Source organism: Panicum virgatum, chromosome 6N (genome assembly GCF_016808335.1).
Source record: "Panicum virgatum strain AP13 chromosome 6N, P.virgatum_v5, whole genome shotgun sequence".
In the NCBI taxonomy this organism is placed as follows: Eukaryota; Viridiplantae; Streptophyta; class Magnoliopsida; order Poales; family Poaceae; genus Panicum; species Panicum virgatum.
In genome coordinates, this window is record NC_053150.1 from 34,582,385 (window position 1) to 34,654,473 (window position 72,089).

Sequence of the window (72,089 nt, forward strand, 5' to 3'; positions counted from 1 at the left end):
CCAATTCGTAATCACCGTCGAGTAGATTTACCGTTTCTATATGCATGCAGAAATGATATTGTTACAACATGATATAAACATATTTCTTTCCTTCACTGTAAAGTTGTAGTCCAGAATAGCACATGTTTGTTGTGGTGGTCTTAGTTAACTTTATTTTCTGGGCAATCGTTTATAGAGTAGTTATTAAATTCACTTTACTTCATAAAAGAGCTGTGTGTTTTGATTTTTATTCTTATCATTAAAACATAGCAGACTTTCACTATTTCATAGCAACCAATTTACTCATGAGATAGTGATGAAAAATTAAAGTAACTCAAATCATATACTCTAGCATCTATGGTATAGTTTTCAGCATCTAATCATAAAGCAATTATCCATAATAAAGCATGTAAGTAGATTACTCGAGTTGCTTCACCTTTTTGCACAGAAAGTTTGACATGGGTTCTGGTGCTAAAAATTTTATGGGAGCATCTACCAAGCATCTACTCAGTACTGTAATGTTTCCAGATTTTATTCACTTATGTAGCTGAGGTAATAAAAAGAACAAAAACAACAAGCCATTAAGTAAGATTAATTCTCCAGAGAGTTGTACTAGGGATATGGTTCTCAAATTTTCACCAGATCCTACTCATGAGCTAAACATACTCCAGAAAAATTATCGAGCTTTATAACCACCAGATAAATTAGTTATGCATTTAACTTAACATGATTTAGCATAAATTTCTTAAGGTGCATTTAACCAGTACTACATATGAACTTTTTATTACAGATAGAACATACTGTAAGCAAGATCATATCCAAAAATCAAGATCAGTTATGGTATAGATTACTCAGAACAAAAATAGTAAATCTAGCCCTAAGATGCTAAGCATGATTATTCAACAAAGCAAAACTCAGTAACTGCAGCTCAAAATTTTTAGACAGGAACACATAGCTAAAAAGAGACTTCATAAATAAATATAGATTTTTCTTAGCATAAGAACTATATATGGAGAATTAAGTTGATTAAACAAGCGTAAAACATGGTATATAGTAAATGAACTCAAATAAATCTGAAATTTATGGATTCACAAGATTTCAGTTACACATGTATGCAGTAAAAATTCCAGAGCAAGTTCATGTGCATATTTTCCAGTATTAAATCGAAAAAGCTAGCAATAGATTAGAGAATCTTGATTGTTCTAACATGATAACTGTTTTGGTTGGGTGTCATTTTTTTACTGTGATCTTAATATTCCATTAGTGATAACATACCCAAAAATCAAGGTCATTTGCTGAGTATAACTTCATGAACATGCATAAGGTGATTTTCTTATTCTTTTTCTCAGATTAAAATAAAAGCAAAATATGAACATATGAATGTAACAAAAGTTGTAGTTCTTATTTCAAGGATTTCAGAACATTTTAGTTTGCATTTTTCTGATTTTTATACGATTTTCTAGGCATTTTTGAAGTTTGCTGTTTGGAGGTTCATGTATATTTTGCAGTTGGACCCCTGGAAGTTTTGGTTCTTTTAATTTGGGGTCCCTGGCGGAACTGCACAGAACAGAGGGGCGGCGGCGCTGGGATTTCCGGCGAGGAGAGTCGCCGGCGGCGAGGGGAAAGTGGGGGAAAATGGAGAGGGGCTCGAGAGCTACCTTTGGGTGGCCGTGGCTCGTCGGGAGAGGGTCGGAGGAGGCGGGTCCGCGGAGAGGGGCGGCCGGCGGTGGGTCTGCTCGCCGGCGTCCATGCTCCGGTGAGGGAATGAGGGAAAGGATGGGTCGGAGAGCTTCAGGAGGGCGATGGGTTCCATTTCAGGGGTTGGTTCGGGGCGTGGATGGCCGGAGAAGGGGGCTCCGCGGTGAGCTGCGGCTCGCCGGAGTTACTGAACGCAGCGGCGGCGGTTTTCGGCGCGCGAGGAGGGTCGTGTTGGCCTTTTATAGGCAAGGGAGGAGGGGGAGGTCGAGCTGGGGGTGAATTTGCCGGGGAGAACGGTGCTGGGGAAGGCGCGCACGGCCGTGGCAGCTCGGCCGGCCATGGTGGTCGCCGTGGAGAGCACAGGAAGGGTGGGGGGGCGCGTGGCGAGCTCTTGTGGCGCCAGGGAAGGTGGGTTGGGGCCATACCAGGGGCGCGGGAGCGGTTTTGGGCGGAGGCGCGACGCGTGGGGCGGCCAGGTGGCTTCGCCAGCGTACGGACGCCGTCGTAGGCGCGGTGCAGGGAGCCGGAGGTGGAAGAAACGGTGAGTGGCAATTTCGTAAATAAACCGAAGTTCCAAACTCAGTTCTGTAATTTCAAATTTTCTCCCTCTTCTTGGCTCCAAATGAAAAAGTGTTGAATACCACTTTTGCTCAGTTTTTCGAGATCTACAACTTTTGTGTTATGCACTTTTTCATTAGAGCAATGGTTTGAGAGTTATTTAATTATTTCCAAAAACTGCCATTTAAGGTACTTATCATTTCATGTGAATTTTGGCACTTTTACTCCTAGGCTTCAACTAGGTTTTTGTTGAACATGACATGGTGAATATGTAGATTCATTTTCCTATGAACAAGTGCATTGGTTTGAAAGTTATTTTTAACTTCCTTATTTCTAGAAATTGAACTCTTGTTTATTTAATTTGTTTGAATTAGTAGCTCTTCACAAATCCAAGAATGGTTCCAATAATCATTTCATGTGATGGTTTTCCAGTTTGAATTTAATTTGCATAGAAAGTTTATAGATCATTATGAAAGGTGTATTTTATTACCTTATTACCACACATGTCAAGTCAAGTTTAAAAGGGTACCAATTATTGTTTTTCAAACACATTGCACTCAAACACATGCACACATACATTCACACACAAGTTTGCAAGAACTAGACATAGGGTTCTTATTTAAGTTTTCTTAGCTCATTTGTGTGTGGAGTTATGTTAATTGCCTGGCTTTGGTTAAACTGACACCAGAGGTGTCACAGCCTACCCCCCTTAAAAAGAATCTCATCCCGAGATTCAGGTGAATAAGCTAAGTGTGGACAGTGTACGTGCCTTTGGTTGGTGAAACCAGAAGGTAGACATTATTACCAACTTCGAGTTGCAAAGATTTTCTTCTTTTTATCTAAATAACTCATTTGGCTAGAGTGGTCATCTCTAATATTTTCTTGTATTATCTTTGGTTGTTATTCTGCCTAATGATCAAGTCTAGTCCAAATATTTAGTGGTCTTCGGTTTGTGACAAACCTAGTGGAGTTTGACACCTTTGACCATACAAGGCTTTAAATAGTACCATTTTAAAGCTTGCTTGATAGCTGGGTGAGAACTCTGCTAAAAACAGGCATTTGTCGTCATGGTTGTCATAATGAATGATGTAAGATCTTAGCATGTCTTTTAAGATTCGGTCCACCTTTCAGTTTGGCTGTCGGTTCCAGGATGATAAGCTGAACTTTCAGATCAGTTTGGTACTGGGAGAAGATTGCAATTGGTTTTTCCAAAAATGCGCTAGGAATTGAACGTCACTATTGGAATTAATTCTATGTGGTGTGATATGTAGACCATAATGTAATCAAGATGAATACCGGCTCACTTCTTGGTAGTATGAATAGTGTGTAATTGAAGAAAAGGTGTTGGTTGTCGATAATAATCCAAATGGAATCAGGCCTTGGAGAGGTGCTTGGCAAACCAATCATGAAATCCATAATCGGCAAAAATTGGAGTGTAACGGATATTTATAAGTGGTCTCGTTATAGCATTATGATATATATTTAGCGAGAAATTTTGCCTAGGGTCTTGATATATTTCGTTAATACCCAAGTGACTGGAAAGCTTTGGAAGCGGTGACCTATCAAGAATTGGTTTTCAAAGATCACGATTCAGTTGATCCACTATGGAGATTCAAACCATACAACTCTATCCTTGTTGCAGTAGGCTTCTCCACTCTTTAAGAGAGCTTGTACTTGATGATTCTTTTGCAAAACAGATTCTGGGTAGTTGATAGAATTGATCATAACCGAGGAATTCAAGGTTGAAAAATTCTCAAATTTTTACTGTAGGTGCCTAAGATAATTTTGATCATTTCCTCTAGTCAACTCCAACTCCGAAACAGAGCTTAAGATATTGAAATCCTTAAGTGTTTGCAGGAAGGTTGACCCAGATTTCAGACTGAACAGAGGGCTAGTATTTTGACTGTAAGTACCAAACCACTTGAAATAAAATTCTCAAAAAATTTCAGTATCTTCTATACTCAGTTATCTACAACCTTCATGTTGAATTTTTTTCTCATTAAAAGTGTTTAAGTGGGTCGAAAAATTCATGTGGCCAGACCGCTACAAGTTGATAGGATCATAGGGGTTTACCAAAAGACTGAATTTTGAGGGTTACAATTCTCCCAAAATTTTCAAAATTTTACAGCAGTAAGGATATTTGTTTTACTACATTTTGTTCCACAGGCTCAACTTATTTTGAGGTAGTTGATCAGGTCTAAAAATTTGGGTTTCTCTTATGTACCTGGTGGTCCACTTATATCTGACATCTTTCTAGTATGGAGATCTTATTCTTCGGCAGAAACAAACTTTTCTCAAGACATTCTTGCTCAAGATGCTTTTATTTAATAGTTGGTACTTGTTTTGAGAAAGATGCATATTATTTCAATGCCATGAGGTATTATGGAGATGCCAACATGTCATGAGATTGGTGATACACAATGACAACTTAAGATGCAGATAGGTTGCTTGCATTTAGCTTATGCACTCATGGTATGGATAGGATGATGCAATGCAGGACGAGATGACCATACTTGAGATACTGATGCATAGGCTTCATGCATTTGTGCAATGCTAGTTGGTTGGTGTGCGGGTCATGGTGTGTAACTGTTGATGCACATGGTTTAGATGCATGATGTGGCATATCTGTTTGGTAGGATGATCATGCATATGAGCATGCGGTGCTCAGGTTGCAATGTAGATTAGCTACTGGAAGGTCAGGCAAGTACTCTTAATTTTTGTTGAACCAAAATAGAACTCAAACAATTCAACACATTATTCGGGTTGCAAGAAAATAGATTGCCACGGAGTCGCTATCACAGACCAAGATACCAGCACGCACCTAGTAGCACAATCGTGTTGCGGTAGCACACACGAGGCCCTAGGTTCCATCACGGCACCTTAGGTTAGTGACGAACACCACAACAAGGTAAAAACATAGCAACCCAATTAATGCTCGGGGCAAGAAAGGAAGATGAAGAGCCAGATAATATTCACAATTCCTTCCCAGATGCATATGTGATTTAAATCGTGAGAATGTAATAACAATGCATCGGTAGTACTTTTGCTACAAGTATTGCATGAATGTTGCAGTCATGATTATGCATGATATTCTAGCATTTTTGTGCACCTATATTTTTTTTTTCAAAAGACCCATTTGAGCAAGAAGGGCAATGAGAATTCCTTCATCTCGTCCAAGTAATTTCAGTCATTCCTTGTGTCATTCTTCTTTTTGTTCAGCTATTGATAACCAGCATCCTGAGGTTGGAGAACATTGCACTTCAACAATATGGAAGGGTTAACACCAGCAATATGGTCCCTAACATTGGTATGATTCAAAGGATAGATGGGCAGATGAGTAGAACTCGAAAGGCATGGTTAACCGATCATGCAGGAAGCTGCAGGTTACGAGAAAACTCATAACTCGCGTTCCGTTCATTCAAAATGCCTTAAAATTTTGACAGGAGTTAGATAATTTCATGTGCTACAGCTTTGGTAGTCAACGCAGAGGCTAATTCTAAGAGTAAGATGGTCGAAATTGTCCATTACTATACCTCTGGTTTTCTGAACCGAGTCTCAGTATTTAGGGCATAACTCCGACTATATACATCTAATGAAGTTGAAATTTTGTAGGAATGTAGCTTAGGAAATTTGGAACAACTTTGGTATTCAACCCAAAGGCTAAAACAATGGTTAAGATGGTTGAAATATTCGGTCTTTGCTTCTCTGTTCTGGCTGTTTTCAGTAGGCCGGGCGATAGTGTTTTGTCTATAGTTTGGAGTATACTAGCTTCATGGATTTGAAAAGTTGTGAGAACCTAGATCATGAAATTTGTGACCACTTGGTTATTCAACTCATAGCCAAGAAGAGTCATATACAAGGGTGAAAATTTCAGCAATATCCCGTAGGATACAGATTGGACAAAGAGATTTCAATTGTACCGGAAGCAAGTTTAGAGTTTCGTCACTCTAAATTGAGGGGTCCAATTTTTTTTTTTTTGAAATTTTACTAGGGCATTCCTAATATCATTGTGCACAACTTTTCTAGTCAAGGCTAGGTCTAATTAAAACTTTATGATGGTCTTTTCCTTAAAAGTTTTCCTCACTGGATGTCCAAGAAATTCAGCAAATAGAGGGCTAGTCTTTTCTTCACCAAGGACAATATACTTGGTCAAAAATTCTCAAAATTTTACAGAAGATGCCCAAGGTAGTGTGGAACATTTCATCTAGTCAACACTAAGGCCAGTTCAGAACCTAACAAGGTGACATGCTCAAGGTTTGGAAGTGATGTCAAACCAGAAAACAGATTGTCCAGAGAGTGAGTAAATTGACCATATCTCCCAAACCATTAGGCAAAGATAATTCAAAATTATACAGTGAGTTCTATATTAAGTTACCTAAAACTTTTGTGTTGAACTATTTTTCAGATAAGCATCTTAAGGTGGTCGAAAAATTCAGTTTAGGCAGACTGTTCCAACTTGACAGATTTGCATAGGGTTACTATAAATTCGAAAACACTATGGTAGAGAACTTCAAAAATTCTCATATTTTTACAGAAGCTTGGAATTTTGCGTAGATACATTTCATCTTACAGAACAAACTCATTTTGAGGTAATTTTCATATTTTCAAAATTCGAGGAAACCATAATTTTAGATTTTTACAGATTACCTAGATGATCCTTAATGATGGATTTGTAACCTTTTTGATTGGGATTTCTTTTAAACATTTCTTTGCTAAAGGTTTAGGGATGAATGCAGAACATATTCGTCCTCACCAAGGAAAATAATTGCCAAGTAACCTTGGTCTTACGTGGTTAGTTTCGGTGGCATATATAATACGTCTCTCACTATGTAGCTACTCGATATAGCTAGATAGCCTAAAATTCGATTTCGGGTTAGCGTACCTGCAGAAGAGTGACAGTATATAAAATGAACCTTTCGTGCCAGCACTCACGAAAGCGTTCCCATACATTACCGATCACTATAGAACCGGCATCCATACAATTACCGCCGTATGGACAACGTTAAACATACGTTATCGAAACAACGTATTGACTGAGTACCGTCTTTGACGGGGAATTGAATTCCAATTTCGAACCATTACTCCCCATATAATCAACCGAAGTTGGTATATGGGCAGCAGCTCAAGTAGGCCACTGCTTGAGCTTCAGCGTTCGGCTCGCATTACCGACGGGAAGGTCAGACTCGCTCAGCTGACTGAGTAAGCATACCTCCGCGGCGACGATGTAGTTGCAGAATTTAAATTTCGGAATTTAAATACTAGAAAGTAATGTGCTGGAAGTTAGCCATACAAAATAAGCCACCTGATTATACCCATAAGATCCCCTAGGGCTTTACGTTCTAGACTTGTCCTTGGAGATCCTAAACTCTTTCAAAAACTTTAGTAGTTTTGAAGTCAAGTTTTAATTTGTGGTTTTGAAAACCGAGGCTGTCATCTCTGGTAGGCTGTCTGCGAGCTCTGATGCCAGCTGTGGCGGAACCACCCAAACTAACTGGGCCCGGGTGCACTGATCTTTGTTGCTAAGCAACTCTGACCCAAATTGGCACTCACCGGTAGTTCCTCGAGTGAAGCCTCGATAAAAGCCACGCTATTCCAGGATCAGCAGACAACACTCACACGAAGGTGAGCCCAGAGATTACAACACAGAACATTTCATACATCTCAGAGTGATTGCAGCGGAAAGGAAATTTATTACAAACCATATTCAGATTAGTAAAGTACTACAGAGTTCCATCTACTCAAATTATTCAAGTCTCATTGTTCAGCGGAAGCATTAAAAGATAACTAGTGAAATAACGTGACGCATCGATAAAGCCCGCACGAAAGCGTCACTCAGCGGGAGGGTGGTCAGCACCAGCTGAAGGACCATCCCACTCAAAAGACCAGCCCGGAGGCAAGGTACACGGCCAAGCAAGACTTGCAAACAGGTCTTCGAAGTTAGTACCTGAAAAACAGTGCCACAAGCAAGGCTGAGTATACTAATACTCAGCAAGACTGACCCGTCACCGGATATAACATAGTCCGATAACTAGACATGCAAGGCTTTTTGGATTGGTGGGGTTTGTTTTGCCAAAAACGCCACTAAATGTTGATCCTTATTTTCAGATTTTATTTAGCCATCTTCCAGTTGGATTAACCATTCTAAGTTTGCATCTAACTCTACACAAACATGGTAGAGTAACCATTTAATCAACCAGCAGTATTATCATCATCATGTTCCACTTGTTACTCTATGTGACCGAAATCATTAAGCAGTCTCATGCCGTGAGAGGCGGACGATTCTGAATCGGATTTCAACCTGGCCAGGGGAACCTAGACCACACGTATGGGAACCAAGTCACCCACACAACATTTCCCCTTTCTTTCCAGTCCGTGGATCCGGAACACCCTCCCCGACTACAGAGTCCGACCACTCTGCACCCGTACGTCCGGACAAAAATAAAACCTACTTCTACCAAGAGGGTGCGAGATCGTTCCACTCGCTGGTCCAATTAGGTACTTCAGCTTACCGATTACCATATTTCTCGGCATGTGGCTAGTACTTTCAAACGCTTAACGAAATGAGCCACACACCTGCGACCTTAGCCATTTTTTGACTACACCAGCGGGGTATCACAACTACACAACTCCGCCCGTTGTCCTTACATTTCAGCATGAATTAAAGTCAGTACAATTCCTATTTGCTCGCGAGAGGCAGGAAACCACTCGACTTCTACCGTACCTAATTAGTAGGGCAACTAGTCGAAAAAAAGATCCGGATAACAAACATAGGTACCTAGGGATCATGCACCTAAGGTTTTCGATCAACTCCTAGAAAACGTAAATGCGCAATAAAAAAAAATTATTACAACATATACAAATAGTGAGATGAAGATAATGTGTAAAATAATGGGATTATGCACCGGGGCTTGCCTTCTTGGGCACTGTTCAAAAGTAGCCTTGGGCTCTTCCGAACATTGGTTCGGGTCTTGATTCAAGTCAGTATAAATAAGAGAGACACTCTCCGGAGTGGTAGTATTCGCGGCACCAATTCGTAATCACCGTCGAGTAGATTTACCGTTTCTATATGCATGCAGAAATGATATTGTTACAACATGATATAAACATATTTCTTTCCTTCACTGTAAAGTTGTAGTCCAGAATAGCACATGTTTGTTGTGGTGGTCTTAGTTAACTTTATTTTCTGGGCAATCGTTTATAGAGTAGTTATTAAATTCACTTTACTTCATAAAGAGCTGTGTGTTTTGATTTTTATTCTTATCATTAAAACATAGCAGACTTTCACTATTTCATAGCAACCAATTTACTCATGATATAGTGATGAAAAATTAAAGTAACTCAAATCATATACTCTAGCATCTATGGTATAGTTTTCAGCATCTAATCATAAAGCAATTATCCATAATAAAGCATGTAAGTAGATTACTCGAGTTGCTTCACCTTTTTGCACAGAAAGTTTGACATGGGTTCTGGTGCTACAAATTTTATGGGAGCATCTACCAAGCATCTACTCAGTACTGTAATGTTTCCAGATTTTATTCACTTATGTAGCTGAGGTAATAAAAAGAACAAAAACAACAAGCCATTAACTAAGATTAATTCTCCAGAGAGTTGTACTAGGGATATGGTTCTCAAATTTTCACCAGAGCCTACTCATGAGCTAAACATACTCCAGAAAAATTATCGAGCTTTATAACCACCAGATAAATTAGTTATGCATTTAACTTAACATGATTTAGCATAAATTTCTTAAGGTGCATTTAACCAGTAATACATATGAACTTTTTATTACAGATAGAACATACTGTAAGCAAGATCATATCCAAAAATCAAGATCAGTTATGGTATAGATTACTCAGAACAAAAATAGTAAATCTAGCCCTAAGATGCTAAGCATGATTATTCAACAAAGCAAAACTCAGTAACTGCAGCTCAAAATTTTTAGACAGGAACATATAGCTAAAAAGAGACTTCATAAATAAATATAGATTTTTCTGAGCATAAGAACTATATATGGAGAATTAAGTTGATTAAACAAGCGTAAAACATGGTATATAGTAAATGAACTCAAATAAATCTGAAATTTATGGATTCACAAGATTTCAGTTACACATGTATGCAGTAAAAATTCCAGAGCAATGTTCATTGTGCATATTTTCCAGTATTAAATCGAAAAAGCTAGCAATAGATTAGAGAATCTTGATTGTTCTAACATGATAACTGTTTTGGTTGGGTGTCATTTTTTTACTGTGATCTTAATATTCCATTAGTGATAACATACCCAAAAATCAAGGTCATTTGCTGAGTATAACTTCATGAACATGCATAAGGTGATTTTCTTATTCTTTTTCTCAGATTAAAATAAAAGCAAAATATGAACATATGAATGTAACAAAAGTTGTAGTTCTTATTTCAAGGATTTCATGAACATTTTAGTTTGCATTTTTCTGATTTTTATACGATTTTCTAGGCATTTTTGAAGTTTGCTGTTTGGAGGTTCATGTATATTTTGCAGTTGGACCCCTGGAAGTTTTGGTTCTTTTAATTTGGGGTCCCTGGCGGAACTGCACAGAACAGAGGGGCGGCGGCGCTGGGATTTCCGGCGAGGAGAGTCGCCGGCGGCGAGGGGAAAGTGGGGGAAAATGGAGAGGGGCTCGAGAGCTACCTTTGGGTGGCCGTGGCTCGTCGGGAGAGGGTCGGAGGAGGCGGGTCCGCGGAGAGGGGCGGCCGGCGGTGGGTCTGCTCGCCGGCGTCCATGCTCCGGTGAGGGAATGAGGGAAAGGATGGGTCGGAGAGCTTCAGGAGGGCGATGGGGTTCCATTTCAGGGGTTGGTTCGGGGCGTGGATGGCCGGAGAAGGGGGCTCCGCGGTGAGCTGCGGCTCGCCGGAGTTACTGAACGCAGCGGCGGCGGTTTCGGCGCGCGAGGAGGGTCGTGTTGGCCTTTTATAGGCAAGGGAGGAGGGGGAGGTCGAGCTGGGGGTGAATTTGCCGGGGAGAACGGTGCTGGGGAAGGCGCGCACGGCCGTGGCAGCTCGGCCGGCCATGGTGGTCGCCGTGGAGAGCACAGGAAGGGTGGGGGGGCGCGTGGCGAGCTCTTGTGGCGCCAGGGAAGGTGGGTTGGGGCCATACCAGGGGCGCGGGAGCGGTTTTGGGCGGAGGCGCGACGCGTGGGGCGGCCAGGTGGCTTCGCCGGCGTACGGACGCCGTCGTAGGCGCGGTGCAGGGAGCCGGAGGTGGAAGAAACGGTGAGTGGCAATTTCGTAAATAAACCGAAGTTCCAAACTCAGTTCTGTAATTTCAAATTTTCTCCCTCTTCTTGGCTCCAAATGAAAAAGTGTTGAATACCACTTTTGCTCAGTTTTTCGAGATCTACAACTTTTGTGTTATGCACTTTTTCATTAGAGCAATGGTTTGAGAGTTATTTAATTATTTCCAAAAACTGCCATTTAAGGTACTTATCATTTCATGTGAATTTTGGCACTTTTACTCCTAGGCTTCAACTAGGTTTTTGTTGAACATGACATGGTGAATATGTAGATTCATTTTCCTATGAACAAGTGCATTGGTTTGAAAGTTATTTTTAACTTCCTTATTTCTAGAAATTGAACTCTTGTTTATTTAATTTGTTTGAATTAGTAGCTCTTCACAAATCCAAGAATGGTTCCAATAATCATTTCATGTGATGGTTTTCCAGTTTGAATTTGAATTTGCATAGAAAGTTTATAGATCATTATGAAAGGTGTATTTTATTACCTTATTACCACACATGTCAAGTCAAGTTTAAAAGGGTACCAATTATTGTTTTTCAAACACATTGCACTCAAACACATGCACACATACATTCACACACAAGTTTGCAAGAACTAGACATAGGGTTCTTATTTAAGTTTTCTTAGCTCATTTGTGTGTGGAGTTATGTTAATTGCCTGGCTTTGGTTAAACTGACACCAGAGGTGTCACAATCATGAACTTTTTTTAGATGATTTCTTATGCTGCAAGTTCAAGATCAAATGAAACGAAACATATCTGAGGCATACAACAGTAGTTCAATACTTTTTTTATTGAGATGACCAATAGTAACAAATTATTGATTATAATTTCACACATATTATTCTTTTTTTTCAGGACCGAGCACCGCCACATAGTTCCCGTCGCCGGCCTCCGCCACCGGACCATATAGCAATGTGAGGCATACAAGAGTAGTCCGCTTTTCGTACCTCATGTTTGTATATCACGTAACCTAGTTAGGCGTCTCCCATTCGAAATAGATACGGATGGAAATATGCAAAACTTTGCATATGTACGACCGTATATATTTCGAATTGTCCACGTTTTTTGGACAGCCCAAGGATGCGTAGATGGAGTTAGTTTCCATGTTCTACTCGCATTCGAGACAGAGTATCGGCATCATTTCCCCGTTGTTCCCCGGATATACAATCTCTCTTCCGGGACGTGTATTTGGAGAACAGCGGCGAAATGCTGCCGAAATTCTATCCCGGATCGGAGTAGAGCATGGAAATCGACTCAAGCTACGCATCTTCAGGTGGGATTAGGACCTATCTTAACCTAGTAGAATGTTTGGACATCGTGTAGATGCAAACATTCTCTTGTATATTATATTACTCGTTGATATGATAGAGTATGGACGACTGTGCGTGGATGTACTCCGGTTGGAAACAAGGGGGGGAGTTGACCTTGGAATGGATTCAGAAGACCGAGACTTTCTTGGATCGAGCATTTGCAAAGGTTAAAGGAGGCTCATGCACTTGGTGTCCCTACACCAAATGTGGAAACACGCGTCGACAGACACGGGAAGTCATGACACAACATCTTTGCAATTATGGATTTACGAGAGACTGTACCCGGTGGACCTACCATGGTGAAGGCAATCGTATGAGAAATGAGGTCGTTAGGCAATGCATTGAAGATCATGATGCTGATGCCGGGGTAGGAGATATGTTAGATGACTTTCATGAAGCACACTTCGAGGGAGAACGTAGCGAGGAGGAGCCAGAGCCAACCGCGAAGGCATACTATGACATGTTGGGTGCAGCACAAGAACCCCTTCATGGGCATACCAAGGTTTCACAACTGGATGCCATTGCGCGCCTGATGGCCGTGAAGTCCTAGTTTACCCTGAGTCGATATGCTTTTGATGTTATGTTGACAGTTATTGGCACTCTACTTCCGGAAGGTCACATTCTTCCAAAAAGCATGTATGAGGCACATAAACTCCTTCGTGCATTGAAGATGCCATATGAGCAGATACATGCATGTCCGAAGGGATGCATCTTGTTTAGGAAAGAACATGCGGAAGCAAAGTACTATCCAAAGTGTGAATCTTCTAGGTTCGTAGAGGTAGATACTAGTGATGGTCAGAAGAGGCAGCTCGCGGTCCCCTGTGAAAGTCCTACGATACCTTCCGCCCATACCGAGGATCCAACGGCTATTCATGACCGAGGAGTCCGCGAAACAAATGACATGGCACAAAATGGGAACTCGATACAATCCTGATAAGCTTGTACATCCATCCGATGCTGAATCATGGACCCACTTTGACGGGATTCATCGAGTCAAAGCAGATGAAGCTCGTAATGTGCGTGTTGCCCTAGCAACAGATGGCTTCAATCCATATGGAATGTCGGCTGCACCTTACACTTGTTGGCCTATCTTCGTTATACCCCTCAATCTCCCTCCCGGCGTGATTTTCCAACGACTAGAACATATTCTTGTCGCTGATAATTCCTGGACATCCGGGAAATAATATGAGTGTCTACATGGAGCCCCTGATTGATGATTTGTTCAGTGCTTGGGAGGAAGGGGTTTGGACATACGATCGAGCTACAAAGAGAAACTTTAGGATGTATGTTTGGTACCATTATTCCCTGCATGACTTGCCGGCGTATGGAATATTCTGCGGCTGGTGTGTTCATGGAAAGTTCCCTTGCCCAGTATGCAAGGTAGCTCTGATGTTCATATGGTTGCGGAAGGGTGGGAAATATTCTTCGTTCGACAAACATCGACAATTCCTCCCTCTTGACCATCCATTCAGACGCGATAAGAAGAACTTCACGAAAGGTATCGAAGTTCTGGACCTTCCCCCTCATATTATGATAGGTGCTGGTGTTCGTGCTTAGTTAGATAGCCTTGTGGCTAATGCAGATGGTGGTTTTGAGGGATATGGTCAGCAACATGCATGGGCGCAGAAGTCGGGCTTGTGGAGGCTTCCGTACATGCAAGATCTCCTCCTTCCACATAACATTGATATGATGCACTCTGAAAAGAATGTCGCCGAGGCACTGTTCGGAACTATCATGGACATTGTAGAGAAGACAAAGGACAATGTTAAGGCCAGAGTGGATCAAGCAACATTATGCGATAGACCGAAGCTAGACATGAGGCCTCCTGCGTCAGGCAAGGCATGGAAAAAGCCTAAGGCCGATTTTGTCCTGACGAGGCCCCAGAGGAGGGAAGTGCTAGAGTGGTTTCAAACCTTAATGTTCCCTGATGGGTATGCAGCGAATCTGAGGAGGGGAGTCAACTTGTCTACTATGCGAATCAATGGGCTCAAGAGTCATGACTATCACATATGGTTAGAGAGGCTTCTTCCGGTGATGGTTCGAGGATACCTCCCTGATCAAGTCTGGCAAGTGCTGGCAGAGTTGAACTTTTTCTTCCGCCAGCTTTGTGCTAAGGAGTTATCTCTGACCGTTATTGAAGAAATGGAAAGAATGGCGCATGTGTTGCTCTGTAAGTTGGAGAAGATATTTCCACCAGGCTTCTTCAACCCGATGCAGCATATGATTTTGCACCTACCGTACGAGGCACGAATGGGGGGGGGGGCCAGTGCAAGATCGTTGGTGCTACTCAATTGAGAGATGTCAAAAAGTCCTTTGAACTAAATGTAAAAATAAATGCAAAATTGAAGCTTCCATCACAGAGGCATACATTCTAGAGGAGGTGTCAAACTTCACATCTAAATATTATACTGAGAATCTTCCAAGCGTGCATAATCCACCCTCACGTTACAATGCTGGGGAAGCTGACTCGAACCTCAGCCTTTTCAAAGGGCAACTCGGAAGTGCAAGTGTTGCGAGCATCAAGACCTTAAATTTTGAAGAGTGGCGCAGTATCATGCTATATGTGTTGACCAACCTATCCGAAGTGCAGCCGTACATACAGTAAGTTCTCTGCATTCATTTAGTTCTCGAGTACTTCTTTTTCGGCATCCAACCCATTCGTTTCTCTTTCGACCAGGGAATTTCATGTGCAATTTTGGCATCGATCAAGGATACCTACCCTCCAGGAAGCTGAGACCCTTCTAAGACAGGGTGAAGGAAATGGAAAGCCTGATTTTATTTCTTGGTTCAAACAAAAGGTAATGTCTACGTCGTGGCTCTTTCGTAGTATGATTTTACAAGTTGCTCGGACGTGTACATAATTTGGCCTGCTTGAACTTGCAGACCCAAACTGATGCCTCAGTGAATGCCGAGTTGCGTCAGGTTGCCATTGGTTGTGCCTATAGAGTCAAGTCATTTGGAGCTTATGATGTGAATGGATATCGTTTCCACAAAACAAGTCACGAGCAGAGTCGGCCGAATAGAAGGACCACAAATTCCGGAGTGTTTACACCAGGAGACGATGGGCTCAAGTACTATGGAAGAATCGAAGAAATATACGAACTCACGTTTCATGGGTCGAAACCTCTGAAACCTATCATATTCAAATGCCATTGGTTTGATCCTCATGCTGTGAGACGGACTCTGAATCTTGGGCTAGTTGAAGTTCAACAAGCGTCCGTGTATCCAGGAGATGATGTCTATATTGTGGCTCAACAAGCCATGCAAGTTTATTATCTCTCATATCTGTGCCAAACCGACAATCGTCTCAAGGGTTGGGATGTTGTGTACAAGGTATCGCCACACGGTAAATTACCTGTCCCGAACAATGAAGATTACAACATAGACCCAAACACATATGCCGGTGAGTTCTTTCAAGAAGATGGGCTAGATGGGACTTTTCAGATAGACTTAACCGAAGCGATGGGAATGGAACAAGACAATGAAAGAATTGATAACGACGATGCAGGGGATGAGGTTCACAATGTCAAGGACTTAGAATTACTAGAGCGATTACGCTTAGACAATGACAGTGATGATGACAGTGTTCCTCCTATGGAGATCGATGGTGATGAAATCGACACACGTGATAGCGATGATGAGACATATGATCCGGCTAATCCGGATCATGATGACTATTTTTAATACATGTAAGAACCGTACTACTTAATTTTTTGTACTATTTTTGTTTATTTTAGTCATTTTACTTACTTTATATACTAATTGTACTATTTTTAATGACATCTACTGATTGATTTACTCATTTTAATTTCAAGAGATTGTTCGGCGATGGCGGGGCATGGCAGAGGTCTGATGAGGTCACTCACAGACCTATTGGGCGGCAGATCTACCCAGGCAGGTGAGTCCTCCCAGAGGACCCGACGGACAGACAGGAGAAGTCGGGCTTGTGGAGCGGGTTCGTCAACGCGCGATGCCGCTGAGGGCTCCGGCACAGCTTCAGGTGGGAGGGCTGGGAGGAGGAGCAGGCGCAGGAGAGGTGCTCCTCTTGTGGAGGTGGAGGCGGAGGTGGCGGAGGAAGAGGAGGAGGAGGAGGATCCCGGTGCTGAGGAGCACGAGCAGGAGCAGGAGCAGGAGGAGGAGGATGGGGTGGACGAGGAGGAGGAGGAGGACTTGGGCGTACCTACCGTCTGGCAGCGAGGCCCCTCGAGGCTCCCGGATCGTCCGATACCTCTAGAGCACCGACCGGTCCTCCGACCTGACGGGAAAAGGTAAGTAAGTTTACAAGATTTCAATACGTTTCCTTTTGATATATTCAAAATCACAATTGACACTAATACTATCTCTCAATAACTTGAGCAGGAACTTTGACATAGTTGTTCCAGGTGTTGCTCACAACCGCATGGCCAATGGCATCCTGGGCCTCCTCTGCAAGCGACACTACCCAGGCGCCATGGATATTGCTAGGGTACGTCAGCCAGCCTCTTCGTGGGAGCACTACATCGCTGCACCGGATGGACCATATGAGGAAGGCAGGGCATTTGACAACAAGGTGCACCGGGTGTTGAACGAATTATGGGTAAGTCCTCATGGAACTACATTTACGAATACATCATATTCATTGCACCGGGTTTTGAAATAATGACTTTGTTCACGTTTTTGTGCAGGATTTCTTCAGATGCGAGGAGGAAATGATGCCCAGGGTGATGCAGGTGGCTAGCAGAGCTTGTTACAAGCTGGTGGCGGATATGCTTTACGAGGCGCGCATCCAGGCCGTCATCGACTACAGGATTTGTTCAAAATATTTATATCTAATAAGTCTTAGCTATGTTTAATACATGTTTTGCTTCTATGACAATATGTGTACGGCTTGGCACTTTAGAGTTGTTGCTATCCGAGATATTTGCACTCCAAGAACAGTTAGATGGGTTGATTTTGTACCATGTTGTTTCATCAGTGTTACAAGTTTTGCGTTGCCTAGGAGTGATCCAATTGTATGCCGTTGCAAAGAGATGTAGGCATGGTAAAATAAGAAGTCATCGTGTCGAAAAATAAGATGGGATATAGGCATGGTAAAAAAATGACTAAATGTACACCTACTCATCATGGTCATATAAGCATATACTTATTGCCGAAATATCACAAATATAGATTTCTTAAATTTTGATCTCTCCTCACTTTGTTTCATTCCCCCTAAGTTTATGGTTTAAGCAATTATTCCAACCTCACCACGTTGTATGAGTACATACAAACCATCAATCTTAGTAGGTGTCAGTTCACATCGCTCATTTGCATTCTGGCTAACACTACTGCAGAACATATCATTGCAAACACTTCACATCACCGTTGATTTTAACCAAACCGGTGGTGATAGTAGGAATCACCGTTGGGTCATAATATGAAACAAGGGTGATGTCATGATCCGGTATCACAGTATCAGTGCTGGTTCGTATCACTTACCCACATCTCCCCTCTCCCTCTCTGTCTCGCATCCTTCCCGCCGCCAACTCGCCTCCCCTCCTTCATACCGCCGCACCTCCCCACTCCCCCAGTTGTTCACCTGCTGGCCCCTAACCTCCCCTTCCCCTGCAGTGCGGCAGCCGGCGAGCGGCAGGCGACCAGGAGCAGTGGGTTTTTTCCTTTTTCTAAACTGGTATAGCCAACCCGGCGGTGATGCGTCCCCTTATCACCATCAACGATCTAAGCCAACTCATTGTGCTTGTTTCAATAAGAGCTTCAAAACAAGATCCTGTTGACTCCTTTTATGTGCCAACACACAATCGTGCTAGGTCGCGCGGCGCGAGGAGGAGCTCCTTGCAGCACCTCCTGCATGGAGCGGTCAGACTGGTCAGGCAGACCAGTCGCCATGAAAAACGGCGATGATCCGACGATCGGACGCCCGGGAGGGACCCCGTCGGGGCAAGCGCGTGTAGGGTTGCCCTAGGCTCGGCAGGCCAGCTAGGGCGTCTTCAAACGGCATGGGGACGAGGGAAGAATAGCATGTCGAGGTTGGAAAAGTAGGGTAAAGAGAATAAGGTAAAAGGATAAAAGATGTGTTTTTGATAGATTCGATTGGGTTGTATCCCTCAATCGGCCGTGAGCCTTTATATTTGTAGGGCGGGGAAGACTTACCCCGCAAGAAATCCTTTTTATAGATCTAAATCTATAAGATTCCCTAATTGTACTCGGACTCCTCATGGACCGGTCAAACCGGTCAGACCGGTCGGCTCCTACCAGACCGGCTACAGAGAGCAGACCGGTCAGACCGCTTGGGCACACCGATCAGACCGGTCGGTGCCAATTTTGGCTGTCCCATTTTCCTTGATACTGGAATCGAGCTACTTCCATTACATAAATGAATTTGTGGACTCGGACAACCAAAAACAGAAAATGGAATCGAAGAGGAGCAGCTATTTCTGTCCTAATAGGCAAGAAGTCAAGTTGTGGTGGAGAATGCGCGTTAGCGCAACGGCTTTCGCGATGTCGGTCCTTGGGTTACGAAGGTGTGGGCCCGCTTACTAATACGGAGCATAAGAATTTCTGGTTTAGAATGTTTATGCCCCTCTATTTTTTTGGTAAAGCTTGCTTGCCAAAAAACAATCTTCACTACCAAAATTGTCTAAGGGCGATGATTAACAATGCATCGGCCATTTATTTTCTCTAAGCATGCTAAAATAGCCAAAATAAGAAAACTAGTGAATGCAACAATTTATGGTTTAAGATCAGCAAACTATTTCGGCTTTCATACTCTTAGCATGTTCAATATTAAAAATCTTGAAATGGCCAATACGGCCGATTATTCAAATCATAGCTCCTTGGTAAAGCATAAAACTGATAGTCATAATATGGCAGCCAAGGATTATGACCAAACCATGGATTAAACACACCTGAATATGCAGTCCATGGTACGTGCATCGACGAGATAAATGATGAAGTCCAATAAGATGATCGATGATGCTTTCTTGATCTTGGTGGTGAATAACTCCTTCTTCGTTTGCCTTCCAATTGATTGCTTTGTCTTTGTTCAGATATCTTCTTGTATTTATCTAGAAGCTCCTCAAAGGTCGGCTTGGTCCTATTTTTTGCACCACCAGACTTTCTAGGTTCAGACCGGTTTGACGAACCGGTCAGACCGATCCTGTCAGAACAGATACGGTTGCTCTTATCTTGCCCCCCGGCCGCATATGAACATTGTTCGACTACATTGTTTGAATCATGATCATCATTAGGGATAATTTTATTAATTGAGCTATCCGATTGCTCCTCAACAATCGGCTTTTCTTTATCTAGTGTCAATTCTGAATTTTTGTTTAATCGTCCATCTTTTTTGACACGATAAACTTGCTTGACCACCTTGTATTTCTTTTTCTATATAGACCGATCTTTTTCATCAAAACAGTCATTAATAGTAGGTGATGATTTAGCAATTGCCGGCTCCCTATAGGTAATATACTCTGGACACAAATATCTAGGAAGAGACGACGTACATGAATTATAATACCATGACAGATAAAAACAAAGCATGCTGTAATAAGATCCGTATGGCATAGGTATAGGTGACCTATGTGACGGAAACGGCATTGAATTAGGAAAATTATTCCGTTGCCGATTCTGACCATGGAATTGCTGTCTTGGAGTAGATCTTGAGTGTTTTGGATGTTTTGGCCGACTAGCATCATTATTTTATTTTTTGGATTTAGTCGGAAGATCTCCAAGAAAGGGCTTCGGCTTTTCCTTTTGATGCATGTGACGGTCTTTGGATTCAACGGTTTTCCAAACACCAATCTCGAGTTTTTTGGGCTTAACCATCTTAGGTTTTGATTTATTTTGCAAGACCCTAGATGAGCCGATTAGACCGGTCTTGGAACCTGTCAGACGGGTTGCAGTGCAACCAGCATCTTTGCTTTTGTTTTGTTACCCCCCTGAGCGTTGAATTACTAGATTTAGTCTCTGTGCTCTTGCCAGGGAATTTTGGTTCGACAATTTCGACTTGAGATAGCCGAATCGTATCTTGACTAGTAACATCAGGCAAATTTTTGCAAGGATTAGTAGCCAGCTTTTCAATAGCCGACTTTTGAATAACAGGAATTGGATCTACACTCTTATTTCTATTGATCTGATCATCCACAAAATTAAGCAAACCACTTATGGCGCTAGCTATGGACTTACTATGCTTTGGTAGATCGTACATCCTCAACTCATTGATGACAGATATCTTCACCATGATGACGCCTTGTTCCGTTACCCGATAACAGTGAGGACGTAAAGTCTTCTTGAGTAGCTCTTCAGGTAATCCTTCAAGTGCCATTATATCACTGGAGTTTGATAGATCGTCCATGATAGCCAGATTCTCTTCCCCAGCGGAGTCACCAATTTGTGTTGACGCCTTTTACGGGCCAACACACAATCGTGCTAGGTCGCGCGGCGCGAGAAGGAGCTCCTTGCAGCACCTCCTGCGTGGAGCGGTCAGACTGGTCAGGGAGATGGGTCAGACCGGTCGCCGTGCAGAACGGCCACGATCCGACGATCACTCACCTGGGTGGGACCCCATCGGGGCAAGCGCGTGTAGGGTTGCCCAAGGCTCGGCAGGCCAGCTAGGGCATCTTCAAATGCCATGGAGACGACGAAAGAACAACATGTCGAGGTTGGAAAAGTAGGGTAAAGAGAATAAAGTAAAAGGATAAAAGATGTGTTTTTGATAGATTCGATTGGGTTGTATCCCTCAATCGGCTGTGACACTTTATATTTATAGGGTGGGGAAGACTTACCCCGCAAGAAATTCTGTTTACAGATCTGAATCTATAAGATTCCCTATTTGTACTCGGACTCCTCATGGACCGGTCAGACCGGTCGGCTCCTGCAAGACCGGCTACAGAGAGCAGACCGGTCAGACCGCTTCGGCACACCGGTCAGACGGTCGGTGCCAATTTTGGCTGTCAACAGATCCTACATTTTAATGATTGTATTCTAATTTGCTTAGGACTTTTGCAAAAATTTCTTATGGATTTAGAAAATGATGCTTGATTCGCCAGAGTCCAGTTAAGATAGATTGGATGGTGTGATTAGAGGATAATGGCAAACAATTATGTTAAGGTAGGCAGATGTTGCGATACGAAATTTTGGCTAGTCCATTAAGTATTTTTACTAGTTTATGTTAGCATTTTTTATTTAATGTAAGAAATTTATGTGTCTCTAAAAAGTATTACCGAAACATATGAAAGTCAAGTGTTATTTTGAAGATCTTTTCTAAATAAATATATTTGTGCAATCAGAATTTAAATTTGACGGCCGGTTCAAGAACTAAAAACTTTTAAATTTAGTTTTAAGTTGCTTGCATGTGCTGTCGTGGGAGATAAAAATTCCCCACTCTATTTGAGCCGCTGCCGAACCAGAATTCAATGCAGATGTACCAGGCGATTTCACATGGTGTGGTCTAGTCTATTTGATGTCATCTATGCAAATGGTGCGTAGGTATAAATAAAACGAGTACTTTGCGCGCGTCTTGGCGCGCCCTTGGCTTAATTTTTTTATGTAAGTAAATCTTAAATTTATATGCTTGTAATAGAACATTTAACCAGCACAGATACTATTTATTTATACTATAGGAATCTAAACGAAGAAGTACATTTGCACATAATGATATTAAAGTTGACATCTATGATTTGCATTGAAATTTAAATGCAGAAGTACATATCAGTAGGGAGATTCTACAGCTAAACATTTTTTTGGTCCTCATACATTCGATCATAAAGTCCTTTGGGTCTATAGCGGCTCTTGTTACCTGTAGGCTTTGGCGCTCCTTTTTTTTCTTTTTCTCAACATGAGTAAATATAGAAATCATATATTTATAATGCCACATGTGATCTACAGAGAAGTATCATTTAGTCTTCTAGTACGAATCTAAATACATAGGTAGATTTGTTTACAATGGTAATAAAGCTAACAACTATGTTTTCCCCCTAGTAGCTACACTAAAATATTTTATTGGTAACTGAGAAATTGGATTATAAAGTTCCTGGAGTCTCCAGTTGCTTTCATAAAGCATTTGTTGCACATGGTCTCCTGCAGGCCATTTAAATTTTAAAATATAAGATATCAGTTCAGTTGTGCTTCTGAAATAGGTAACAGAGTGTGATATTACCTGTAATAAGGTTATATTTATTAGTGCTCTAGGAAGTGACATGATTTTCCTTTTTTTTGGCAATGAAGGCTGGAAGGATATCATTCGTTGAATTGAACTGAAAGAGGTATGTTTTTTCATGTAGAAGTTGCTTGGCAACATTTGAATTTAGAAAATTTTTGGTAGCATCCCAAGCTGTGTAAACGACTTCAGCACAATACAGTACATATGTCATTAATAGGTGCAACACACATTCGTTCAACGCTCTCTCGCTATCTCCTCACCGACTCTCGGTCTCTCGCTCACACACACACTCACTCACTCACTCACACACACACTCACTCACACACACACTCATGCACACACACACACTCACACTCACTCACACACAACACTCATGCACACACACTCACACTCTCACACACACTCATGCACACACACACTCCAACTCACTCATGCACACACACATTCGTTTAAAGAATTGAATTCTCGTGCTTCAGTTAAGGATGGTCACAGACACTAACACATCTTTACAGTTTCAGTTAAGGATGGACCCGTTCGATGATGATGAGGCCGCTAGGCAATACATGTTGGACGCAATAAACGAAGTTACGAGGGCCAACACCACCCAGCCAATCGGTGAAGAAGAGGCTAGGACAGCTGATTCCTTCCTGAATATGACTGGAGATACCGATGAAGAAGATGATGACTTTGCGCCGCCGCCCAATCAGCAGCGCATTCCAGTATGTATATTAATTATGCATGGTGACTTAGGTAGATTAGTTTTGCGATTAACATATCTTTTCTGTAATTTAGTTGACCTCCGCATCGACTTCGTTGAGCCAATCAAAAGGGAGACGTCGGCCGACCAAGAAAATGGAGGGAAGACAGGTCGTAACAGAAGTGGACGCAGAGGGCTGTCCAAGTGCTCCAGAGGCTGCTAGCACGAAATTTGTCAATCAATGTGGGGTTATTGTTCGGGCAAAAATTCCGATCACCACAAGACTATGAAAATCAAGCAAACCAGAAGAACAACAACACGCCGTGCCTCCACATCAGAAGGAAATGCTATGGATAGAACTCAAGGATATGTTCACTCTTCCTAAAGGAGTTGACCAAGAACTTGTCAAGAAATGTGGTGCCTTGAAAAAGATGGCCCTTGCCTTTGCAACTTTCAAGAAGAAGTTGTACACCAATTACATCAAGAAGGATAATCGGACCTACAGGCGGCGCTATTTCTTTCTGAAATAGGATTAACGCTAGAGCAGACAATGGGGCAAGAGGAGGATATCCTGTCGCTCCCGTTGTTACTCCATTCGAGCATGGAAAACCTTTTGTCACTGAGGAATAGGAGATGAGTCTGGGCACGCAGATGTTCAATTTGCATAGATGGTACCTGCGAATGTCCAATGATGAAACAAAAATGTTTTTAGTCAAGTATCGTGACCATAATTTCTGCCGCGGGGAGGACGACTTCTGGGTGTACTTCGAAGATATATATCACATATACTATCGACAAGCCCTCGACGCCTCTATCATCACCATTTGGGTTCTGTAAGTATCACTTACCTATACATTAATACTTTTTGTTAACAACAACGTAAATATCAGTGTGCATTATATAATTTTTAATGTATCATTTAGTATGGAGCTTCAAAGAAGCCGAAAAGAAGGATGGCAACATCAGATCGGCTTCATGTCTCCGTTGCTAATCAACTAGAAAATGCTCAACAAAAATTACAAGGACACGTGCCAAAACATATACGATTCGTTGACTAGGCAAAATTACCAATCCTATATATTCATACCATACAACTATGGGTAAGTCTTAGTCGACTCAATCCTCTTTTATATTTCTAAATAAATACTAAGTCGTCTAATGCATGTATGTATATATGTTATCTATATCTGCAGTTATCATTGGTTATTATTCATACTTGCCGTAGAGACCGGCAATCTTGTAGTGTTTGACTCAATAAGAAAACCGAAGTCCGCAATCCAACATATCATAGACCCCTTGAACAGATAAGTTCAGTTTGCACAATTAAATTCTTTTTCAGTTAATAACAATTATTGAATATCAAACTTAACTTTGAGTACATACAAATTAAATAAACAATTTGTGAAAACGAACAAAGGACGTGGTCAATGGAGCCCCGAACTGAATGTTAAAATGGATTATCCGGTATGTTGATTCACGAACATTTTTCTAATTAAGTAATCCCAAATTTTTATAAATTGAGTAATTTATTTGTTTCTTCTTAAGTGTGCGAGACAAAAATAAGGAACTGATTGGTGTAAGTACTATGTATGCGACTTCTTGCACATCATGACTCCATGCGGGACGTCTACTACGGAGGACCTGAGTACATACAAACCATTCACTAGTACACTTTCATAATTATACGAACGCACATGATGTTAATATATCAGTCCTTTTTTCCTAAATGATAGATGGCTCGACTCGGGGATTAATGTTATTCTACCGATCAGATCAACGCCGTGTGCGAGCAGCTCGCCGGATTCATTTTGAATGAGATCTTGGATCCTAGAGGCAAGTTCTACCACGATGGTCACATCCATAGAGGATTTCCATCGACATTCTGAGGGGGCCAGTAGTTGGACTATAAACATGGATTGTACATTTGTAAATATTTTTAAATGTGATGCCTTGTTGTTTGTATATTTGTAAATATATTAATTTAGCTAATTAGTTTAATCATATGCTTGCATTTTACTTAGTTTCAAATATTCTGTAAAATCGAACATGACCAAAGTACTGTAGAGCTCGAGTACGCTTAGCAATTATAAAAGAATAAATAGTAATAAATAAAACAAAAAAAATTGAATTTGGACAAAATAGGGAAAACTCATTGGTACCGGGTGGAAAAACCAACCGGTACCAAAGGGGCTGCCAGCTTGCGTCAGCGTGGCACCATCTTTGGTACCGGTTGGTCTTTCCAACCGGTACCAATGGATGACTAAGGCCCCGGGTGAAAACCCTAGTGTCCTAGAGCGATGCCATTGGTCTCGGTTTGCGGGAACCGATTGGAAAACCGGTGCCTAAGGCCATTTTCAACCGGTTCCCATGGACTGTTTTCTAGTAGTGCATATAGGCAGCCAACCAAGACGTAGCTTGGTGGCTAAGCAAAGTAGCTAAAATAGAAAATAGCTAAAAGCATAATTGGTGATGACGTGCATGTAGGCACGAACCATCTATGGACAAAGTGCACACAGGCACTATTGACAGATTATTCTAATTTACCCTCTAGCAATGTCTTGTAGTGGATGACAGATTATTCTAACTTAATTCTATCAATATAGCAATGTCTTGTAGTGGTTGACAACAGCCTGCCTGATAAGTTGATCGAACAAATTCAAAAGTTCGGGTAGTTAAATATTAATGTTGGTGTATATGTGTTAGGCCCATCTAGATGCTCATGTACAGCTACTATATTGTCCATCCCTCTAGGGTTTGGAGGAATACAATGAGTCATTTCCTCTAGCATGGTATCAGCCTAAGTTTTCTTTCTCTCCCCTCCACCTCCTGCTGCCCGCCGGCGCCGCCACCATGGCTGGCTGGCTGCCGGCGCCCCCTCCCCTCTCCTCCTTCCCTCCACTCTCCTCCTCTCCTGCTGCTGCGGCTGCTGCAGGCGCGCGCGGCCCCTGGCGGCCCCTCGTGGGCGCGCCGGCCCTAGCCACCGCCGTCGTGGATCCGCCGCCCCCGCCGCCATCGCGGGCGCGCCGATCCTGGCCGCCGCAGGCGTTGATCCGCCGCCCCGCCGCCTCTGCCCGTCCCCGTAGCCCCTCCTCTCGGTGCGGCCGGCGCGGATCCGCCGCCGCCGCCGCCTCTGCCCACCCCCGCCGCTCCTCCTCTCGATCTGGGCGCGGGGGGCGCGGCCGCCACCGCCTCCATGGGTGCTGGCGCGGGGGGCGCATGCACAGCCGCCGCCGCGGCCGCCACTGCCTTCCACGGACCGGCGCCCCTCGTCACCGGAGCGGCTCCGGCCGACGCTACTCTCGCCGCGGCCCTCCTCGCCGCCAAGTCCGAGGCTACGGCGGTGTAAGGATCACCGGGGTGTCCGACCCTAGAGGGGGAGGGGTGAATAGGGTCGCTAATCGCTTTCTATCCTAGGGCTCAATCTATTTGCATGAGATAAATCTAATACGTCCTACACATGCTAGTTATGACTAAGGTTTATCTATGCTACTCTCTACTTACCCCTAAAAGACTTGCAACCTATAGCCAATCCTAATCAAACTAACTAGGAAAGTAAAGACACGCAAGAAAGAGTAAATGCGGAAACATAATACGGTAAGTAAAGAGGTAAGGGAGAGAATATGCAAACTCCCGTGAAGACACCAAGACACACGATTTAACGTGGTTCGGTTAGGACACCAAGTCCCTCCCTACGTCCACGGCCACTTGTCCAACACGAACAAGTGTGATGCCGAGTCTCTTCGCTTGATCACTGTTGGCGCTCCTTAAGTATCCATTTTATCCCCTGTTTAACTTTGATAATGGCATGAATTTAATATCAGAATCACTAACCATCCTAACCTCGACCCAATTATTGGTCGTTTTCATGTTTGCACATATATTTTGGAGGTACTTCGTTTTTGCAGGTTTTTGACCAATTTTGGAGCATGAAACGACGAGGCCCATGATCATGCGATGACACGAAGAAAGACAAAGGCTAAAGCCCGAACAAAGGGTCGAAGGCCATGATGATTAGAGGCCCGTTCATGCACATCCACCCTCCAATGAAGCCCAAAGGACAAAGCCCACAAGATAAGATCAAGATACTTCGGGGCTAAGCAAAGCAAAGAGATATTTAAGGAAGGATTTTCCATCCTATCCTTCCCCTCGAAGAAATCTCGAAGATAACGACGTCTAATGGGGTGCAATCGTGAAAGACATAAACTCTAGAAGATTCCAGGAGACTTCGGGAGAAAGAAGAACATGAGACGGCGAAGGAATGAGCTAGGCCGGCCGGCCTAGGCCCATTGGGCCGGCCGGCCTAGCCCTTTTTTAGGTCGGTTCGACCTCCCCTTTGACCGAGGGTTCCCTGAGGCTATTTAAAGACCCCTCCCCAAGGTTCACGCAGAGATCAATTTGGGAGACGACGCCAAGGAGCAGAGAAGATAGAGGGACACCTCTCGGAGAGCTGAGAGTCGTGCTAGTTGTCTATGGTTTGCCCTAGCCGACGTGGGCACCTTGCAAGGAAGACCACGTCGGAGTTCTGGAGCTAGGATCATCAAGATCAAGGTAGGGCCCCGGTTGTGATCTTGTGATGTACAATCATTCATGGTGAAGTTATTTGTGATTCCGAATGTTTAGCGACCATGTTCTCTCTTTCGATTTCGTTCTTTTCTTTGGGTTTGATTCATCCTAGATCTATTATTGAGATAGATCGCTTAGCATGATCTTGTAGTCATGGTGACTAGAGGTTCAAGGCGGAACTACCAAAGGGGGTTTGACTAGCTTTAGGGTACTTTTGTCGAAAGGGGTGGCGTCGTGACAGGCCGTTGCCACTAAGTAGGTGGGGTATCGAGCGATCGGATTGGAGATTTTGAGTTTAAAGATGCTTTTCATTGAGATTCACATCTATCTTACTTCACTACATCTAGCTGGAACTACAACATATGCATGATCTAGGTGATCTAGATTGGTTATCTCTAACTTTCTCTTGCTACCTTCGGTGTTTGTCGTTTTTAATAGATTAGATTCGTTTTTCACCATCTCAACACAAAGGAATCTCTATGCTAGTAGATTGTTTCTTGTCTCTTTGGTTCCGTGGATTGATAAACTTTGGGGGAATACTATGAGGGAAAAGCTACACGAAACCGTGCACTTGCGGTATATAAATCGGGGGCGCTAAGGAGCGTCAACAAGCTTTTATGGCGCCGTTGCCGGGGAACCATTGATTTAAGATCCAATCTTACTTGCATTCGTAAATATTTCTTTTTCTTGATTTTTCTTTTTGACCTTTTTAGATCTCTTATTTTTCTGAGCTAACTAAAAAAACAAAAAAAAACGGATCTATTCCACGAAAATCAATCTAATCTATAGTTTGCTTTATTTTGCTTTATTTTTCTTTTATGTTGTAGATCTTGTATATTCATCTTTTAGATCTGGTATATATTTTCTTTTTCACTAACCCCTAACAAGAGATGGACGGGAGCCTCTCCAACAAACCCGAAAATTTTGTGGATGATCCAGAAAAAATTTACAGGCAAAGGAGACGAGAAGCACGATCAAGGAAGCCGGAACTAGTAGATCCGAAAGAAGAAGTCGACGGTTCATTGTCTTCACCTCAAGCAACTCCACCGACAAGTCCAAAGGAGGCGCCACTTCACCAAGGGATGGCGCTACCGGAGCAGGAGCGTACGATCGGAGAGCTATGCACTCCGGACGTTCGGGACTTGCCGATCCAAAATCTCGACAACATCGGAGTTCCATTCGAGATCAAGACTTCAATCATAAGGATGGTGCAAAGCTCGCCCTTCACTGGAAAAGAAGACGCTAATCTACATCTTCAAGCGTTCCTCCAACTATGCCGCACCTTCGACATGCAAGAGATGACTCAAGATCAAATAAGAGCAAGGCTCTTTCCGTTCTCTCTACTTGGGAGAACGTTGCAATGGTTTCATTCTCTCCCACCGCGCACGGTGCAAAATTGGGAGCCTTGATGAAAGAGTTCATGACGGAGTTTTACTCACCGGGCAAGACCCAGATTCTGCGCAACAAGATTGCAACATTCGCGCAAGCCCCGACGGAGACTATTGCGGAAGCCTATGAGCGCTTCAACGACTACATCCGCACCGTGCCTCATCACAAGTTCTCAAGGGAGGATGTGGTCCAGAAGTTCTATCAAGGCCTCACTACGGCATCAAGGGGGATCATTGACGCATCGCCCGGAGGTTCTATCATTGAGCTCACGCCTACTCAAGTTTTCAAGCTATTCAAGAAGGTGGCAGACAATGACGCATGGGCATCATCGGGGCGCCTACAACCACTCCAAGCCGTGGGCGCCGCGAAAAGTGTATTGCAAGTGGAACGTGAAGAAGTGCTAGAAGGAAAGATCGACTCGCTCATGAGAAGGTTGGAGAAGATAGAAGTGGAAAAGAGAGAAGCCCAAGCTATTGATTTGAAGGCGGCCGAAGCAAGGTCTACATGTGAAGAATGTGGAGAGTACGGCCATGTCCAAAAGAATTGCCCGGAGGAAACCAAGATGCTCGACTACATGAAGAAGGGAGAATGGATCCCACCACCCAACTTCCGCTACGGGCAAGGTAGACCCCAATTTAATGCAAGCTCTTCCATTCAAAACTCAGTGCCTCTTCGTATACAATTGAAGGAGTTCATGGAGGAGCAAGGCAAGATCAACAAGGACACCATCACCAAGTTCAAGGCTATGGACAAGATCTTGGAGAATATTGATGGCAAGGTGACGTAGGTCGGGAGCTCTAACCTTCAAGTACTCAACATGATGAAGATGCTAGAAACGCAAGTAGCCCAGCTTGCCGGACGCCTATCTAGCAATGAAGGAAAATTTCCCGGGCAACCTCAAAGTCCGGAGACGGCAAAGGCAATTCAAACTCGCTCGGGAAAGGAAACCGAAGAACCCGAACATGCAGCGGGAGCAAGGAAGCCTAAGCCAAGAGTTGAAGTGGAGACCATCATCAAGGAGAAGGCACCTACTCCTATGCCAGAGATAGTCACCGAAGAGCCGGAGTTTGAGCTAGATGACATAGACACCAAGATTCTACAGCCAAGACCACGATACCGCAAAGGTAAACATGAAGATGAGCAATTCAACAAATTTGTTGACATGGTACGCAGGTTGAGCATCAATATGCCGCTCTTGGATGCTCTACAAGTTCCGACGTATTCTCGCTACTTCAAAGACATAATGGGAAACAAACGCGAGATACCGCCAAGCACTGTCAAGCTAACCGAGGAATGTAGCGCGGCAATCACTAATGAAGCTCCTGAAAAGAAGATGGACCCCGGATGTCCTACAATCCCGTGTTCCATTGGATCTCTTATGTTCGAAAGAGCACTTTGTGATCTCGGTGCAAGTGTGAGCGTCATGCCAAAGAATGTGTTCGAGAAGCTACGCTTACCGGAGCCGGAGCCCACCGCCATGTGCCTAGAGTTAGCGGACAATTCCATTTGCTATCCTTTGGGAATCGCCGAAGACGTGCCCGTGAAGATTGGAGAACACTTAGTCCTCGTTGACTTTGTGATTCTCGATATGGGAGAAGGAAGCAAGGCGCCCCTCATACTTGGGAGGCCTTTCCTCAAGACCGCAAGGGCGAACATCGACGTTGGCAAGGGGGAGATAAAGTTCGACATCAATGGCACCACAAGCGAATTCAAGTTTCGTCCACGCCTCGAGGTATACAACGTGATCAATGTCAAATATGTTCCGCCTCACCGCCGTATCATAGAGGAGAAACCAAAGAAAGAAGAGGAGCCGAAGAAGAAGGAAGCGAAGAAGGAGATAGAAGTCATCGCATCCATCGCGACAAAGAAGATCGCTGCACCTGTCAAGAAGAAAGCTAAAAGCCCGCCTGTGAAGACCAAGAAGACGACTAACCTAGAAGACAAACCCGCACCACGGATTGTGCGGAAGTGGGTACCCAAGACTGCAGCGCCACCACTGAGCATTGGTCCGAAGTGAAGAAGAAGAAAGTCTAGCTATAGACTATAAACGAAGCGCTTTGCGGGAGGCAACCCGTTCGTCGAGTCAAGAATAAAGCTGCCGGGAGTTCAACCCGTTCGTCGAGTCAAGAATAAGCTGCCGGGAGGACAACCCGAGAAAGGTTTAGGTAAGTGAGTCAAGAATTTTACTACACAAGAACATGATATACTTTTGAACAATTGGTCGTTCGGTCGAACAATTCGATTTGGAGTTTATTCACTCGGTCATTCCGATGTTATTTCTTATTTTAAACCAATGACATAAGCCATCTTATGATTTATTTGCCTCTTCTTGAGAAATCCACATCCAAAATTCCATACCTATTTTTGGCGACCGTCCTCTCCATGACGGCCGGACCAAGTTGAGATAAAACACACGAGTAGAGCCGCGTTATATTCATATCATTTGAAACCTTGATGCGTAGGTTCGCGCAAACATAGAGAGAATTTTCAGTTTCATCACCATAGGATTAGAATTTTTCTAACTTTATTTATTCCTTTTTTTTCAAATCTCTCTCTCTCATTTTGGTAAAAATTAGAACCTAAACCCAAGACCCACGGTTGAATTCGAGATTGTTCGCTATCAATTCATGAAAGTGAACGGTTCCGGTGCAACCAAAATTAATGTAGTCGGGAAATATTTTTCGACTTACAAATGAAAAGATGTTTCAATTCCCCTCTGATTATTCATTTAAACTCATTGCATGCTTTGAGTCAATTCTGAAATTTCAAAGTTAGAGGAGGATTAAACATCTAAGCATGATTTGGAGAGGGTTTATGTGCTTGATTAACATCCATTGATCAAAGTGAGTTCACAGGAAAGAGTTGTGCTCTCTACCTACCACCACATACAAATAATTCAAAGGAGGGAGCAGCCATGCATGGGAAGGATATGTGATTTTCAGCAAAGATGGCATCATGTGATGAATGATGAAGCATGGGACAAGGTGAATGACACAAAGTGAAGAAATAATGTTGCAAGTGGACATCAAAGGCAAAGAAGGAGTGGTTCACGGGATTTGGACGGTGCAAAGCACCAAAGATGTACTGGACAGAAGCGAATAATTGCACCAGGAAGCCACCAGAGAAAATTGAAGTGGAGGAGAGCCAGGAAACCCCTAGGCCGGCCGGCCCCAAGGCCCTAGGCCGGCCAGCCTGGCCCCTTTTTAAGCCCTCTGGTGACGCCCTTTGACAGGTACACTCCTCATTCAATTCATTGCTTATGTTCTTCAAGTTCTTCACCCAGAAACATCAGTTAGAGCCCTGAAAAATCCGTCCACCAAAATCTACTCCAAAAATCTCAGAAAATTCACCGCAATTCCTAGTTTGTTCCACTCTTCAATTTATTGTTCTCCCACCGGCAAGAAACCACCGGTGTGTTTGTTTTTGAGTGTGTGCAGCAAGGAGTCACCATGAGTGGCCTCATGAAGTTCATCGTCGGGAGGAGAAGGACGCGCTCATCAACATCCGACGCATCGGCAAGTTCTTCGCGGAGGCACTCGATCTCCGAGTCTCCGCGGAGCATGGAGGAAGACAACCCCGCACCGAGGAGCCACATGCTGCTCCTTGGTGGGATGAGAGACCCGAGAAGCTCCTCCATGAGATTCACCGAAGGGATGCCACCTCCTCCACGGCGTTCGACAAGGTCATCCGCACCACCACCATACAAGCCCAAGAATTCAGAATATGGGTTTATTATCTTGTCGAAGGAAGAAGAAGAAAGGCTCAAGTTCATGAAGGGAAGGTTGCGAGAAAATTATGATTTTGATGATGAAGCATTGGTGAAGTTGGGATTCCATCATGACATCTATGAGGTCTTGGAGAACATCGGTTGGAAGTTATTTTCCGACGGTGTCACGGTAGACATGCAAGAAGAAGTGGTGGATGATGAAGGAGTGCCATGTCTGAAATTTCGAAAGAATGAAGAAAAAGTCATCACCTATGGAGAAATAGGGAGTTTGCTCGGATTCAAAAGTAATGCATATGAAATGGTGCAAGTTGAAGATGGAGAGATTGATGAATTTTGGAAAAATATAGCAAAAGATGTCAACCGCCAAAGGAAGAATATAAGTAATGTGACCCTCCAAATATTCCACTCTTGGTTGAGCAAAAGAATTCTCAGGAGGATGAGAGAATCGAAGGTCACCGACCAAGAATTAAATTGGATGTATACTGCATTGGTGAAGAAGCAAGTGATTGATCCCACCTACATCATGGTTGAAAGGTGGATTTGTGAAGCATCATCCGGTACGGGACAAGTTGGTTCGGGGTGTTATCTCACAATGATAGCCCGAGCCATGAATCCGAGGTTACGAGTGATCCAAAAATTTTATGTCCAGGGAAGAGATATTGGGATTGAACATTTGAGGCAAGGCCATTATATCGGAGGGGACGAAAAGAAGGGATTCACTATTTCTGAGATGGATATTTCCCTCCCCGATCAAAGGCTAAAATTATTTGCAAGAGGGAGGACTGATTGGCGAGTTGAAAATATTGGAAAAAGGGTGAAGAAATCAAAAAGAGGAAGGTTAATTGAAAGAACATCGGCATCGGCACAACAAGAAGACTCGGAAGTAAACATTCCACCGCCAAGTTCCGCTTATTGGAGGAATGAATTTCAAGGTGCATCAAGTGGACAAGGATACCCGCAAAGATGGACGAGTCAATGGGAAGGAAACCAAGAACAAGCATGGGGGCATGCTGCGGCGGCGCCCCCACCATTCAGCAACTACGGCTACCCACCCTCGTCATACCAAGGAGAGATGCCCGACCCGTCATTTGGAGCATAATATTTTAACCTCCCTCAACCGGAACAAGGAATGAGAATCATGGGTGCCTATGCAAGACGAAACATGGAAGATATAGACTCCATCCGGAGGCACACAACCCAACTAGAAGATGGAACCGCGGGAATTGCATATTAAATGGGACTTCTAGGCCTGGCGCCACCGGAACAATTTAATGCAGGAGCATTTCAGCAGTATTATGATCAAGGATACAACGCAAGAGCCAATCAAGGAAAGTGATCGACGGCAAGACCATGAATAAAATGCTCGCACGTGTGGTTTGGATTTTTCTACTTCTTTTCATTTATTTTCAGCATGTGTGCAAGCTTGTGTGTGCGTAGCAATTTTCTGTTTTATTTATTTCAGCATGTGTGAAATTTGCTTTCTTTTGCTTTCATCATCATGATAAATAAATGCATCACCTACGCTTTAATGTTATGGTTAGTAATGATGATAGAAAGTTTGTGCCATGATAAAATATGATGATCGTTGCCGCCTTGTCTACTTTCTTGTGCTTGGTTTATGTATGATTAAACTAATGCTCTCTCTAACATGATATAAAAATTAATTAAATGCTGGCTAATTCAATTGTGGAGGTTATGATAAATTAAGACCCATATCTTTTATTCTTGCTCTCTTACTTAAGTTTGTCAAGGAAAATTTAATTTGGATTTAATTTTGAGCTAACCTTGTCAATGATACCTTTTGCAATTGCTCTACCCTTCTACAAAGCCTAAATGATATATCATAACAAACCATAGAGCAAGAATTATTTTCAGGTGAATTAATTCAGGATTTATCTTCTTTGGTACGAGACTAAGAAGCTGATCATTCCGTATTTTTGCGTACCTCTCTTTTGCTAGCCATTCTATCCATGCATTGTGAGTTTCTATACCGGGAACATCGCAAACCTCACTGGATATCCACCCTTAACCAAAAACATCTTTTTGTGAAACACCTCCTTGACCACAACCTATATATTGAGTATATATTTATTTCGACGGCAAAACAGTGGAATCAAGAGCAAAATTCAGTAAAACATAAGCTTGGGAAGCATCAAAGAGTTCGCAGAAGAAAAATCCGAAGAAGTGGAGGCCTACAGGCAGTAGGCCGGCCGGCCCAACACCTCTAGGCCGGCCGGCCTGCCCCTTTTCCTCCTCTGTTGGCTTCAATCTTTCACGAGGAGATGCTCCATTGAATTCCAAAGTTGAGTCCAGAGAATTGATAAAGATTTTGTGCACTCACTCCATCAAATTATCATCACTTCATTGCTTGAGGACAAGCAAACATTCAAGCATGGGGGGAGGTGGAGTAAGTGCATTGTGTTGCCAATGGTTATGAGGAGCAAAAAGAAAGAAAAAAAAAGGAGAGAAAAAAAAAGAAAAAAATAATGATGAATGATGATGAAAAGCTCATCGGTTCCGTTTGCTTCATTAAACTCCAAGAACTTTGAAGATTATTCTATACTCAATTATTCCAACCATGTGCAATTCGATAACAAGGACTTCAGTTGTGCCTTGGGATCAACCGTTTCCATTTGCACATGTCCACCATCTAAAGTGTGTGTTCCATTATCTCCCTCTCCATAAAGAAATTATTTTCCAATGGTCTTTTTGACGAGTCTCGGTAAATCCATAAGAAGTATTTCTTGTTTTGATAAAATCTTGATTATAATATCTTTTGTTAGGACTAACCTTTCCAGAGCTCCAGATAAAGCCTCACACATACATATGAGAGAAAGAAAGGAGAAAGTTCTAGCAAGTTTGAGAGACAAGATGATCTGAGAGTTTCCATGAGCAAATTGCAATGAGGTTTAAATTATTGATCTTGGTTTAGCATTACTTATGGAACTTACTTTCTTAATTATAAGACTCGTTTAATTTTTAGAGCATGTGCTTAATAATTGTGGGGGAGCATTTAACCTGTATCTACCTTCCACATTGAAAAAGCTGGTTACAACTTGAACTATTAACTGCAAATTACTTTGGGAGCATTGTGTTTTCTCATGTATGATCGAGTGCAGGGATTGGACACTGAAAGGCAGCGCTGATTTTTATCAAAGACTTACTCGAGGACGAGCAAGGTTTAAGCATGGAGGGAATGTTGGCGCTCCTTAAGTATCCATTTTATCCCCTATTTAACTTTGATAATGGCATGAATTTAATATCAGAATCACTAACCATCCTAACCTCGGCCCAATTATTGGTCGTTTTCGCGTTTGCACATTTATTTTGGAGGTAATTCGTTTTTGCAGGTTTTTGACCAATTTTGGAGCATGAAACGATGAGGCCCATGATCACGCGATGACACGAAGAAAGACAAAGGCCAAAGCCCGAACAAAAGGTCGAAGGCCATGATGATTAGAGGCCCGTTCATGCACATCCACTCTCCAATGAAGCCCAAAGGACAAAGCCCACAAGATAAGATCAAGATACTTCGGGGCTAAGCAAAGCAAAGAGATATTTAAAGAAGAATTTTCCATACTATCCTTCTCCTCGAAGAAATCTCGAAGATAACGACGTCTAATGGGGTGCAATCGTGAAAGACATAAACTCTAGAAGATTCCAGGAGACTTGGGGAGAAAGAAGAACATGAGACGGCGAAGGAATGAGCTAGGCCGGCCGGCCTAGGCCCATTGGGCCGGCTGGCCCAGCCCTTTTTTAGGTCAGTTCGACCTCCCCTTTGACCGAGGGTTCCCTGAGGCTTTTTAAAGACCCCTCCCCAAGGTTCACGCAGAGATCAATTTGGGAGACGACGCCAAGGAGCATAGAAGATAGAGGGACACCTCTCGGAGAGCCGAGGGTCGTGCTAGTTGTCCAGGGTTTGCCCTAGCTGATGTGGGAACCTTGCAAGGAAGACCACGTCGGAGATTTGGAGCTAGGATCATCAAGATCAAGGTAGAACCCCGGTTGTGATCTTGTGATGTACAATCATTCATGGTGAAGTTATTTGTGATTCCGAATGTTTAGCGACCATGTTCTCTCTTTCGATTTCATTCTTTTCTTTGGGTTTGCTTCATCCTAGATCTATTATCGAGATAGATCGCTTAGCATGATCTTGTAGTCATGGTGGCTAGAGGTTCATGGCCGAACTACCAAAGGGGGTTCGACTAGCTTCAGGGTACTTTTGTCGAAAGGGGTGGCGTCGTGACAGGCCGTTGCCACTAAGTAGGTGGGGTATCGAGGGATCGGATTGGAGATTTTGAGTTTAAAGATGCTTTTCATTGAGATTCACATCTATCTTACTTCACTACATCTAGCTGGAACTACAACATATGCATGATCTAGGTGATCTAGATTGGTTATCTCTAACTTTCTCTTGCTACCTTCGGTGTTTGTCATTTTTAATAGATTAGATTCATTTTTCACCATCTCAACACAAAGGAATCTCTATGCTAGTAGATTGTTTCTTGTCTCTTTGGTTCCGTGGATTGATAAACTTTGGGGGAATACTCTGAGGGAAAAGCTACACGAAACCGTACGCTTGCGGTATATAAATCGGGGGCGCTAAGGAGCGTCAACAATCACCATCTTGCGTTCGCCACCAAGGCTCCCAGCAAACAAAGGCTAAGTGACCCCAAGTCACCAAGACAAGGCCATCGCCACCGTCTCTCTCAAAGTGTCACCAACGGCACCGTCTTCACTATCGGAGCTTCTCACCAAGAGGGGTCTCCTTCCCCGCACAAAGTGTTGTTGCCTCTCCAAACCAAGTCGGAGGATCACACGACGAGTACACAAGATGCTTGCCGCAGGAAGACTTTCTCTCAAGCTAGTTCTCTCAAGAACTAAGCCTAATCAAGCACTAAGTACTCTCACAAGTGTGCTTAAGCCTATATGATGTACAATGAAACTCTATGGTGGTCGGAGGTGTTCTTCAAGTGTAGTAAGCTTTCAGCAACTCCAGCACCCTCAAATGACCCGGCCTTGGGGGTATATATAGGCAGCACAAGCAAATATAGCCGTTGGAGAAAAGCTACCAGAAAAATACTTAACGCCGGTTAATCCGACGCACCTCCAATAGCCATCGTCGGTTCAACCGGTGATACTAAACTGCCCGCCTCAAAAACTAGCCGTTACGTGTACGGGCAATCAACCGATGATGCGTCGGTTTAACCGGTGAGTGTAGTTGTGCTGTGAACTCTAAAAACCAACTCTCTGGACAACTGCACCGACGTTCACCAAGACCCTATCGTCGGTTCATCCGGTGTATAGACCTTGCCTCAGCTTCTGGGTCCATTGCACCGACATATTCAAATTCCCTAACGTCGGTTCAACCGGTGAAACCAAAATTCCTGATGTGCTCCAAGTCAATGCACCGATGTATGTGATTTTCTCAGCGTCTGTTTAACCGGTGATACTAAAGTATCTCTATCTTGATTTCTTTGACTTGGTTTCTTTGAGGGTCTCTTCAATTATTTGTCCTTTGGACCGAAGAGGCCCTTCGGGCCTAGCTACGCCTATCTTCTCTTTGTCATCACTTGAACCTAAAAGCCTGATAATGGTCATCTTTAACAATCATATTAGTCCAAGTGTTGTGTTGTCTATATCAATCACCAAAACAATATATTGAAATATGGCATGAGAGGCCATTTTCGCTACAGGCGGCTCAGGAGCGGGTCCGCGCGGCTACCATCACCTGGGAGCGCGAGCGCTCCGTGGCCGATGCTCTTGCTCGCTGCATCGCCGAGGCGGAGCACTACATCCTCCTCTTCTCCAGCCAGCAGCCCGTCGTCCCCTTCGCCGAGCACACTGCCTCTTCCTCCCACCAGGCTCTGCCCTCGGGTTCTGGACCCCGGCTCGACCCGACCGATCCCATGGTCGCCCAGCTCCACCTTCAGGCCGCCGGCGTCCAGAACATCAAAGCCCTGGTCTCCGTCCTCCTCGACCCTACGTCCACCTCCTACGGGCGCTGGAGGGACCAGGTCCTCCTCGCCCTCCGCCGCTACGCCCTCAACGACCATGTCCTCCTCGACACGCCAGTCGAGGCATGGGACGTGGTGTGGCTGTGCCTCGACAGCGTCGCTATGTCCTGGATCTTTGGGACCATCTCCTTAGATCTGTAGGTCATCGTCTGGACTCACGGCGGCACCGCGCGACAGGCCTGGCTGGCGCTCGAGGGGCAGTTCCTCGGCAATGCCGAGTTCCGCGCTCTCCAGCTCGACGCCACCTTCCGCACCTTCGAGCAGGGGGACCTCTCCGTTGGTGAGTTTTGCAGGAGGATGCAGGGCATGGATGATGCTCTTCATGACCTCGGGTGCCTGGTGCTCGACCGGGTCTTGGTACTCAATGTCCTGCGGGGTCTCAACTCCACCTATGACCACCTGCGGACATGGATTACCCGCCAGGGGCCCTTCCCCTCCTTCCTGCAGGTCCGGGACGACCTCGTTCTCGAGGAGATCACCAGGGGTCCCGCGACCGGCTCGTCCTCGTCCTCCTCCACCGCGCTCGTGGCTGCTCCATCGGCTTCCTCCGCCTCGCCAGCCACCCCCCTCCTTGGTGCTCCTCCCACCGGGCAGATCGGCAGTCGGGGGGCCGTGGTGGACGTCATCAGTGGGGGGGACATGGTGGTGGTGGTACTGGTGGCCCTGCTTCTGGTGGTACTGGTACCGGTGGTGGTTCTGCTCCTGGTTCTGGTGGGGGGCCCTGCTCCCGCTCCTGCCCCTGCCCCTGGAGGTACGCCCTAGCCATCCTTCAGCAACCCACAGTCAGGGCGCATCTCGATGTGGCCGTTCTAGGGTCAGGGGGGCTCTCGCCCACAGCAGCCGGCGGCCATGTTCACCGGTGCTGCTCCCCTGTTCGCGCCGTCCTGGACTCCACCTGCTCAGCCCAGCTAGCCACCGACCTGGACTGGGGGTGGGACCAGGCCGCGCTGGCGTAGTCCTTCAGTACCATGGGGCTGACACCACTGGTCTGCACTGAGTGGATCGCCGACTCGGGTGCCTCCTTCCACACCACCCCAGATGCCGATTTCCTCTCTTCTGTCTGACCCCCACATCCCTCTTGCCCTTCTTCCATCATGGTTGGCGATGGGTCTTGTCTTCTTGTCAACGCCGTGGGTTCTGCTCCTGGTTCTTTCCGTCTTCACAATGTTCTTGTTGCTCCTCAGATGATTCATAATCTTCTTTCCATTTACCAGTTTACTGCTGACAATTCTTGTTTCATCGAATTTGACTCCTCTGGTCTTACTGTGAAGGATTCGGCTTCCCGGCGTCTGCTCCTCCAATGTGACAGCTCGGGGCCCCTTTACACCCTTCGTCTTCTTGCTTCCGCTGCTTCGCCTTTGACTTCTTCTTCATCTGTTGCCTTTGCCGCGACGCCATCTTCCACCACCTGGCACCGCCGGCTTGGTCACCCCGGCCACGATGTTTTGGCTCAGCTTAGTCGTAGTATAGATGTTCCTTGTACTAGGACCCTGCTGAGCACTTCTGCCATGTGTGCCAGCAAGGTCGTCATGTTAGACTTCCTTTTTCTTCTTCTTCTTCGCATACGACACATGCCTTTGATCTTGTTCACTGTGACCTGTGGACTTCTCCTGTACCCAGCATTTCTGGTTATAAATACTATCTGGTGGTAGTTGATGATTTCTCTCATTACTCTTGGACTTTTCCTTTGCGCTCCAAGTCTGAGACCTTTCCCACCCTCCTCCACTTCTTTGCCTGGGTGTCCACTCAGTTCGGCCTCACCACTAAGGCCATCCAGTGTGACAACGGGCCTGAGTTCGACAACTCCACCTCCCGTTCTTTCTTTCTCTCTCGGGGTGTTCAGCTGCGCATGTCTTGTCCGTATACCTCTCCCCAGAATGGCAAGGATGAGCGGATGATTCGCACGACGAACGACATCATGCGCACCCTTCTGATCCAGGCCTCTCTGCCTCCCTGCTTCTGGGCTGAGAGTCTCCACACTGCCAACTACTTGCTCAACCGTCTTCCGTCCACGGCTTCTCCTGCTCCCACTCCGCACCACGCTCTTTTCAGTACCCCTCCTCGCTATGACCACCTTCATGTCTTCGGGTGTGCATGTTATCCTAACATCTCCGCCACTGCTCCTCACAAGCTGGCACCCCGCTCGACTCGTTGTGTGTTTCTTGGTAACTCCCCTGACCACAAGGTGTACCAATGCTTTGACCTCACCTCTCGCCGGGTCCTCATCTCACGACACGTTGTGTTTGACGAGTCGGATTTCCCCTACTCCACCTCCTCTACACCTTCCCCTGACCCCGAGTTGCAGTCCCTGTTTTCACCTGACACAGTGGTTCAGCCACCTTTGTATGTATGTCCTTTTCCTGCAGGTATCCCTGGTACACCGGCTGCACCTCGCGCAGCCCCGGTGCCTTCTGTCGCGCCACGCGCGGCCCCGGTGTCTCCTGCTGCGCCACGCGCGGCCCCGGTGCCTCCTCCTGCGCTTGCGCACTACGCTCAGCTGGTGCAGGTTTACCGGCGTTGTTCGGTGCCGGCACCGGCGCCGACTCCGGCTCTGGAGGCTCCTACATCGCCTACACCGGAGCCTGCGCCGCCGCCACCTCCACCATCTCGCTCTCGTGTCGAGCCGGTGGTGTACCACCTGCCCGTCATCCATCGGGACCCTGGTCATATCCATCCCATGGTGACTCAGCGAATGGCTTCTCAGCCCGCGACTCTCTCCGCCACCGAGGGAGAGCCGCAGATCTCTCCGGTACCCTCCTCTGTTCGCGACTCCCTGGCGGATCCTCACTGGCGTCGTTCGATGGAAGAGGAGTACGCGGCTCTTCTTGCCAACCAGACGTGGGACCTCGTGCCACGTCCGTCTGGTTGTAATGTGGTCACTGGCAAGTGGATCTGGACGCATAAGCGTCGGGCTGATGGCACACTGGATCGCTACAAGGCTCGCTGGGTACTCCGGGGTTTCACCCAGCGGCCTGGTGTGGACTATGATGAGATTTTCAGTCCAATGGTGAAGCTTGCTACAGTGCGCACGGTCCTCTCGCTCGCTCTTTCTCACTCATGGCCCTGCACCAGCTGGATGTGAAGAATGCGTGTCTCCATGGCACTTTATCAGAGACAGTCTATTGTAGTCAGCCAGCGGGATTTGTGGACTCCAGTCGTCTGGACATGGTCTGCCGGCTCAACAAGTCTCTCTATGGTCTGAAGCAGGCTCCTCAGGCTTGTATTCTCGGTTTGCCACGTTTTTGCTGATATTGGGGTTCACCGAGGCTAAGTCTGATACTTCTCTGTTCATCTACCGCCGTGGGGATGAGACTGCATACATGTTGCTCTATGTTGATGACATTGTGCTCACAGCCTCCAGTCAGCCGTTGCTTCAGCGCATCATCTCCTCTCTGCAGCAGGAGTTTGCTATGAAGGATCTTGGTCAGCTCCATCACTTCTTGGGTGTTACTGTTGAGCCTCGCCCTTCTGGCCTTCTCCTTCACCAGCGGCAGTATGCACTTGATATTCTGGAGCGGGCTGGGATGACTGATTGCAAGCCATGCTCCACTCATGTCGACACTCAGGCGAAGCTGTCTGCTGCTCAAGGTGATCCCGTGGCTGATCCTACTGCCTACCGGAGTCTTGCTGGAGCCTTGCAGTACCTCACTTTCACCAGGCCGGACCTCACATATGCCGTTCAGCAGGTCTGCCTTCATATGCATGATCCCCGGGAGTCACATCTTGCTGCGCTGAAGTGTCTACTCCGCTACGTCTGTGGCACTGTTGACTTTGGCCTGGTTCTTCACCGCTCTCCCTCTGCTGAGCTGGTTGTCTACACCGATGCTGACTGGGCTGGCTGTCCGGATACTCGCCGCTCCACTTCCGGCTATGCCGTCTTCCTGGGCGGCAACCTTGTCTCCAGGTCGTCCAAGCGGCAGCCGGTTAGTCTCCCGCTCCAGTGCCGAGGCGGAGTACCGTGCTGTCGCTAACGGCATGGCGGAGGCGTTCTAGCTTCGACAGCTCTTGGTAGAGCTCCATAGCCCGCTCGCCAAGAGCACGCTCGTCTACTGCGATAACATCAGCACCGTGTATCTCTCCACCAACCCCGTTCAGCATCAATGGACGAAACATGTGGAGATCGACTTGCACTTCGTTCGCGACCGGGTTGCTATCGGCGATGTTCGGGTCCTCCATGTCCCGACCACCTCCCAGTTTGCCGACATCTTCACCAAGGGTCTCCCCTCCTCGACTTTCTCGGAGTTTCGCTCCAGCCTCAACGTAGCAGGTGGCTAGTTGTGGCTGCGGGGGGGTGTTGTCCCTGTGTGTGCTTTCTTCGTTCTCTAGTCTTGAACTCCGCTGCGCCGGCAGACTGCGCGGGGGGTAGTGTATATGTGTTAGGCCCATCTGGAGGCACATGTACATCTACTATATTGCCCACCCCTCTAGGGTTTGGAGGAATACAATGAGTCATTTCCTCTAACAATTAAGATAGCCGATAAGTACTTCGTAGCTGGAAATAGTAAAAATGTAATTCGATTGTATCTCTGTCAAGTCCTTTTTGCCGCACAGCAGAAAATGTCATGCTGTAGAATCTTTCACCAATTACCACTACATAGTTATGATGTTCTAGGAATCTAGGTTCTAGCATAAGCAGGGGCGGATCTACATGGGGGGCTAGGGGGGATCAAGCCCCCCCCCCCCCCTACCTCCCCAAGATACATGGAAGCCCCCCTAAGCCCCTCCAACATTTTTGGGATGAAACAATGAAGAGAAAGAGGGGAGGAAGAGGAAGAGAAGAGGAAGAAGAAGAGAGTTAACATGAGCCCCCTCTAGTTGTTCAACCTAGATTCGCCACTGAGCATAAGCAATACAAATATAGACACACCTAAGATAATTTACATGAAAAACAATCCTAACTTTGCACCCCTACTCATCTTTTTATGAGACCTGGCTCGGGTCAATGATATACCCGACTGGACCTTCACGGGCCATGGAGGCCCTACGAGAAATCGAGGGCGGCCTCCTGAGCTCAACATTGGCTGGCACTGGCATCTCGTCAGAGTGACCAGAAATGCAGAGTGATCCATTTTCATCCTGATCCCAGTAAACCTCAACCATGACGCCTCTTGGATGCTCTTCTGTCTCAGTTCCAGGAATACCAACAAAACGAGCACCCTTCGGAATCTGCATTGTCAAAGAGGCAAAATCAAATAAGAGAAACTATATTCTAATGTATTCCCAGATATGCAGTTTTTTTTTGACACAATCAGATAAGCAAACTATTGCTACTTGATAACAATATGTCTACATCTCAGAGGTCTTAAGATAAGTGTGGTAGTGTTCTTAGGATTACAAAGCACAGACCTGAATTGTTGCTCCTGATGACAGGTTCAGAGACACCAAGGTGCCTTCAGCAGTAGAGCTCTCCAGCTCTGCCTGCTTTGCAATGTTCAAGAAAACCTCTTCAAGTGTTGTGAGACCAAGTTGAATATCTGATATTCCAAATTCCCCCTCCCTGTCTTGCAATTCCCCGAAGAATCTCTGTTTGTGGAAGTTTTAGTATATACTTTACCTTTTCGAAAGAAAAAAAATATGTATATGAGGGTTCTGAGCACCAAGGTCTTACCGTCAGAAGCGGCTCTTTGTGATGGGGGATGACAAATGTCAAGAACGTCCTGCTCTCCTCTTTCGGGTGAACATCAAGCCGCTGGTCAGCACAAAAGAAAAAAGACATTTATATCCAAGATGCTTAGAGAACTAATGTTAAGTGAATCTTGTTTAATCATAAGACACATACTTCCTTAAAGAACCATTTGACAGCTTCTATGTTGGGATTAACCGGGGCCTCGGTGTTGCTGTTGATGTTAGGGCTCTGCATGTGGCCATTTCCAGAGAAATTGACGTTTGCGATGTATCCTGTTCCAAATTTCGACTTCAGCCTTATCGATGTACCAATGCACCGCAGTTTCCCCTTTGCCATTATAGCTATCCGGTCACTCAGAATATCAGCCTCCTCCATGGAATGGGTGGTCAAGACAATAGCTCTTCCTTTCTTGGCCTCTTCTATGATGTCCCAAACGTGCCTCCTTGTTATTGGATCCATGCCAGTAGTCTACATAAGATACACATGGTCATATACCACATGTGGAATGGGAGTCTAAAATCAAAGTAATGCTAAATTTGTTATGCCCTTACCGGTTCATCGAGAAAGACCAATTTTGGGTCACCAATTAGAGCTATCGCAACACTTAAGCGGCGCTTCATTCCTCCACTGTAACTGCCTGCTCTAACATTGGTAACCTGGCTGAGCTTCACTTTGGCTAACGATTCTTCTGCTACCTGTGTTTGGTGATCAACCATAGAAAAATCAAAATGCGATACCATATGGATTTTAAAGAGAACAAGTAAAAGTATTCTTAAGAAACATACTGATGTGATAGCTGATGGAGGCAATCCCTTGATACTGGCAAACAATTCCATGTGCTCTTTAGCTGTTAATGCATCCCACAGGATATCAAACTGCAAAATAATTGAAAAAAATATTTATATCCTTTTTTAAATACATCACCACTTGCATCACGAGTACAAAAATGACTACAGTACTACCTGTGGACAGACTCCAATCATCCTACGAATGTTTGTCATCCCCGCAGTGCTTCGGACAGAATGACCATAAATGAATGCTGTGAAATGTTTAGTTTGTACCATTAGCATGTCGGCAATTATTTTGGGAAAAATATATCAAAATCTGCTTTAATGAATGATACTTACCATCACCTCCTGTAATTGGTGTGATTCCAGTCAGACAACTAATTGTAGTTGTTTTACCAGCTCCATTAGGCCCAAGAAGACAGAATAACTGGTCCTTCTCAAGGTTCACCCATAAGCCCTGAAGAAATTTTTAGGTTATGAATTATCGATCAAAACAAGCAAGTTGCATGTAGTCCATGCCAGAAGCTAACTGATAACTTACTTTGACAGAATGAAATGGCTTAGTTGTTGAGCATTTGCAACAACCAATGCTGAAAGTTCCTGGATATGTCTTCCGCAGACCATGTATTTGAACTGCAACACCAGGATCCACCTCACTGTTCGCAGCTTGCTCCTTTACTAGGTTTTCCTCCGCAAGAACATCCTCATCAGTAGGGCTAGCATCATCGGCTGGACGGCTTGAACCGAAAAAGCTAAAGAGGCCTCCCTCTGGAATGCAGATTAATGGCTAGTATAAGAAACTATAGTTGAAACAATATGAAGAGCTACTGAGTACTTCAATTTCTGACCTTGCATCTTGCCTCCTTTACCCGTCCAGTATGAGGGCATAAGAAAGTAGAAAACTGACTTTCGGACACCATTTACATTTGGAAGTATGTTGTCAAAGTAGATTGCCAAGACAAACCACAAGAAAAACGTGGAGATGAGCCATTTATATATATCGTCCTGTTAGATATTTGTGAACAGTAAGAGCTTGAAATCTAGTGGCTAAAAGATGTAGTATCTAAATAAGGAATGTTTTGCACATACTATAGTAATGACGCAGTCCATCTCAAAAGACGGGCACTCCCCACGCTGATTCCAGCTGATACCTTTATCTTCAGGAGTGGCTGTTGCCCTTCCAAGAATGTTGAGGGCTTTGGCAAATACATCAGGAGGAAAGAGAGACCACAATGTTCGGTACAATTTTTTGTAGTCACTCGAATATGGGAACCCAAAGGTGGTAACAAGCTGCACATGGAGGCAATAACAAATGTTTTTGCATATATTCTGACAAAATGGAATACTGGATTCAAAAGATGATGATTAACAAAGCATTACCTGAGTCAAAAACCCAATAATGAATATTGCAAATCCAACAGTGGTAGCTGATGCTGCCTTTGCTACGAATGTGGATATCATGAAGGCAAAACTAAGCTGCAGCAAACATCATAGATTTGTATGTAAGGGGGGACATTTAGCAAAAAGTATGCTTTGCAAATATGATAAGAATAAGGAAAATGTACAAACAAAATCCATCCATGAGATGAGTTCTTAACAAAATTGAGCATTACAAATGGGCACAATCAAAACAAACATGTCGATCAATATGTCCCACGTACCATGTTCAGTTGGAACAGGAAGAACAGGAGGAATAGGATTGCAAAATTATTATTAAGGAAGAAGTCAAACTGGAACATCATCCCAAATAGCACAGTAAAAAGTGCTGAAAGTGTTGTAAGAAGCGCCTCCCAAGTAAACCATGATAACCAGTAGGCTGATTCATAAAGCCCCATGGTAGACATAGCCTGCAAATATGTCAAATCTTTGGGTTACTCAAAGCATAAAAGAAATGTAAATTTCAGAATGCTGTGAGACAACGGGTAAAGTTTGAACCTGACGAAGTTTTAATTCTTTCTCTGTCACCAAGGCACTGATTTGAAAAACAAATCCAAACATTGCAATCGCAAGGAAGAAAGTTGGCCCTGCTTGGGCAATGGTAGAGAAGGTTTCTGTGGCTGGGTGAGCAAATTCCTTGAACCCCACAGTCCAGATAAAATTTGGATCTGTTACAATCATGAAAATTTAGACTTATTCTCCAAGCACAATTAACTAATGGAACTAAACATGCAACTAACATTTACTTATGTAGACAATAGTAAATCATCTGAAGAACATAGTATTTAAAAAGTACAAACAAGCAGGAATTGCTGTCACCGAGCATGAGACTTATAGTATATGCATAGAAGCAACAATTTCATTAAAGAAGCATGGAAGAAGTAATACCTCCAATAAGCAGCCTTGCCATTTCTCTCTCAGCTGCAACTTGAAGTGGTATCTGGAACTTGAAGGTGGGGTCTTCATATGTTCCTCTCCGTGCTACAGGAGTAGAGTTTGTCTGGATACCATACTTTATCTGAGTGGCATTTATATCTTGAAAATGTAATGCACCAGGGCAGCGCATTGGGTTTTGAAACAGCCAAGCATCAACATCATCCGGAGTCCTAAAACCTAAAACCTGAGAAATCACTGGGAATCAATCAGATAACCTGTTGAGTAATAATCAATTCTGGAGTGAAGTTGCAAAATTGATCAAGTTTTGGCTAGTGCACATACTCCAACTATTTGAAATAGGTTTTTTGGAACTAATACATAAGGATTAACAAAGTGGACCAAATGACTTGGTGGGTCACTAATTTGGCAAGGGCAATAAAGCACAAATAAAGACAAAAATGCCTAGAAATTCTAGGATAACCTACACTTAGGAACTACCAGAGAGCCAGGTTGAGACAATACATCTGGGCTCAGAGAGAGTAATATAATTTTCAGGTTACCACCAAATCCTAGCTGACAACAAATGACAACCTGATAGTAAATCATGAGAAGTCAAATGCCATATTTTACTTGATTCAGTGTATAAAAGAAAAAATCAGCAGTCGAATTTAATTAACTAATTCATACTATGGAATCGGACTCATGAATGCCAGGACTCCCAGCTGAGCAGGACAGTTAAAGTTCCTGATCATTACGGCTTCACACTTAAATAATATACTAACTTACAGAACCCTCGCAACAGTTCATTGATAACATCGTTTAGACTATGTGAAGATGCAAACCATGCACTCTTTCCCTAAAATTCTCCAACATATTCTTAGTTAACATCCCGAGGTGCATCCTCACCATCTTTGTTTCCAAGGGAAGGCCTTAATACACACCGGAGCACGAAAGTGGCATGAAACAACATCAACCAAATTAGCTGTTCCGTGTGGACCTGAAAGTTCCCCAGATCACATGAGCAACAAACTAGGCATCCTTTTCACACTGCCCTTTGGAAAGCTCACAAAATTCTACCATCTAAATTCTGAAGTGAGTGCCCACCACTTCCATCCAAAAGCCTGATGGACAGAAATCAGATACTAAAACTGGCAACATTGCCTAAATGATGATCTAATTCACCATCAAAGTACCGCTCTGCTTGAAAATTAATAAGGAGATAAAACAATCCGTGACAGCTGACAAGAATTAATACAGTTAAGTTGAACTAGATTTATTGTGAAGTCCAAAAACTCAATTGTATGCATAGGTTTCACCGTTGTCAACAACAAATTCTCCAAACTCATGCAGCTCCTTAATTAAAATCGCTTACTGAAATGCCCCAAAATTCTCCCTTTCATCAAGAGACTAAACAGACATGTACCCAAATATTCACGTGGTTTTGTTTGTCGCCCAGGGGAAAAACCGCGCCCCTGAAATAAATCGAATCTTTCTCCACCCAGAACCCAAATTCCTGTTCTCAAAGAGAAAAGGAAAACCACAAATTTGTCACACCAAACGTGCGAGCACGACATTCCCCACCCGGACAGGCCAGCCCAACTCCGCACGCGAGATCACACACCAATTTCCACGGCAAAAATCGAGAAAGAAACACAATCTTCCCCAACGCAAACCGGTAACTGACGAAACTGACGCGGAAACAAAAGGAGGGAGGGAGGAATTCAGGACCTTGTCGGCGGGGATGGGCCGGCCGGGGTTGTTCCTCCGGATGGCGTCTACGAGTCCCCTGACGCGGGCGCTGCCGCCGTCGCTCCAGAGGAAGTCGTAGCAGGGGGACTTGATGAAGAACTTGTCCTCGCAGGGCGGGATCGGCGGCGCGACGAGCGCGGCCGGGTCCGGCACGTTGCGGTAGGCGGTGGTGCTGGAGAACCTGGAGCGGACGGCGCGGTCGATGCAGAAGATGAGGAAGATGAAGACGAGCGAGGAGAAGAGCTGCAGCGCCGCCGACCGGCGGTGGCGCCAGGTGAGCGTGGCGTTCTTGCGGAGCAGCGAGCGGTACTGCTGCCACGCGAGCGCGCCGCCGCTCAGGAGCTCCATCGGGGCCTGCCGGGATCGTCGCGGCCCGAGTTCCTTCTTCTCGGCTGGCGCGCTCTGCTCTCGGTCGCGCTTTCTCGGAGATTTCCGGGGACCAGTCTGAGGTTTGGGTATTTATAAGGGGGCAGTTCGAAAACGGCCAGCGGCGGAGAGGAGGAAGACGGGGTCTCGTGGGGCCCACATGTCTGCCTGCACCTTCAGATCGGCCTTGCGGCTGAATGAGCCGCAGTCCGCAGATTCAGAGAGCGCCTCCTTTTCTTTTTATTTTTTTCTTTCTTTCTTTTTGAGATACTACCAAACTAGTTGTGATTAATTCATATGAGTAGCGTAAATTAAATTGATAAAGATTTTGCAGTTGGGATTTATAAGAATTTTGTGACTCTTATTTATTTAATTTTTTACAATGGCTAGACGCTGGATTAGTGTAAGAGACGCTAGAAATGAATATCTTTTCCCATAAAAGAGCATAATGATGGATGCATCAATATTAATATGAATTTGGATATACTCAATCAATGAGCCCTTCTTGGACTTTGGATGTTTCTTCTCCCTATGCTCTTAGACATAAATGATAAAGAGAGGGAACTGGAAATCATTAATGCTAATCGTAGGGTGTCTGACGTGATGAAAAATATCTGATATGGATGGGCGTAATGTGACCATTCCCAGCCTCCCACCTACACCACCCTCTCCCAGTGGCGGATGCAGTATGAGAGACAAGGGGGGCTGAAACAATAGATATATTGATTTGTGTGAAGATTTAATGGTAATTTGATGCTTTTGCTACAGTGATTTACATGTAATTAGGGGCTCTTAGGGGGGCTGGAGCCCCCCAACCCCCCTTTGGATCCGCCGCTGCCCTCTCCTGTTGATCTTTTTAACTGCAGCTGGATAAGCCTCCCCATATGGGAGCCTTATCTATTCTTTCATCTCCACAGTTCCTCCTAATTGCGTACTCTTCCTTGAAATCAACTAGTCTGGCGATCGGCACGATGAGCTCGGCCATCTCCATCTAGAGTTTCTCTCAACCCCACTATCCTGAGCAAGTGAGTGTCCCCTGCAACGGAGCCCCAGCCCCCATGAGTCTTGAGGCGGGCAGCAAACGAGAAGCCGGAACGCGACGAGCTCCTACACGCCAATCCGCAAGCAACGTGACGCACATGTTGCGGTTGCATGCGGTGGGTTTTTTGAACTCTATCGGATGGCTTTGAAGAATTTTTAGTATCTTTTGTATGTTGCAATTATTATTGTTTCTTGTTGCAGATAGTGTTTTTCTTAGCTGAATATGCTATGTTTTTACGTTGCACATGAATAATGAAAGGAGTTTTACTGTAGCATGTAGGACACCGTCCGATATGCTAGCCGTGGACGTCGGACAGGGTAGTAACGAGTCATCAAGACTTTTGTATACCCCATGTTGCGTCGTTTGCATGCGCATTCAAACAACTCCATTACCCCACAGTAACGGGATCTATTACTTAAATTGAGAATTTCCCAAGGGTTTGTTCGATGAAGGACACATGTAAAATTTTCCGAAACTTAGAGGCCCACTAGTCATTATCGTCGTTGGTATATATATATATATATGGACGAATGTTGCACTCGTCAACCGTTTATTTTGCACCTGATTTTCAAACCTATATAGTATATTATTGTCCAAGATGAGTGAGATGTGCCTGTCTCACATTGCGAGGTGGAATGGTGGGATAGAGCGCTCTATATCACAAGTACTACGTGCACAAAGTTTGAATGAGGTTTCAAGGTCAAAACTATGTTATATTATTATAACATACTATAGTCTCTAGCAAGAAGCATTATGGAAATTGCATGCTTGGAGATGAAGTCAAGAGGTTGTTAGATGCTGAGCGTCATGCTTGGGCTTAATAATAATAAACAAAGCGAGGGTTTCCATGTGCTGAGGTTGATGCAGGCTTACTTCATCACTCTGCCTCGGCCCAAACATTGTGCCCAAAGATGATGCTTATATTTAATAGCAATATGCATTGGCAAGCCTGATATATACTTCCTCTGTCACAAATTATTTAGTCGTTTTATTTACCTTTTCTAGATTTATAGATTTTATTATACATCCACATACATATTATGTTTGAGAAATTTTACAATGGTTGAAATAAATAACGATCATCCATCAGGCTTAGATCGACGGCTAAGAGATAAGAAGTACCAAGAGGTACCTAGGAAGGGAACCTCCCGGTACCTTTCCTTTTTTTGGCATGGTTTCCACCTATTTTAGTACCGATTGGTACCCTTTTCTAGGTACCTCTTAGTACCTCTTATGTCCCGGCCATCGATTTCAGTCTGATGGAACTCAGTTATTTCAACTATTGTAAAATTCCTCGTGTTCTTAAATGTATATTTACAGAGAGGTCCAGAATGAAGCAAGATGACTTCACTGTTCCATATCCAGTTTTCCTTGGCGCCACATTGAGTATCACATCCTTTTTTGTCAACTTTTGAATTTTCCAAGGAAGATGTTACTAGTTTAGATTGGAGAGCCGTACATGTTTGACCAATGTATACTTGGGACAGCGTAGTGGTGCTAATTCCTCACTTTTGCTCTAACATTTTTCCTCTAAATTTGGAGAGCCACTATATATATCTTGGTAGAGAAAACGCGTTGAATCATGCATAGCGATTCCATGGGGCCTTGATTAACGGCTTGGCATGCTTGGTGGAGAAGAATTCGGGTTGCACTTTATTTTGTGGTCTGCAATTTCTTGTGAGTTTCCTGCGTGGTTAGCAGCAGGGTTGACCTAACAATGAGCTGACCATTATTAATAATTTACTCTACTAGAGCTAGAGATGCATGATACGCTCATCATCAGAAAAGGTTTGTGCGCACCTGTGCGCACCTGCGCGCACGCGCTTTAGATTTGAACGGATTAACTTTCTAAAAAGAAAATCTTTGCAATGATTTATATATTTGTAAATCCGTCGACCATAAGTTTTATTTTCACAACCATGATTTAATTTGGATAGGCAGATGCGTGGCCACCGAAAAACGGCAGAGAATTTCTTCATGCATCCGAGTCAAATGCTTGATCTCGCTGAGAATGACGGCCAACAAACTGCATGGCAATCTGGGCAATGCTGTTTGGACAAGCAATCCCTATCTATCGTCCTCTAGTTTTTGCAGTCAGACATCTGTGCAGAGGTTGTCCCGATCCTCTAGTTTTTGCCTTCATCGTCCTATCTATCCTGAAAGAAGAACAGACATACAGATACCTTCCCAAACCTGATTGTTGTTGAGACCCTGCTTTGCAGTGCGCATTGCTTCTATCGTTCTCTGAAAACGAGGGGCATCTAACAGCAACAGCTCCGTTGTTGTCCTTGGTCAATCGTCATGCTTGCTTCGGGTTACACACAAAGCGAGCAACTCCACGATCGAAGCAAGCAAGATTGTTTTTTTTTCTTTTTTGAGTGGAGCAAGATTGTTTGCGTTACAGTGCTATGTAGCAAACCATGTGGTACGGAAGCAAATAGATTACTTAAGCCACCAAACAAATGGACTTGTTTGGCAAAAAAAAAAAGAGGGATAGTTGGGCTTTGCAATCCAATCCAATCCAATTGGTGGTCCCATCATCCATGTTATAGGCCTCTTCAGTCTATACACAAACAAACGAGTCCAATTGAAATAATAGATGCATGACTAAGGCCGATCTCAATGGAGATTTCATGAAGAGTTTCATGACATTAAATTCTATATCACATCGTCAATTTTGCTGATATGGTAAGGAGAGAGAAAGAGAGGGTTTCATAGGATGAGAGAGGAGTTTCATCCCCTGAAACTCACCTGGCACAGTTTCTAATATTGTTTCTACGGTTGGCTGGACGCAACACAATTTATGGTCAATTCAACTGACCGTCTGCACATGGTGGGGCCTGCTAGAACCTTACCACTTTCACTCGGCCTCCTCTCTTTTCTTCCCACCGGCCTCCTCTCTTTTTTCTATCTCTTTTCTCTCTCTGAGCGCGGTAGGCGGCGGAGATGTTGCAATGCGGCGGCGAGCTCCTTGGAGGAGCAGCGGCAGCGGCTGGGCGGAGCGGCGGCGGCGCAGCGAGGCGAGTTAAGCGGCGTAGCAGGGCGGAGCAGTGGCGGACTTCCTCAGATGAGATGAGCTCCACGCACGGCACGGCAGCACGCTCCCCGGCGTCTTTTTCCTTTTTTCTTTTTGTTTTGATTTTTGGATGTAAAAGTTTTGTATAAAACTTTTTTCCAAACTTTTTTTAAATTTTGGATGCAAAAATTTTTTGTTCAATATTTGTTCTCAAAACTCTCTTTCAAACTTTTTCTCGTCAAGCATTTCTGGTCTCTTCAATTTTTCCTTGAATAGTTTCTACGAAAGTTTTTTATCAAATAAAAAATATTGTACAACTTAATATTGGCGATTCAATCCGTGGGAGAAAAAACTCTCTTTCAAACTTTTTTCATCAAAGGTTTTAGTCTCTTCAAATTTTTTTCTTGAAACATTTTTATCGGAAAAAAAATATTGTTCTGACACGTGAGAAGTTGTTCCGACGACGAGTCAGAAATTGACCGTACACCGGCCTTCTTCCGGGCAACCATAAATTAGACATGCCCCACAGTTACCTAGTTCCTAATTTTAGTAACCGCCATGAAACTGTGCACTGAGACTGACCTAACTATTGACAGCTTTAGTTAATATTAATTCTTAAAAAGTATAAATAATAATATTCGCCGAAACTAATAATCCTAGAAGCTTCCTACGAAACTAAGCTACTGATGTGGGATTCAGACATCTCACAGGCTTATATTATCCTTCAATTCGTATTACGTAATTTGATTGATGTTAACATCTATTAGTAGCATCTTGCATTGCCTAGGCCAGAGACCCGTCGTGGTAACGCGTTACGAAAATTCTGCGGCTCCTGAATTCGTGAAGGTTCGAACGATGTAGACAGAGTACACTGGCAGTACTTGAGACAGTAGTAGTCGTACGTACGTACACTTTAGGCGTGTGTCCTTGCAGCTCCGTTAGGGATCATGACATTCAACGATTTTGGATGCAGCCATGCAGGTGTTAAAGAAAATGATATTCAACATTCAACGATAATTCATGTTTATTCGTTAGAGAAATATGAGCTCCCTTATTATACTGCCTCAAACCCGGATGAATAGGTTGCACTACAAGGAATGCTAGCTAACCAACTAAGCCATGCTAGTTCATGTGTTGACATTAATTGTTGCAATTCAAGCATAGTGTTTAATCGTTTGTGTACACACCATTATTTTATATTTGAGAACTTGGATGATTGAAGGTCGTAGAGACTTAGAGTGTAGAATTTGGGCTACACTTCTGTTGCCAGTATTTTCTTGGGAGTTTCTTGGGTACTCGGTTGACTTAACAACCAGCTGACCGCCGTAGTACAACCCCTCAACGCGCGCTTTCTCACTGGACAGAGATTGCTACTGATCGAATTCGCGTTTAAAATTCTTCAGTGGAACACGGATCTACAATGCCTTATTAGTTATTAGAATGATGGGTGCATTCACATGGAAGAATAAACAGGGCTTGAATAATTTCTTGCCATGCTTAATCGCAGGGAGAAGCTATGCTTCTGGCATTACGATTCGTACGGATCCAACACTATTGCCCTCATTTTAGTCATGCATATATTAAAGCAGTAAGAGGATATATACGTTCTCTATCTCTGAAATCAAATGACAATAAAAAATATATATTTCAGGGATTGAAAATCTTTATTTAGAAAAAGAAAAGGAAAGAAAACAAAGAGAATCTAATGGCAATGCTGTTCCAAGTATACAGTGATCTGTGCGTGTACGTCGTTTTGCAGTCAGCCATCAGTACACCCAGCGCTGGCCGACGGTTTTTAACCGTCAGGAAAAAAACGCAGATCTAATAGTAGTGGCTACTGGCTAGCATTGGCTGCCTAACTGACGGAAGGGAATTTACATCAGAGCCCTCGGACGTTCAGCTATTTGCACAAACCTCATCGGCGAAGATTTCACAATCCAACACCGAGTAGATGTTGCTACGTGCCGTAACGGGATCCGTTAGTCAACTAACTTACTTAGTAGCGCCCCCTACCTGCCGGCCGGGGTTCGATCCCCTTCGGGGACGGATTTTCCGGTTGATAGTGCAGGGGTAAAAAAATATCCTCGTCTGTTCCCATGTCCAAAGCATAATCTGGGTCCGGCCTAACTCACAAGACCACTATATATGAGTGGGGCAAGGGTTCGGAGGTTTTCTTGGGGTAGTCTTTCCACCCGCAGGTGCTTGCGGAAGCACATCGTGATCGCTGAAAACAAAGGGCGAGTAAGCTCACGGATCACTGTGTAAAAAAGTAGTTAGTTACTAAACTTGCACATGTACGTACGTGCCTGTGATCAACTTGTGTCACATGCATCATCTCACTGATGACCTGATAATACGCGTCATGATCAGTACAGTGTGAGGCTCCAAGTTGCACTCAAGTCGTTTTTGACTAAGTTTTTGTAACACCCCAGGTGTTAATCACCTGTAGTTCAGATTAACCACGTAATTAACAAGATCTTTAGCATTAAGTTTGCATGAATAAAACCATCAGCTAAATTTTTTGAGTATTTTTAACACATGATGATAATTTCTCTTTTGAAACACTATGGTTTGTAAGTAAAAATAGAAATTCGAATTCGCAAAGCTTTTGAACAAATATTGTCAAAAACTTGATTTGGCTTAACCTGACCGGTCCGACCGATATTGTAATAAAAAATCTTAAACTAGCTTCGATTAGTTTGGATCCGGCTAAAACCGGTGCCACCGGATTTCGCCGCCAGTCTACAGTGCATGGCACGCATCTTGGCGTCAGTGCATCGAGCGCCGGTGCCGACGAGCTGCCTGCGCTGGGTGGGACCACGTTCGCCCTCCCTCGCCTTCCTTATCTCCACGTGCCGCCGTCCTCGATTTGCCTTCTTCTTCTTCCTCCTCCCGTGCCATAGCTTGAGCTAAGCCGCCTCCACCGCCGCCCCGACTGTCTCCGGCCGCCATTCTTCAATTCCTCCCACGAGCACCTGCCACACCTCATCCTCCACCCATCCATGAACCTATTTGAGTGGTTCTCCGGCCGAAATCAGTCCCCCACGGCTGCCACCGCTTGAAGCTCCGCCTCACGCGTCGTGCTCTGTCCTCCGGTCTTTCTCCGCACAAACTAAGCATGGGGTAAGCATCACAGCATCCCCTCGACCTTCTCGAGCCCTTCCTTCTTCCGTTCCGGGCGCTGCGCGCCAAGCTGTGCGCCACCAGCCAAACCGGTACCACCAGTTTTGGAAAACCGGTACCACTGGTTTTTGGCTGATTGGTGCCAAAACCAGTGCCACCGGTTTGGTAACCCGGTACTGCCGGTTTTTGTTGGAACTGCTGGGCGTGAATTGATATAAGTCGTTAGTATTTATATTTGGGTGTCGGCTATTTTGTAATTTAAAAATCATGTCGGCATTTCTCATATCATATGCATTGTGCATTTCATTAGGTACGATAGATGGCGTAAAGGACATGATGATGTGTTGCCGAACTGAGCAAGGTGTTGATGGACCTACCTATCCTGAAGATGGAGAAATATCATCAAGATGTGAAAGCTAACTAAATTGACTTATGTTGGAATTCCCTCCGGTGCATAACCTATTATTTTAAATTATGAATTATTATATGGATATTACTTGTGCATTACGTTTTAGGAATTGTCTAGAACCTTAGTTGCATGATCCCTAGATTCCCGTGGGTCTTATACTAGTATATGTAGGTCGTAGCACTGCTATACTTAATAGGTATCGATAGAAGTCGAGTGATTTCCAATCACTCGCGAGACATAGGATATTTTAGAAGTCAAGTAATTTTCGGTTACTCGCGAGATATAGGATGTTTTTATATTTCATTATATGAGTTATTATATTTAAGATGGAATGAAAGAAAATGGAGACCGGATGGAGAATGATGATGAGATGTAGGATATAGCAACAGGACAGGGTCCCTGAGTGTCCTAGCCCCGTCTATGTCGGTTAAGGATCGTCCGTTGTCTGGCCCTGTTGATCGAGTTTGAACTATACTAACCGCATGCCGGGAGTAGGAGGTAGTCGAAAGCGGTAAGCCTAGTACTGCCCTGCTTCGAAAGTATAGAACTTCATCACCACCCCTTAGGGTAGTCAAGTGGCCGTGAAGAATTGGAATGCATGTATTTACTTTTGGCGGTCTCTCGTAGAGCTCGGCTGACTATATGTAGGTGGGGCGGTTCTGTAGTTCGAGGCGGGGAGGGAAATGGTTGGTGCGTGTGGTCCGACGGGAAATATGCGTACTGTGTTGGTTAGGTCCACCTTGCAAGGTTTAATCGGATCAATTCGCCGTCAATCGCTCTCGAATATGAGCACATTGATCGCAGCACCGCATCGCAGTAATTGATGATATGGAATAATGACTATATATATGATGATGGATACTTTGAGTTGTGATCTAATACTCTACCATGCTTGCTCCAGTTATTAGCTTATGCAAATATTAGATTATGGTTAATCTATATAGAATCTTGAGCTAAAATATTGAAAATAAGGATCCACTATTAGTCGTTTTTTGGCAAAACAAACCCACCGGCCAAAAGTCTTGCATGTCTAGATAATGGACTAAGTATACCCATAGTCGGGTAAGTCTTGCTGAGTATTAGTTGCTTAGGGTTTGTTATTTACCCTGTTTCAGGCATGGGAGCTAATCAGGATTAACATCATTAACATCGATGTGACGTCCTCCCATTTTCGTAGTTGTCGTTTTTGTTTTATTGGTTCTCAATCAAAATTCTTTCTCTCAGGTTATATTCTCTTCCGCTGCTGACATTTATTCTATTATATGTAAATTCTAAATTTAAGCTGTTTTGTAAATATTTATGTTGATATTTATTTTGTAAAGTTGTATCATGCTGTACCGTCTGCGCTCACCGTTATGCGAGACTACTAGTAATGTTTCGATCGGCCTGTGGGTTGGAAATAGACTGTCGGGTTACACTTAATTAAACTAATGCGCCTGATGTGTTCAGATGATGGCCATTACAGTTAATTAAGTTGTTTAACTTGGCGATTCTGTCACAGTTTTCACTGATGTAAAAACTATATATTATAGTACCATATGCATACATGCATGCATGCATCCTTCCAAAAGAAAATGGGTGGTCAGACGATTGTACTGTTTCTAGTACTCGTTTACATCAGAAAATTTGGATGCTTGGGGATGAAGCAAGCTACGTGTGGTTAATTATGTTTTGGCATGTGGTGCTCAAACAAAGTGCTCAGCTCGTTTCCGACAACTAACCCATAGCCACATATCTGTCGTCGTCAAACATACGTAACCTCAAGCTTACAATAGTACAGTGGCAGACGACTGAAAGCCAACAATGGACTTCGATCACAGCCCAAAACTTCCAGTTCTTCCTTATCATGGCATTGCCCTGTAATTAAAAAAAAAAACAATCTGATCTGAGAGAGGACTAGCTAGCTGATGACCTGATACCATTGGCAGGTAGTTTTAGTCTGGCACCGTCGTCCAATGCTTACTGCTTTGACGGCAGATGCTGCTAATTAAGTCGCTGCATGTCGAATTCAGAGACAAGTAAGTAAATCTTACTGCATGTCAGTAGCAGTTTTTTTCACTGTTACTGTCGTCACTGTTAAGTTTAACACGGCTCCACGGCGTGACATGCTCGCATGGCGCCAATTGCATCCAACCATGCATTGATGCATGCATCGAATAAAACCATGACGTACACGTGTGGACACACTTATTGTCTTTGACTTTTAAATTCAGCGTTTTCTCTAGTTTGATCTAACAGCTTACTCGGGCCGTGTTTGGATGCATAATTCCAAATTCCATAAAAAAAATTCGGCACATGCATGGAGACTTAAATCTAGACGAAATAAAAAACGCATTGCGACTGCTGTCTGTAAATGGCGAGACGAATCTAATGAACCTAATTAGGCTGTAATTAGATGCTAAATTGCTACAGTAATGCTACAGTAAACAACCTCTAATGACAGATTAATTAGTCTCATTAGATTTGTCTCGTGATTTACAGACGAGTTCTGTAATTATTTTTGTAATTAGTCTATGTTTAGTAATTCAAATGTAGAAAGATGTTTTTTCAAAAATTTTACAACGCGCAACCAAACACGGCCTCGGTTGTAGATCTCGAGATCCACCAAGGCACTCAGAACGTGACAACGTGTTGAATTATGATCATGACAGTTGGACGGAAACGACGGCTTGGGGTTCCGCTTGGAGTTGAAGTTTCTTTTTTAGGGTAAAATAGGATGCTTAAAGTTGAAGCATTTTAATTGCACTTTGGGAGATTCTTGGCCTGTTGGCGTTGACGAAAGGACCGTAAATGCAATCATGGATCACTACCGGAAAACAGGCTATCGGAACATGTTGGAAAAGGCCTTAGGTATCGGTTTTCTAACCGGTTCCCACAAACCAAGATCAATGGACTCGCCTTAAGACACCGGGTTTTTCAACCGGTGCCTTAGACTTCTATTAGTACCGGTTGGAAAGATCAACCGGTACCAAAGAGTCTGCCACCTACTAATGACCTTTTTCTTTTTTTTTCTTCCCAAATCCAGTTATATTTATTACTGTTTATTCTTTTATAATTGCTAAACGCACTCGAGCTCTACAGTACTATACGTTGACCAACCGGTATCAATGACCTGTTTCTTTTTTTTCCAAATCCAGTTTTGTTTGTTATATTTATTACTGTTTATTTTTTATAATTGCTAAACGCACTCGAGCTCTACAGTACTATACGTTCATTGGTCGTTCGTGTTCGTTTTCAGAGAATATTTGAAACTAACTAAAAGTGAAATACGAGCATATAATTAAGCTAATTAGATGAACTAATATATTTACAAATATACAAACATCAATGCATCACGTTTAGAAATATTTACAAATGTACAAGTCATGTTTGTAGTCCAACTACTGGTCCCCTCAGGAGCTCGATGGAAGTCCTCTATGGATGTGACCGTCGTGGTAGAACTCGCCTCTAGTATCCAAGATCTCGTTCAAAATGAATCCGGCGAGCTGCTCGCACACGGCGTTGATCCGATCAGTAGAGTAACATTCATCCCCCATTTGAGACATCTATCATTTAGGAAAAAAAAGATTAAGATCATGTGCGTTAGTACAATTATAAAAATGTACTAGTGAACGGTTTGGACGTACTCTCATGTCCTCATCAGTAGTCTTCACGCATAGAGTCATGATGTGCAAGTAGTCGCATACGTAGTACCCGTACCAATCAGTTCCTTGTTGTTGTCTCGAATACTTAAGGAGAAACAAATAAATTACTCAATTTAGAACAATTTGGGATTATATACTTAACTAGACAAATCTTTATGAATCAACATACCGGATAATCCATGTTAACGTTCAGTTCGGGCCTCGATTGACCACGTCCTTTGTTTTTTTCACAATTTTTTTCCAAACCCTGCCCTCAAAGTTAAGTTTAATATTCAGAAATTGTTATTAACAAAAAAAGGATTTGATTGTGCAAACTGAACTTACCTGTTCAAGGGGTCTATGATATGTTGGATTGCGGACTTTGGATTTCTCATTGAGTCAAAGATTATAAGATTGCCAGTCTCTACGGAAAGTATGAGTAAAATCCAATGATAACTGCAGATATAGATAGGATACATACATGCATTAGACAACTTAGTATTTATTTAGTAATATAATAGATGATTGAGTCGACCAAGGCTTACCCAAAATTGTACGGTATGAATATATTGGATTTGTAATTTTGCCTAGTCAACGAATCGTACATGTTTTGGCATGTTTCCTTGTAATTTTTGTTTAGCACTTTCTAGTTAACTAGCAAAGCAGACATGAAGCCGATCTGATGGTGCCATCCATGTTTTCGGCTTCTTTGGGTCTCCTGTCTAAACGATACAATAGAAATTTTATAATGCACACATATAATTATGTTCTTGTTAACAAAAAGTATTAATGTAGAGGTAAGTGATACTTACAAAACCCAAATGGTGATGATAGAGGCGTCGAGGGCTTGTCGATGGTAAATGTGATATAAATTTTTGAAGTACACCCAGAAGTCGTCCTCCCCGCGGAAGAAATCATGGTCACGATACTTGACTCCATACATTTTCCCTTCATCATTCGACATTTGCAGGTACCATCTATGCAAATTGAACATCTGCGTGACTAGACTTTTCTCCTCTTCCTCAGTGACAAAAGGTTTTCCATGCTGGAATGGACTAAGAACGGGAGCAATAGGGATTTTCGCCTCCACTTGTCTCGTTGCCTCCTCTAGCGTTAATCCAGTTTCAGAAAGAAATATCGCGGCCTGTAGGTCCGCCTGGAGTTGTCTTCCATTGTCTTCTCTCCATCCCCTCCAACGATGTCGAGCTCAAGATCCTCATTGTTTCCAACTATCTGCTCGACTGTGACGGAGGTGTAGCCAGGGGGTATCGGCCTTCCATGAATTGTAGTAGAAGGATTCAGGGGCAGGGCTGACCCGTATGCGACATGAATGGATATATTCCTTGCTCGCACATGAAGCTCGCACAGTGTCGGCATGGTGACATCATCCACTGGATACCTCTAGTCATCTACCGCTATTGGCTCAATCTGGGGTTGCTGTTCCGCTTGTACGTCGGGCGCCGCCGTGGATGCACAGCTGCTGCGTCGCTGAGAGGCCGGGCTTATCACAACATCCGGGTGCGACCCAGCAGTGCCCCTTTGGCTCAGAGCTAGCTGCACTACCTCATTGACCCTGGCGTCCATCTGAGATTCCAAGGATGCAACCATCCTGTTTATCTCTTCTTGTATGGCACGTAGTTTCTCTTCCTGTTCGGCTTTGCTCTTTCGGTGAGTCTTGTAAGAGGAATCTCCGGCCCAAGCAACTTTCCATGGGACCACGCCGATGTCGCGGGCTTGTCCAGGGTGTTTCGGATTCTTTAATGCCTTTGTCAGCTCATCATTCTCCCTTTGAGGCTGGAATGTTCCTTGTTGGACCTCATCTATTGCAGTGACTAGATCGCGGGACACTTCTTGCATATGCTCGGGCACGACCAAACTTCCATCCAACAGGTTTAGTGTCACGCCATTAGCAAATAACCACCACTTGGATCTATCCGGCCAATCCCAAGTCGTCGGCCTGATGCCTCTATCCATAAGGTCCTGCTCCATCTTCTGCCATTTTTTGACTGACTTCTTGTACCCGGCAGCCCCAAGGTGGTGGCTGTACTTCTTATTTGCTGCATTCACCTTGACCTGTTCGGGTTTTTCTTGGGCTTCCTCTGATAGTTTGTATTGTTTGAACTCCTCCCATTATGATTTAATCTGAGGAAGATCGTCTCAGATCGGCTCCTTATCCTTCTTGATATAATTGATGTACAACTTATTCTTGAAAGTTGCAAAGGCAAGGGCCATCTTTTTGAAGGCACATTTCTTCACAAGTTCTTCTGATGTGCAGGAAGAGTAAACATATCCTTGAGTTTTGCTCATAGCATTTCCTTCTGATGTGCAGGCACGGCGTGTTGCTGTTCTTCGGGTTTGCTCGTTTTCCATAGTCTTGAGGTGATCGGAATTCTTGCCTGAACAATAACCCCACATTGGTTGACAAATTTTGTGCTAGCAGCCTCTGGAGCACTTGGACAGCCCTCTGCGTCCACTTCTGTGATGACCTGTCTTACCTCCATTTTCTTGGTTGGCCGGCGTCTCCCTTTTGACTGGCTCAACGAAGTCGATGCGGAGGTCGACTAAATTACAGAAAAGATATGATAATCGCAAAAATAATCTACCGAAGCCACCATGCATATAGTTTTAAGATTCGTACTGGAACATGCTGCTGTTGATTGGGCGGCAGCGCAAAGTCATCATCTTCTTCATCGGCATCTCCATACATATTCAGGAATGAATCAGCTGTCCGAGCATCTTCTTCAGCGATTGGCTGGGTAGTGTTGGCCCTCGTATCTTCGTTTATTGCGTCCAACATGTATTGCCCGGCGGCCTCGTCATCACCGAAGAGGTCCATCCTTAACTGAAACCGTAAAAATGTGTTAGAGTATGTGTCCATCCTTAAATGAAGCAGGAGAATTCAATTCTTTGAACGAATATGTGTGTTTGAAAGAGAGAGAGTGTGTGTGAGAGAGAGAGAGTGTGTGTGTGTGTTAGAGGGAGAGAGAGAGAGTGTGTGTGTGTGTGTGTGTGTGTTTGTGTGTGTTTGTGAGTGTGAGTGAGTGAGTGTGTGTGTGTGTGTTAGAGGGAGAGAGAGTGTGTGTGTATGTTAGAGGGACAGAGAAAGAGAGAGTTAGTGAGTGTGTGTGTGTGAGTCAGTGTGTGTGGGTGTATTTGTGTGTTAGTGGGACGGAGAAAGAAAGAGAGTTACTGTGTGTGTGAGTGTGTGTGTGTGTGTATGTTAGAGGGAGAGAGGGAGTGTGTGTGTGTTAGAGGGACAGAGAAAGAGAGAGAGTTATTGTGTGTGAGTTAGTGTGAGTGTGTGTGAGTGAGTGTGTCAGTGAGTGTGTGTGTGTGTGTTAGTGTGAGGGTGTGTGTATTCGAGGGTCGAGGGTTGACGGTCGATAGTTTATACAATTGTGGTACGAATGGGGTCTAGGGACGGCGAATGCGTTAGTGAGTGTGTGTGTGAGTGAGTGTGTAAGTGAGTGTGCTTGTGTGTGTGTGTTAGTGTGAGTGTGTGTATTCGAGGGTCGACGGTTGATAGTTTATACAATTGTGGTACGAATGGGGTTGAGGAACGGGGTCGAGGGACGATGAATGCGTTAGTGAGTTAGAGAGCGAATACAAACGGGTTCGAACTCGAGAATTAATTTAACTCAATCTAAATTACAAATGCAATACAAGTACAACTAAATTACACATGTAAAGAAAAAGTAATAAAATTGACATGCGTCGTCATTACCCGTCGTCGTCGTCATTACTATCCGTCATTATACATTATACATTGTAAAAAAATTATACATGAAAATTCTCTAAAATTCTCTAAATTCTCTAAAATTATACATGAAAATTCTCTAAAATTATACACTATATATATACATATATAATACAAACTAATTATTCAGAAATTATTTAAATTCTATCTAATTATACATTATATAGTATATACATATACGTAACAAACTAATTATACTAATTATACATGAAACTAATATACATAAATTATATACTATCTAGTTATCACTAAAACAATTAAATTTTAAACTAAATAAAACTAAACTATCTAGTAATCACTAAAACAAATAAATTTTAAACTAAATAAATCTAAACTATCTACTTAATAATAAAACTAATTGTTTTACCTAAAAGCTAAGGAAAAAATTCTAATGTAACTATTAAAAAAAAGACAAGGGCCGGCCGGCTACGCCGCACCGCGGGGGAGGCGGAGCTGATGGCGGCCGCGAAGTTCGAGGGAGCGGGCCGGAAGGGACGCGTGTGCAGAGGTCGATCGAGGTGGTAGGGCGGCGGCGCACGTGGCTCTGGCGGCGAAGGCGCGGCAGGCGGAGAAGCCGGGGTGGCGTCGGCATCGGCGTACGTCGAGGAGGTCGGGGACGCGGCGTGTAGGGCATGGAGGACGTCGGGGATGCGGCGCGGTGCGTCGAGGAGGTCAGGACACAGCGCGGAGGGCGTCGAGGCCGGCGGCGGGCGGCCGCGCTACCGCGGGGGAGGCAGAGTACCGGCCGGCACGCGGAGGTCGAGGGGCCGGGCCGGAGCAGAGGGCAGCGCAGAGATGACGGGGTGGAGAAGGCCGGAGCAAAGGGCGGCGCAGGGACGACGGGGTCGAGCAGGCGAGGCAGCGGCGACGATTGATCGAGCAGGGGCATCGAGTGGAGGAAGACGGAGAGGGCCAGTGCTTATATGGTGGAAGCCTTTGGCACCGGGTGATAAAGTCACCCAGTACCTATGGCAGCCTTAGGTACCGGGTGACCTCCCACCCGGTGCCTTAGGTGCCCAACGGACGGGAACTGAAATTCCCCTTTTGGCACCGGGTGGGGAACGAAAACCGGTGCCTAAAGCTTCCATGACATTTGCTTTTCCCGCTTGTTGGCGACAATCTAACTGAAATTACTCGATAGCGCAATGGTAACTCCGGGTATTTTGTTCGGCGCGGCCACGGTTCGAAACTCCTCAACCCCCCTTTTTTTGGGCTAGGCAGCCTTAGGTATCGGTTCATATTTCGACCCGGTACCTAAGGCTTTTCTGTTTCTTTTCTTTTCCCTTTTCTGGTTCTCTAATAAATCTGTTAATTGCCCAATAAATCAAATATTGCTTCATGATATTCGAAAAAAATAATGTGCCTAATAAATCAATTATTGTGTGTGTGAATGAATTAATGGCCCAACAAATTAGTTAATTGAATTATTAATAGCCCAATAAATTAGTTAATTGACTAATAAATCTGATAAATGCTTAGTAAATGAATTAATGGTCCAATAATTACATTAAGAGCCTAATAAATCATTTAATCATCTAATAAATTAGTTAATTGAATAATAAATCATATAATACCTAGTAAGTAAGTTAATTGCCTAATAATTACATTAATAGCCTAATAAATCATTTAATCGTCTAATAAATTAGTTAATTGAATAATAAATCTGATAAATGTCTAGTAAATCAGTTAATTGCCCAATAAATATGATAATGTTCAAAGGAAATATTACAAGAGTTAATCATTCAGCTAATAGAATATTAACGATGGTTCGCTTTACAATCGTCCCTTCATTGTGATCATGACGTGCGTAGGGAGCCTCCTCTTGGGCTAAAAGAATATTTGTGTCAACATCCACTGCGAACGGAGTCATGTCTTCGACCTTGTTGTATTCTTCTTCATTTGTGACATCGTCGACTCCTACAATTTTTCTTTTGCCTGCCAGAACTATGTGGCGCTTTGGCTCATCTTCCGCACCTACAAAACTTAATTTATTTCTAGACTTATCCTTTTTCGGTTTGCTAGACATGTCCTGCACATAGAAAACTTGGGTGACATCCTTAGCTAGGACGAATGGTTTGCCTCGATAGCCAAGCTTTTTGAGGTCTACCGTTGTCATTCCATACGCATCGATATCGACACCTTTTCCTGTGAGTTTAACCCATTGGCAACGAAATAGAGGGATCTTCAACGGCCCATAGTCGAGTTCCCAGATCTCTTAAATGTAACCAAAATATGAGTTCATTTGGCCACTAGAGTCAGTGGTATCTATACGGACACCACTATTTTGATTGGTGCTCTTATTATCTTGAGCTCTTGTATAAAATGTATAATCATTAATTTCATATCCTTGGTACATCAGGATTAAATTTGCCGGACCCCTAGCCAGCCAAGCTAGCTGCTCATGAATTTGATCGTTGGCCATGACTTCCTTCTACAACCAGGTGGCGAATGTATCATTATGATGTTTTGTAATTCATGTCTCAGACTTCAAAGGGTACATGCTTCGCACAATTTGCATGTGCTCCTCCATGTATGGAGCCACCAGAGCTGATTATTGCAGAACTGTGAGATGTGCTTTGCTCAACGTGGCATGATCTGTGGCATTTACTGATTTTCTTCCAAGTGTGCCCTTTCCAATCAGCCGCCCCTCATGACGTGATACTGGAATCCCAATTGGGCAGAGTTCTTCCACATAGTCAACACAAAACTCAATGACCTCCTCTGTGACGTAACCCTTCGCAATGCTTCCTTCTGGACAAGCCCGATTACAAACGTATTTCTTTAGGACTGCAAAGTATCATTTAAAAGGAAACATATTATGAAGGAAAACAGGACCGAGAATACCAATCTCTTTGACCAGGTGAACTAGAAGATTGTCATAATATTGAAGAAAGATGGAAGAAATATCATTTCAAGACTAACTAAACTTTGGACAACATCCTCTTGTAGCCTGCATAAACTCGATGGATCAATTGCCTTCTGAGAAATTGTGTTGAGAAAGCGCATAGCTTTATGATTGTTGCTCGAACATTAGCTGGTAGAATACCTCTAAGTGCAACTAGAATCAATTGCGTCATTAACACGTGACAGCCATGGGTCTTTACGTGTGCGAATTTCTTCTCTTTCAAGTTCAGAAGCCTCTTTATATTCGAAGAGTAGCCTGATGGGACCTTGATACTATTCAAACAGTCGAACATACTTTTCTTCTCTTCCTTACTAAGAGTGTAGCATGTAGGACCTAGGTAATGACGTCCTTTATCCCTTTTTTCTGGATGTAGGGCGGCCCGTTGTTTCATACGTTGAAGATCTTGCCGCGCTTCCAATGTATCCTTTGGCTTACCGTAGACACCAAGGAAGCTTAGAAGGTTCACACAAAGACTATTGGTTAGGTGCATCACATCAATTGCGTGGCGGACGTCTAAAACTTCCCAATAAGGTAACTCCCAAAAAAATACTCTTCTTCTTCCACATAGGTGCATGTCTGTCATCACTCTGCACTGATCTGCTGCCGGGTCTTTTTTTGAATACTACTTTTATATCTTTGTCCATTTCAAACACCATTTTCCCACAACGGTGCCTAGGCTTGGTACGATGATCTGCCTTTCCATCGTAGTGAACATGCCTCCTCCTTAATGGGTGCTTGATCGGAAGAAATCGACGATGACCCATATACACGATCTTCCTACAGTGCTTGAGGTACGTGCTGTCGGTTTCTTCTAAGCAATGGGTGCATGCCCTATAACCCTTATTGGAATGTCTGGAGAGGTTGCTTAGTGCTGGCCAATCGTTGGTGGTTACGAAAAGCAATGCACGAATATTAAAATGTTTCTCTGTGTGCGCATCCCACATACGAACATTCTCCTCTTTCCACAACAATAGAAGATCCTCAATCAGTGGTTTCAGATACACATCTATATCGTTACCGGGTTGCTTCGGACCGGGGATAAGCACCGGCATCATAATGAATTTCCGCTTCATACACAACTAGGGAGGAAGGTTGTATATACATTGTGTCACAGGCCAGATACTATGGCCACTGCTCTGCTCACCGAAAGGATTCATGCCATCTGTACTTAAGCCGAACCTTATATTCCTCGCATCATTTGCAAATGTTGGGAATGTTCTGTCCACTTTTCTCCACTGTGACCCATCAGCGGGGTGTCTCAACATATTGTCTTGCTTACGTTCTTTTTTGTGCCATCGCATCAATTTAGCATTTGTTTTGTTCATGAACAAACGTTTCAAACGTGGTATTAGAGAGAAATATCACATCACCTTGGCAGGCACCCTCTTCTTGACACACATCGCCTCAACGTCGCCTGGATCATCTCGAGGGATCTTATACCGGCATGCGTTGCATACAGGGCATGAATCCAAATTTTCATACTCACCTCGGTATAGGATGCAGTCATTAGGACAAGCATGTATCTTCTGTGCCTCTAATTCTAAACGACAAATAACTTTTTTGCCTCGTATGTTGTCTCCGGCAAGGTGTTACCCTCAGGGAGTAAGTTTTTTATAAGTTTCAGCAACTCCTCGAATCCCTTGTCAGACAAATCATTTGATGCCTTCCATTGCAACAATTACAATGTGGTACCCAACTTCTTTTGGCCTTGTTTGCAATCTGGGTACAACAATGTTCTGTAGTCCTCCAACATACGCTTCAGATCTCTCGATTACTTTTCTGTTTGGCAAACTTCCTCAACTTCGCGCAGCATCTGACCAAGATCATCTTCTACAACGTATCCTTCAGTATCTTCTTCAGGCTCACCCATTGCAGTGTCATTGAAAAAGGCATTATAATTGGCTGCAAAGTCAGGAATCCTGTCCTCTTCTTCTACATTATTATCCAGCATAATTACTTTATCTCCATGCTTGGTCCAAACATAGTAGTTCGGCATGAAACCACTATTGAACAAGTGACTGTAGATGGTTCTTGATGATGAGTAATTCTTCTCATTCTTACAGCCGCTTCTATGAATTCATGCACGCCATCAATGAACTCCTTTGAACGCCGGTCGGCCATGTACATCCATTGCCGACTCATCTGGGTCCACAATACGTTTATACATCATTGTAGTGTACAAATAGTTCATTCATACTACCAATTTATAACTAACATTGAATACGCTATTAATAAAACTTAACTACAAAATTATAACGATGCATATGCCCTTCTGACTGCATGACTGTGTAAAACCTTTGTTTCTCTATATGGAACTTTATATTTTTGTACAAGAAATGATGCATGTGGCCTTCTAGCTGCATGACTGGGAAAAAAAACTTTATTTCTATATATGGACCTTGGTTTGTTTGCCTAGAGCCTTGAGGATTTGGGATCATCGTCTGTGCAATGATTCTCTTTGGCACGGTAATTCTGGCTGTATTAATGGCAGTGGCACGATAATGTTTTTTTCTTGTAGAAGCGCATGCCGCAGCGCAGCAGCGGTAGGCCTAGCTGAGCTGCGGGTTTCGAATTGGCGCAGCATGCATCTCGAATGTGGAGTCTTGTAAAGTTTTGGAATTTTGAAGGAAACTAAATAAAGCCCCCTTGCATATGTAATTGATAATATTTTCATTAAAAATTTGAATTCAAATATATAATTGATAATGCATATAACTATAATAAATAGATACTATTCACTTATCAAATAAATTGATAAAACATATAAATACAATAATCTGACAGTATTCACATATCAAATAAATTGATAACGCATATAACTACAATAGGATGCTACAAATAAAAATAATTATCACATGTATAAATTAAATTAAATGATAATTACTTCTAAAAACCAATTGCTAAGTTATGAAGAAAAATAACTAACTTTTTTTGAAAAAAAATCAAAAAATCCCCCCTCCCCTCAGCTGCCATGAACATTGAGTTCATGGCAGCTTGGAGGGGGGAGGGGTTGGGGTATTTATAGGCGTGGGCCAAAGACACCGGTTGGTGCTCAACAACCGGTGCCAAACAATAGGCTTAGGCACCGGTTGAAGTTACCAACCGGTGCTTTTGTGGAGTGCACGTGGCGACATCGGATCATGGCAAAACCCGGTGTCATTGTCCGCTCTTTAGGCACCGGTTAGTGCCACCAACCGGTGCCTATTCCTCGTAGTACCGGTTGGTGGCACCAACCGGTGCCTATACTGGGGTTTTGGTACCGGGTGATGTTTTAACCCAGTACCAAACCTCTTACCTTTGGCCAGGACTTTTGGCCCGTTTTCTAGTAGTGGATCATTATAATTAGCAGCACACTTATGATCAGAAATGTCAACTTCATGCAGGGTATCAGAAAGATTTGTTGGCACATGCCAACGCGCTTAATTTAGCTTTGAACAGATTAGTCAAAATTTAATTAGCTTGGTGATGGAAGGTGACTTGGCGAGAATTTTCGCAAGTAAACAGCTTGATCCGGCCAACAAATGTGTCACCGTGTAAAAGAGGCGTAGTAGAAGTGTAGAACGAAAGACGTGCTAGAACATGCAGGATACAAAGCATTTGTTCAATTCTCCATTTGGCAACCCAGTGGATAGCTTTACAAAAATCAGTTTTTTTCCGACCTTTATATGGGTGTCATGTATATTTAGTTAGTTGCGTCATCTCTTATCACCTACAATAACATAGTCTTAATTATTCTATTAAAAATAATTGAAAATCCAGTTTACATTCTCGAATTATTATAAAATTTTGATTTTCAATATTCAACTATAAAAACAGATAAGAATGACCTTCCAACCGTTACAACGGACAAAGTTGGTCTTTTGAGTAGTTTCAAAGGTGGTTTTTATTTCGTCAAAATTAAAATATTAAAGTTTAAACTACAAAAATTCATAAGTAATTCATTGTAAATAATAAAAATATGAAACAAGTGCTAACAATTTTTGTTGGTATTCTACTTTCTAGTTATTTGTATCTAGTTTTTT

The 72,089-nt window shown here is 43.8% G+C and overlaps 1 protein-coding gene across 3 annotated transcripts; it reads right to left on the reverse strand.

Annotated features, from left to right (window-relative positions):
* Positions 1–43,843: 43,843 nt before the first annotated feature.
* On the reverse strand, positions 43,844–50,292 carry LOC120678823 (ABC transporter A family member 2-like). 3 transcript variants are annotated; one of them, XR_005676822.1, is made up of 17 exons: positions 49,806–50,243; positions 48,090–48,321; positions 47,700–47,869; positions 47,426–47,611; positions 47,145–47,240; positions 46,854–47,054; positions 46,613–46,769; positions 46,306–46,532; positions 46,104–46,221; positions 45,939–46,015; positions 45,762–45,851; positions 45,528–45,671; positions 45,130–45,444; positions 44,959–45,039; positions 44,697–44,873; positions 44,200–44,516; positions 43,844–43,985 (listed from the first exon to the last, which is right to left on the reverse strand). XR_005676822.1 is itself a non-coding variant. In XM_039960213.1 (16 exons), the coding sequence occupies exons 1-16, from the start codon at positions 50,172–50,174 to the stop codon at positions 44,271–44,273; spliced, it is 2,886 nt and encodes a 961-aa protein (XP_039816147.1). In that variant the 5' UTR covers positions 50,175–50,292; the 3' UTR covers positions 43,844–44,270. The 3 variants fall into 3 exon arrangements, 1 of the variants encoding a protein (XP_039816147.1); XR_005676823.1 differs by having other exon boundaries at positions 43,853–43,984; positions 44,207–44,516; XM_039960213.1 differs by having other exon boundaries at positions 43,844–44,516; positions 49,806–50,292.
* Between the last annotated feature and the right edge of the window lie 21,797 nt (positions 50,293–72,089).

Bases quoted from the DNA above. Each gene is read 5' to 3' on its own strand.
- LOC120678823 (XM_039960213.1), bottom strand. From the start codon at position 50,174: ATGGAGCTCCTGAGCGGCGGCGCGCTCGCGTGGCAGCAGTACCGCTCG. The intron at 47,870-48,089 runs GTATTACTTCTT...TGATTGTAACAG, and splicing joins GGCAAGGCTGCTTATTGGAG to ATCCAAATTTTATCTGGACT. The intron at 47,055-47,144 runs GTAATGCTTTGT...CTCCATGTGCAG, and splicing joins TTATTGGGTTTTTGACTCAG to CTTGTTACCACCTTTGGGTT.